At 41.4% G+C, this 72089-nt stretch overlaps 1 protein-coding gene across 1 annotated transcript; it reads left to right on the top strand.

Annotated features, from left to right (window-relative positions):
• Positions 1-27681: 27681 nt before the first annotated feature.
• Hdac2 (histone deacetylase 2) lies at positions 27682-58464 on the top strand. The gene is made up of 14 exons (XM_036169028.1): positions 27682-27975; positions 42443-42555; positions 43650-43767; positions 45514-45588; positions 47200-47338; positions 49029-49170; positions 50306-50398; positions 50474-50582; positions 53559-53699; positions 53962-54070; positions 54540-54670; positions 55043-55198; positions 57469-57526; positions 58145-58464. The coding sequence occupies exons 1-14, from the start codon at positions 27924-27926 to the stop codon at positions 58173-58175; spliced, it is 1467 nt and encodes a 488-aa protein (XP_036024921.1). The 5' UTR covers positions 27682-27923; the 3' UTR covers positions 58176-58464.
• Positions 58465-72089: the final 13625 nt, after the last annotated feature.

The raw sequence follows: 72089 nt of genomic DNA, 5'->3' as shown, positions 1-72089 counted from the left end.
TAGACCAGGCTGACCTTGAACTCACAGAGGTCTATCTGCCTCTGCTTCCTGAGTACTGGGATTAAAGGGGTTAGCCATCATGCCCTGTCTGAATGAAACTCCATTGTGTGTACCACAGTCCTTTATCCATGAATCATCTGCTGATAGGCATTTAGGCAGGTTCTAAACCTTGACTGTTATGAGTAGCTAACTGAGCATGGGTATGCAGGCATCTCTGTGGTATGCCATATGGTCTACAGTCCTGGTGCACTCTCAGGGAGGGATAAAGCTGGACTGTTTGTTTCATAGGATCTCCCTACTGCCTTCCACAGGGGCTTCATTACTTTGCATTCTTTCTAATGGTGTAAAAGGGGCTCTTTCTCTGTCACAGTCTTGCCAATGTCTGTTAGTTCTCTTGATGTCAGCTGTTCTGACTGGGGTGAAGTGGAATTGTATGGTAGTTTTGACCTTTACTTCCTTGCTGGCTTAGCATGTTGAACACATTTAAGTATATCTATTGGCCATTTGTGCCTCTTTTGAAAACGGTATACTCGATTCACTAACCCATTGATTGATTATACTATTTGGGGATTTTAGTGTTTGATTTTTGAGTTCTTTCTATATACAGAACATTAATCTTCTTTCAGATATATAGCTGGCAGAATTTCTCCCATTTTGTAAGCTGTCTCTTCATTCTGTTGTTTCATTTGTTGTTTTAATTTCATGGCATTCTAATTGTCAATTCTTGGGATATTTGGAGTGATTACCTTTCTGATTGCCTAATTAACAGATGATTTATTTAAATCTTTTGCCTATTTGTAGAGTGTGTATGTGTGCACACAAGTATGTGTAGGAATGTATAATATTTTCTCAAAAATGACTTTTTTGCTGGTTCATACTAGACCAACATGGGGAAACAAATTAGTACCTCCAAAAATCCCTTATCTCTTGGGTTGGGGATTTAGCTCAGTGGTAGAGTGCTTGCCTAGCAAGCGCAAGGCCCTGGGTTTGATCCTCAGCTCAAAAAAAAAAAAAAAATCCCTTATCTCTACATGTGCTGAAGTGTTTTGCATGTATAAAATGTGGAAATTATCAGCCCATTTGAGGGGATCCCTGCAAGTGTCATAACTAACTGGCAGGGAAATGATCTGGGTGAGATTAGGAAAGAAACCCAGGTCAGCACTACTTTAGTCAATGCTGGGTCAAAAACTTTTGGAGTCTTACCAAGCAGTTTATTTTTCCTACACATTTAAACACAGTAAAACTTTGGGATGTCTCTACTTAAAAATTATCACAACTAAGCTTCAGGCATGACTACATCCAAATTCCCTTGCAAAGTACATCTCTATAGCAAAGAAGCTATGACCTTCACCATAAGAATGAGTTCTGCCAGGCGGTGGTTGCATATGCCTTTAATCCCAGCACTTGGGAGGCAGAGCCAGGCGGATCTCTGTGAGTTCGAGGCCAGCCTGGGCTACCAAGTGAGTTCCAGGAAAGGCGCAAAGCTACACAGAGAAACCCTGTCTCGAAAAGAAAAAAAAAAAAAAAAAAAGAATGAGTTCCATTGACTGATAAATAGAGCTCAGGAATCTGCAGCTAAGGAGGAAGGATGTGTAATAAGCATAAAGATGGGTCCTATTGATTGAGAATGCAAAATATGTGGGAGCTCTTTCATAAGGATGTGTTCTATTCATTGAAAGACAAAGCTCAAGATAAGGGCCTAAACAATGCTCAGGATTTGGGGGGATTTTGATAAAGGCTGGCAAATAGCGAAAGATCAGCAGATATTAATTAACATTTCCATTCACAGCCTTCTGTATGGATAACAGACAGACATATCCCTTCTGTTGAAGAGAGAAAGCCTAAGTGTTTAACAACTCTGGTTTCTTTGGTGCTTTCTCTAAATTGTGCCTTCTACACTCATTTATGAAGTAGAGCATAAAGTTTCATTCTGTTTGGAACAGAAGAATTCCCCAAGTCTATACTGCCTCAGGAGTCTTACAGAACTCAAATCGTCTTGGACCAAAGAGTGGTAGAAATCAATTGTTGCTATGCAGAGATTCTTTTTTTGCAAAGAGAGAAAAACCAAAAGGGAATTGGAAATCAAACAGGCTGAAAAGTCGAGCGGTGTTTATAGGTAGCTCTGGGACAGAGGACAGCACAAGGGTCTTTTTGTCTGCATTCCTGCCTTGTCGACACAGCTCACAGGAGTGTGGCACATCTTATCTCCCAGGTGGCTGTGCAATGGTGCAGCAATCGTCCTAGGAGTTTATTTTATCCTAGCAAAAGCAATGAAAGGTAAGGCTAGGACTCCTTGAAAAATTTTATCTCAAGAGTGTTCACAGAGGCCTGGAAGTGACTGGAGCGGAGCAGAGCTGGACTTGGGTACTGCTGGGGTGGGGTTAGTAAGCAAGCAGGCATGCCCTTGCCGTGAGAAAGACAGGCATTTTCAGAGATATCTGCAGTGATCCTTTCAGTCTATAGTGGTTTATTCAAATGTAACTTTCCTTCCAATAATCACGGAAAAATAGGCTCTATGTCCCCTTGACCTGAATTTGGGCATACATTTGCGATTGCCTCGGCCAAACTAAAATGGCTATAGAAGTGAAGTTATATGCGTTAGAATTCCTAACCACTCCCCCATGGCTGCGCATGTGCTGGCAAGATGCTTAGTCATACCAGGGCCTTACATCCTAAGTAATCCGTGCACTTGGTGATCAAGTAACTTTAGTGCAGCATGATCATGTAATCTACATGCATGCATGGCTTAGCTACATAAGTCCAAAGGCACATGTGCGGGGGTAGGGGGGGGGCTATAAAAGCAGGTTCCACATATTCCTCACCTCTCTTCCTGCTCCATCTTTCCGTAGGCCCAAGCACCCCTTCTGTTCCCTTCCTTTAATAAACTTTTTTTTGGGTTTTTTGAGACAGGGTTTCTCTGTGTAGTTTTCTGGTGAAACAAAACCCACTATAAAAATAAACTCTTATAGTGGGTTTTGTTGTACCTCGTGGCTTTTCTCACACGGTAAAAAGTGCCTTTTAATGAATAACAACAGGAGTCGGCAGAGTCAGAATAAAATGCATCCTGTCCAGTGCCCTTCTCAGAACTGCTCCAATCATGGTTAGGAACACTGAGCACTCTATAGGAAGTCCTAAAGTATTTCCCCGTACATGGCCTTTCATTACACAGTTAAAACTGAAAAACATGCCACGGGGTGGTGGCGCACGCCTTTAATCCCAGCACTCGGGAGGCAGAGCCAGGTGGATCTCTGTGAGTTCAAGGCCAGCCTGGTCTACAGAGTGAGATCCAGGAAAGGCGCAAAGCTACACAGAGAAACCCTGTCTTGAAAAAAAAAACTAAAAACCGTATGGGAAAGCACTGACAGACACCAACACTAGGGAAAAGAGGGGCCGTAGTTCTCCTGATACGATGCCCTAAGCACAGATGTCCCTTTTGTAGCTGGTTATCATGGTACACATGTACAGTTCCACCGCTAAAGAGGCTAAGTACCTTAGGATTTTTAGTATGAGGCCAGTCTAAACTACAGAGCCAAGCACAAAAACAAAAAAGATGTAAACCAAAAATAAATGACAAAAATCCTCATTGCTGGGATTGTTGTAATAATGATGATATAAGCTGGGCATAGTGGTGAATGCCTTTAATCCCAGCACTCAGGTAGATCTCTGTGAGTTGGAGGCCAGCCTGGTCTACATAGTAAGTTCCATGACAGCCACGGCTTTATCATAAGACCTTCTCACAAACAGCAAACAAACAAAAGACACCAACACCAACACCAACACCAAAAGAGAAACTGAAAAAAAAATGAAATGTAAGAGTACTTGTTTCCTGATGAACCTTCATCTCAGTCCTGCTTGATCCAGAAAGCCCCATTTCTCTCTCTCTCTCTCTCTCTCTCTCTCTCTCTCTCTCTCTCTCTCTCTCTTTCCAAACCCTGCCCTCTCAGAGAATCTCCAACAAAGGGAAGGCACCAAAAGACCTAGTTCTGCATTCTTGGCAGCTGTGGCAGCTCCTCCCCTGAAGTTGCTAGCAGCCCAGGTCCCCACCTAAAGTGCTCAGCTTTTAACTATACTTAAGCACAAACTCAGCTTCTGGCAAACATGTCATCACCCCTTACCTACAAGCTATATAATCTCCCTGCTTATTTCAGGAGGATGGCTTCTCTGGCCTCAATCTCTGGGACTGGAGAACCCACCTGAAAAATGCTTTGCTCAAATAAACCTGTTCTTTTACCTTTTTCAACTTGGCTTAGTCTTGCCTACAGGGTTGGCAGAGAGATCTATTATCAGGATACAGAAACCTATTACTTGAGTTTATCAAGTAATGCTAATCAAACTTCCTTTACTTTCCATTCCCTTGTACAGTTGTGTCACATTACACTAATTTTCAGAGAAAACAAAACACAAATGGGTAACTTCTCATGAACAGAGGAAGTATTATTGCAAAACAAAGTTCCATAATAGTAAGACAGGATGTCTCAGTAAATAAAGGCTCTTGCCACCAAGCCTGACGATCTGAGTTCAGCCCCAGGCCCCACATGATGGAAGGAGAGAACTGACTCTAGCATCCTATGACCTCCACATTTACACTGTAGTATTCACATGCACACACACAGAGTAAATAAATAAATTTGTAGCAATATTATTTTAAATTACACAGTAATTTTGCATGAACATTCTTGAAAAGCTATGAGTAAGTTGAACTTTAGTTTTTGGAGCCATATTTGCATTGCAATCTGGAGAAACTTTAAAAAAAATAACACTCTGGGCGATGGTGGCACATGCCCTTAATCTCAGCACTCGGGAGGCAGAGGCAGGCGGAACTTTGTGAGTTCGAGGCCAGCCTGGTCTACAGAGCGAGATCCAGAAAAGGCGCAAAACTACACAGAGAAACCCTGTCAAGAAAAAGAAATGTGATAAAATAAAGAAGGTACTGACATTGCCCTTTGTTACCAGCATAACTTCCTGGTGAGATCATATGGCTGCAGATACTATACTATCAATCTCGATGGACTGGGAACTTCTTTCCTACTGGCTAGCTTTCATACTGCTGGCAGGTGCTAAGCATGCTGTTGGGGGAGAAAGATATCAGTGGTCTATCCAGCACTGTACCCTGCGTGCTGTTATAGGCACCTTCCAAGTAAAATGTGTCTACTCGTGTAATAGTGGCATTGACTGTTAAGGGGTAATCATCCACTCTATGCTCGGATTTGAAGCCCGCTCCACAGGAGAGAATTTCATGCCTGGTACTGGACTTCTGTTCAAAAGTCCTTGGCTGGGAAGATCATAGACCCCAGAATATAATCTGCTATTATTATCCTATAAATGGTCTTGCTGTCAAATTGCCTTTTAAATATTTATGTTTATACCCATATAGCATGGTTACTCTCAACCTATGTCAGAGAAGCTTTTTTTTTTTTTAATTAGTGGGTGGAGGGCATAACTGGTCAAATTCTGAGGATAAGAGCCTGGGTGGTGAGCCCTAAAAGAAATATCTATATTGACCTCACCACCACCCAGGCCCAGGGAACATCATGGATAAAGAGGTAGAAAATAATAGCTGAAGGATGGGGAGGAGTACTGAGAAATGTCGCCTTCTGAACATGACAAGACTATCATAGTCATGAACTCACAGCAGCTGTGGTCACCTGCACAAGTCTAAACAAGATCAAGCCAGCCAAAATCCCAACATAGATGTGTTGCGGAATGTTAATGTAAGATGTGTTATGTTGGTTTATGCTGCAGAACATTTGTTTAATGATGCAAAGATATGTTGCATTCTTTTTTTTTTTTTTTTTTTTTGAAGCTGAGAATTGAACCCAGGGCCTTGTGCTTGCTAGGCAAGCACTCTACCACTGAGCTAAATCCCCAACCCATGTTGCATTCTTTTATGTTGCATTTACTCTTTGAAGCTGTGTTACTGTGCCTGTCTAAAACACCTGATTGGTCTAATAAAGAGCTAAACGGTCAATAGCAAGGTAGGAGAGGGATAGGCAGACTGGCAGGCAGAGAAAATGACTATAATGAGAAATCTGGGAAGAGAGATCTAGGAGCAGAGAAGGAGTAAGAAAAGATGGGACCAGTCACCCAGCCACACAGCCAGACATATAATAAAAAGAAAAGAAAAGATATACAGAAATATACAGAGAAAGGAAAAGCCCAGAGGCAAAAGATAGACAGGATAATTTAAGAAAAGCTGGATATAAACAAGCCAACCTAAGGCCAGGCATTCATAAAGAAAGAATAAGACTCATGTATATTTATTTGGGAGCTGAGTGGCGGGCCCCCCAAAGAGTAAAGAGTAAAAACAACCAACAACATATATGGGTTTGATGATCTCCAAGTCCTCACTAAGAAGCTATTGGCAGTAGATAGCAGTGTGGGGAGTGAAAATCATTCTATTTTGAGAGTATGACCACTGGTAGGTTCCTATGCTCCACATCCATACACAAATGTATAATGACAATAAAAGAAAGGAGATGTGGGTACGTGTTGGTGGGCCCTGCCAAGGTATGCCACTAAGCAAACATGCCATTCTCAGCAGAGTTAGTGCAAGAGGTTTGTTGGGGCAGGTGGGGCAAAAGGCCTTGTCAGACTGGGGACATGAGAGAGGCAGGCAGGCAGACAGACAGAGAACAGGGAAGATGAGCAAGAGACAAGAAAGGGAAGAGAAACAAGAGAGAAGTGCTGTGGATATCGCTCTATGTAAATAAAGTTCTGATTGGCCAGTGGCCAGGCAAGGAAGTATAGGCAGGACAAGAGAGAAGAGAATTCTGGGAAGTAGAAGGCTGGGGAGAGACACCGCCAGCCGCCGCCATGAGAAGCAACATGTAAAGACACTGGTAAGCCACACGCCATGTGGCAAAGTATAGATTAACAGAAATGGGTTAATTTAAGATAGAAGAAGTAGATAACAAGAAGCCTGCCACGGCCATACAGTTTATAAGCAATATAAGTTTCTGTGTACTTTCTTGGTTGGGTCTGAGCGACAGTGGGACTGGGAGGTAAGAGAGATTTGTCCTGACTGTGGGCCAGGCAGGAAAACTCTAACTACAAATGGTGTCCAACATGTTGGCCAGAGTTTCCACCTAAAACCTGACAAAAAAGATTCTAAAACGGAGCTAAAAACAGCTTCCTAGTTGTCTCTCTCAAGTTAGCCGGCAGCCTGCCAGTTTGAGCTACTATGGTGGGTTCCTGGCGTGTGCGTCTGACCTGCCCTGTGGCGGGAATGAGGAGTCTACAAGTAGCACTTTGCTCTGCTGCATGGTGGATTTAGCCTTTGCCAGTTAAAAAAAAAAAAAAAAAGATTTCTAGGCTATGCACTGCTTTGATAGAACTGCTTCTGATAGTTCATGGTATACATGGCTCCAGACCCAGAGCTGGCAGTAAACTGTACCACCGCCATGTTGGGAAGCTGAGGTGGGTGGAGTCAGCAGCCACATCAGTGTTTCAATCTTACAAAGATAGATATTACACAGAGAATCTGGTTTGTCTTGTCTTTGGGATTTTTAACTGCAGAAAAAGATTTGACCGTAAAAGCTGTTGAGTTAAACAAATATGTAAATTTTAAAGGTACCTTGACTTCAAAATTTGGATATAAGGATATGTTGCTTTGGAAAAGAGTCTCTGCTTTTGTTTCCACAGAAATTCAGAGGCTGTGGATTTGTTCCAGATTAATATACATCAGGTTTCATCAGCCAAGACCACCTGAAAGGTCTCTGATGACACCATGGCCCAAATGATCTGACATCCAGAATGGTTTCAAGGCAACTGGCTCAGAGGTTCACCTTAATGGACTGCTCTATAATCCTAAAATTTTCTTTGTGTCCCCATAAGATACAGCGCCCCCCTCCAGCAGGAAGTAGTAAGAAAAACTACGCCCACATTCCCAAAATTATCAAGCTGGCTTTGGAGATGGAATTGGCTTACTCCTTCTCTAAACCCAGACATATTGCTAAAAGAAAAGGTTAAGAGATTCTTGTGTCCCAAATCAGAAGAGCCCTCTTGTGTGGGACAGAGAAAAACCAATATTTTTATTTAAATCAGGTTGATTATAAATGCGATCTCTTTCTAAAGAAGAAAAGGGGATAGGATATAGATATAATAGGATGAAAGGGTAGATTAAGGAACTTACTTCTAAAGAGCAACAACTTGTTTAAAATGTTTTACATTGGTATAGATTTTAGTCTATTGATACAAACTTAAAGTTAATTTTATTATACTGTGTGTATATTTCTACTCATGTTTAAGGTATTATGTTTGTATAGCTCATTTTAAATTGAAATGGATAATTAAAAATAGATTAATAATTAGTCATCTATGATAATCATACTCATAGCCATGTTAGTTAAGTCTTCTAGATATACATAGAATTATTTCAGATAGATATGTAATCTTCAAATACTTCAAAGACCTACAGAACATGGCATTTAAAATATTTTTAAAATTTAGACTTTCTGGACAGTGAGACATGTCTGCTCCTGGCAGCACCGATTTACTTCAGAGAGGAAGATGGGCATTGAAGACACTTCATATCTTATCTTCACCTTGGCAAAAATAGCCATTTGGGCAAGAAACTGTTCTTGCCAGGACTGCTCGATCAACTGGACATGCAGGACCCATAGAAAGATGACCACTAAACTTTGCTTGACAAAATGGTCCTTCAGGTTCCTGCTTCACAGAGGAAACTGCCAGACATTCTACAGGACACTGAGAGAAGTGACCAAGAGACTTTAGCCCTGTGGGCTGAAGACAAATGCCCCAACTTTACAAAGGAACATTAGGTGACTGTCCAGGCTGCCAGCTATCTCTGTCTACCCTGCAAGACTCCTGAAAGTTGCTTGCATCCTTCTCTCAGTTCTCAGGTAATATTATATCCTTCTGAGGTCTTTGATGTGGTTGAAGACTAGATAGTTATAATTTCCTCAGTTATGATAAAAGATAAGTTAGATATAAAACCTTAGACTCACAAATATAAGATAGATAGGATATCTTCTTTAATATTGTAACTGTAATTCTTGCTTGATAATTGTTTTGTTATATGTAATTGTACTATATAAAAGTTAAAACCTTCCTTTAACAAAAAAGAAAAGGGGAAGTGCTGTGGATATCGCTCTGTGTAAATAAAGTTCTGATTGGCCAGTGGCCAGGCAAGGAAGTATAGACGGGACAAGAGAGAAGAGAATTCTGGGAAGTAGAAGGCTGGGGAGAGACACTGCCAGCCGCTGCCATGAGAAGCAACATGTAAAGACACTGGTAAGCCACACGCCATGTGGCAAAGTATAGATTAACAGAAATGGGTTAATTTAAGATAGAAGAAGTAGATAACAAGAAGCCTGCCACGACCATACAGTTTATAAGCAATATAAGTTTCTGTGTACTTTCTTGGTTGGGTCTGAGCGACAGTGGGACTGGGAGGTAAGAGAGATTTGTCCTGACTGTGGGCCAGGCAGGAAAACTCTAACTACAAAGAGGTTTGTTGGGGCAGGTGGGGCAAAAGGCCTTGTCAGAGTGGGGACATGAGAGAGGCAGGCAGGCAGACAGACAGAGAACAGGGAAGAGGAGCAAGAGACAAGAAAGGGAAGAGAAACAAGAGAGTGAGAGGAAGCAAGAGAGACAAGAGAGCGAGCTGTGCTCTGGAGGGCACTTTTAAGGGACACACATGTCACACAGCTGGCAATGGAAAGGCACCTGGTGACAGGTGATGACGTAACTGCTCTGGGTGGCAGAGGCAGGCTGCTGCTGCAGCAGAAACTAACATTCCTCCCTTTTGTTTACTATAGAAAGGTGAGGACATAGGAAGGGGTAGCAGGTGAGGCAGGAATGGGGACACCATCTTCTCTAGACTGCTTCCTGTTGTTTTGAAGCATCAGCATCTTTGGGGGACCTGAGAAAGCAGGAGGGCTGGCCAACTCCTGGGTTATCTAGTTGTTTCACTCTCTATTCAAGCTGTGTGGGACCATCAGGAAAGTACAGTGTAGATGTACTTCTGAACAGTTTTATTAAATAAGAAACACAGAGCCAAATGCAGAGTTAAAAGACCCAGAGGTCAGAGAGCAGTAGCTAAGAGCTGAGACCAAGACCACCTTCTTACCATCCGATGCTACTGCCGTCCTTCCCCTGTGAAAGAGACCTACTTCCTGTGTGTCTGTCTTTTTATTGACTTCCTGTTCTGCCTTCTCATTGGTTGTGAATCCAACCACATGACCTCCTCATCACTGCCTATCTATACAGACCTCCAGGTCTCTGTGCTTGGTATTGAGATTAAAGGTGTGTGTGTCTCCATGCTGGTGGTGTCCTTGAACACACAGAGATCTGCTTGTCATGAGATTGGGATTAAGGGCGTGTGCTACCACTGCCAGACTTCTGCTAAAAGGCTTGTTATCAGCTCTGACCCCCAGGCATTTTTATTAATTAACATACAAATAAAATCACATTTCAGTATAAATAAAATATCACCATAGTGCAAGTCTAGTTGAGGCAGCCTGTGAGGTTGGACCACTTGGGAGTAGCCATTTTCCAGCTTTCCTGGAGGCAGATTTTGAGGGGACTTGGCAGGATGCTGGCAGAGCAAAGACAAAGTCAAGAATTTTAGAGGGAGATTTTTTTTCTTAGGTCCTGGTAATTGAGGGGAGATCCCACCCTCAGGAATGGGAAGTAGGTGGGGAAAGTTAGGCTGTTGTTTGACAGTACTCCTCTGGAGTCCATTTAGCCTGTTCCAGATGGATCCAAGTTAACTCCTGGAGCTCACAGAAATGTTTTGAGTTTACAAAAAGAAATAGATTTTAGACACATTAGCTTTACCACTGTTTGTAATCTCTACTGAAATCTACATTGTAAAGAAGGCAGTATACTCACGCCTTTGGGTCACAGGGGACCCAAAAATGATTCTGGTTAAAAGCATGAACACTCTTTCCTCTATGCAGAAAACTGAGTGTACATAGATTAGACAGATGGTTTTAGCACAATGAGAAGCACTTTTAAGTCTATACTTAGAAAACAACCCAAGAGAATTTAAAATCTTGAGCTATGGCTATGATAATAGTAGTGGTACTCTGCCAGAGCTAGATTACTAGCTTATCATAATTCCATGGATTAATGTTAAGACTATGAACTTTCATCATCTTAATACAACAGTAGACTAGCAGGAGAAAGAAATCTGAAATGTTTTTGTTTGTTTGTTTTTCATACACCTTAAATCACGTTTTTCAAAATCACCACTTAAGCTTTTTCGTCTTCAGACCTTTATAACTTGTATTTATGCATCTTAAATGCACCTTAGACCCGAAAACATTTTCTTAGATCCGCACAAATTTAGCTTTCATATCTTCACATAAACTTTACACCTCTTTTCTATCTAGTTATTCACCAGGAGACAGAGGTGGTTGATTACGGAGGGCAATCATTGTGAATAGAGTTCCCTTCGATAAAGGAATAGTATGAAAAGTTACATTGGAATCAGCTCTATGAGTTTATCTCTTTTCCTAGTCTAGTAACTGCTGTGGGATGTTCAAGTATGTCAAATGTGTTGCTCTGATTGGTTAAAATAAAACACTGATTGGCGAGTAGCCATGCAGGAAGTATAGGTGGGACAAGCAGAGAAGAGAATTCTGAGAAGTGGAAGGCGGAGGCGGGAGAGCTGCCAGGCACCGCCATGACAAGCGAGATGTAAGGTACAGGTAAGCCACGAGCCACGTGGCACATTATAGATTAATAGAAATGGGTTAATTTGCCAGGCGATGGTGGCGCATGCCTATAATCCCAGCACTCGGGAAGCAGAGGCAGGTGGATCTCTGTGAGTTCGAGGCCAGTCTGGTCTACATAGCTAGTCCAGGACAGGCTGTAAAGCTACAGAGAAACTCTGTCTCAAAAAAACCAAAAAAAAAAAAAAAAGAAAAGAAAAAAAGAAAGAAAGGAAAAAGAAAGAAATGGAGTAATTTAAGATAGAAGTAGCCGGGCGGTGGTGGCGCACGCCTATAACCCCAGCACTTGGATCTCTGTGAGTTCAAGTACAGCCTGGGCTACAGAGTGAGTTCCAGGAAAGGCGCAAAGCTACATAGAGAAACCCTGTCTCAAAAAAAAAAAAAAATGGATAGAAGAAGATAACAAGAAGCCTGCCACGGCCATACAGTTTTTAAATAATATAAGCATCTGAGTGGTTATTTTATACATGGGTTGTGGGACCATGGGGATTTGGTGGCACCTGGAGAGAAGCTCTCCTGCTACAAGTAACAAGGTAAATTGTGTCTAGACCTAGAAGTAACAGAGTTACTTCTTATGGCCTGAATTTTACACACAAAGGGAATGGAGAAGCCCGCTGAAGCCTTGGTTGCTGCTTTTATTGGTTTTTTGTTGTTGTTTTGTTGGGGGTGGTTTTTTGTTTTTTGTTTTTTGAGACAGGGTTTCTCTGTGTAGCTTTGCTCCTTTCCTGGAACTCACTTGGTAGCCCAGGCTGGCCTCAAACTCACAGAGATCTGCCTGGCTCTGCCCCCTGAGTGCTAGGATTAAAGGCCCGCGCCACCACTGCCCAGCTGTGGTTGCTGCTTTTAAACTAACAAAGCTTTCACTATACTGGCCGTCGAACACTATCAGAGTTCCAAGGTGGATAAATTTCACTAGAGTAAGCAGAAATGCAGACCAAATGGCTTCTTAATCTATTGAAAATGTCAGAGATTTACTGACTATCTAGACAGCTAACCCAAGTTCCACGTAGTCATTGGGGGCAGAGGTCTGTGGCAGCATCAGTCTTAAGCTGCCAGACCCAGAAGATCTGACAGCTTTTCCTGTGGAATAGAATCTTGGGGAGGGAGACTCAGGAGGGAGTCTTTGTCTAGGCAAAGCAGGGCAATTGATTCTCCAGTGTCCTGACTGTCCACAGTCTAGACAGGGTCTTGGCAGCATTTGAAGTGAAAGGTAGGTTTTTTTGCCCAATGGCTGTCATTGCTACATTTGAAGTAAGCTCTGGGTGGAGGTTCTTCTGTGCCTATCCATCTTCTTTAGAGGAGACAGAGGTACTGCCAGGAGCTGGCATGTCTCTCTATCATGAAAAGCCTTTTTTTTTTTTATTAAACACTTTAAATGCCATATTCTGCAGATCTTTGAAGCATTTGAGGACCATCTACTATTAGATATATCTGAGTATATAATATTAGCTTGTTTCTAGTTACTTGTTCTAAGCTTAACTTTGAAAACACATACAGGAGGCTAAGTAAAGCTTATCATTGTATATATTAGTACTTAGCATAACTACAATTAAAGAATTTGATCATTTATAAGATTACTATGAACTTGTGTTCCTTAACAGTCTACAATAAGTTATCAGCTTTCATAAGACTAGGACTTTACATCCATTCCTGTTTAAAGTGACTGACCATTAACCTGCATTTCTTAAGTATCCTTAACAGTTTACAATAAGTTACTAGCTTTTATAGGAATAGGACTTTATGTTCCATCCCTGTTAGGTTTAGTCCTAAAAATAATGATTTTGAATTGAACCTCTTCTAGTACCAAAATAAGATTTTCTAATCATACATAATGGGTTCAGTAAAGGAACCAAAGCAGTTGTTCCGTGGGTGATGGAACAAGTTTGTTCCAAACTACTAAGGCTGTCTCCTAAGAAGGCAAGGAAAATCAACCAAAATACCTAACCCTTGGAAAATTACCCTCTCAGGGGACCAGACATTATATTATAGAATAGTTTTCTTATTTATTAAATACCTTATTCATCAAACATATGTTGTTACTTATCCAAATTCCGTAGAAATCTGGTATTGAATACTTGGCAAAGACATAAGTACTCAGGTATAAATCTCTAAATCAGCTTTTGTTAATTGGAATAGCCCTTTATAATCTTAATTTTTTATCACCATATGGAGTACACTTTAAACCAGAGCTGAATCACATATACAATATGTTGTAATAAATACAACCTTACATTTCTATCATCATACAAAAGTCTGTACCAATCCAAAATATTGGAGACTTGTTGATTCCTGAGTCTAAAATGAGGTACAGTGAACACAAAGTTCATTAGAATTAAGAAGTTTTGCATGATATATATTCTTTAACCTTAGTGAAGATGGTTGCCAGCCATGTGGCTGCCAACATCCAGATGAGGTCACCAGCTAAGATGGAAGAGACCCAAATGGTTGCTATTTAAAACATGTTTTCCTAAAAAATAGTGGAATATAAGTTACATGCACAAATACCAGAGTTGAATCCAATTTACATACATATGCACACAGTTAAATCCAGGTTACATTCACACATATAGAGTTAAATCCAAGTCACATATGTACAAACACACACACATACTCACACTCACACACACACACACACACACACACACACACCCATGTATAGAATTTTAATTATAAGCCTCTTGTTATAAGTTTAAAGACAAATTTTGTTACAAATTATACATATTTTAAACCATACCCAATAAGTAATTTATAAATCCTAAGACTTTACAGCATAATCCTAAGTTATTATTTTTTGTGAGAATATAGTACAAAGAAATCATAGAGCTAAAAGACTTTTAGGAGTGAGTAAGTGTCACAACCACCTCAACCAGCAAGGAAGACGCAACACCGAGCTCTTCTTTCAGCAGTTAACTCAGGAACCTTGAACAATCTTCTGACCCCGGGGGAAAGCCCACCCACGACCTAAATAGTCCCTGGGTGGCCAACCCCAGCCTGCCATGTGGGCACTGCAGATAGGTCCAGGTTCATGGAAGCAAGCCAGATCCTAGGACTAAGCCAAATATGGAGTTGTTTACTCCCGAGAGCACTCACCATCGGGAAGGAAGGGGCGGAAGCAGGTGCCATCTTATGGGTGCGGCTGTGCGCAGCTCTCTACAGGGAAGTAGAACTTAAGAGGTAAGAGACTTTGGAAGTGTAGCAGAGCAAGTTTAGGTATAAAATATTTGGGGACCCTTGGTCTGTGGCACTAGCAGTTGTTAACAATTTGTGAGAATTTGGAAATCAAGCTCACCAGTTTTGGCCATTGATCTGTACTAGGCCCAGCTGTTGTAGTAAAATCTGCATCCATGGAGGAAGAGAGAGTCATTAAGTGGAACACTGTGCGAGGTTGTTCCTATAAATTTCAAGGTGAAGTTGAGAGTGAAAGTGAGTCACAGGACTAGAGGAGGAAACTGAGAGAGAGTGTCGTGGTAGGTCTGCAGTCTGGCTGCAAGGTGAAAGAATGCCAGGAAGGGGCAGAAGAGAAGGGAGGTGTCCCAGGCTGCTGGGAGAGGAGATGTTCACATGGGTGCTGCAGGCTGCAGGGGCCAGACAAGCAATGTGTGTCCATGTGGAAAGTAAGGCAGGAGGAATCAGACTATAAAATTTGGAATTAGATTCACTCACAGGCAAATGATCGGTGCATACCTTATTGAGGCTTAGATCAGCAGATACTGCAGGGGAGAGATGGTGTGTACTGAGAAAGATGAAGTTGGCCTCTCCGTCTCTGACTCCCACACATACAGACAGGATATTTATGAAGTTTAGAGAGAGAGAGCAGACAGAAACAAGCAGGTCTTGAGCAAAGCAAAAGAGAGTGGAGAATTCTTTCTTGGTTCCCCAACTGCCTGAACCAAGGTATTCTAAGGCCAGATTTGATTTGAAAGGAGTGGTCAGAGGTTCTCCAAAATACATCCAAATGGGAGCAAGGAGGTGTATGACACAGTTCCCAAGGATGAGGCAGAGAGAAGTCGAGGACCTGAGAGCCTCAGGTGTCCCCAGGACTCAGAGGAGGACCAAACAGAGCAGGCACGGGATGTGCAGTGTGTTGTCACACAAGAACAAGGGCCAAGGGCTAAGAGCCAGAGCAAGACACAGCTGCCTGGTAGCAAGACTTTGAGAAAAGCCAGGAGATGAGGACTGTGCTTGGTCAAGGAAGCCTCACATCCAGGGGAGTGGTCAGAGGTGGGTAGCCCCGCCAGAGCCCCAATTGCTGGTATTGAATGTAAGGCAAAGCTGTCAGTGAACAAGAAAGCACATCTGTTGCAGGTGGAGTGGGTGGGCGGGATCCCATTGTGGCCAGACCAAATGCCAGGAGAGTCTATCCAAGTCCCAACACCAATGTAATGATAAATAAAAGAAAGGCAAAATGGGTACCTGTCAGCAAGCCCTGCCAAGGCATGCCACTAAGCAAACATGCCATTCTCAGCAGAGTTAGTGCAAGAGGTTTGTTGGGGGAGGGGTGTGAAAGGCCTCTTCAGAGTGGGAACATGAGAGAGGCAGGCAGGCAGAGAACAGGGAAGAGGAGCAAGAGACAAGAAAGGGAAGAGAAACAAGAGAGAGAGAGGAGGCAAGAGAGACAAGAGAGCGAGCTGTGCTCCGGAGGGCACTTTTAAGGGACGCACATGTCACACAGCTGGCAATGGAAAGGCACCTGGTGACAGGTGATGATGTAACTGCTTTGGGGGGCAGAGGCAGGCTGCTGCTGCAGCAGAAACTAACCATATGAGCTGCACTAACTGGTCTTAGTAGGTTACAAAATAAGAAAGACATGGAATTGGGAGGGGGTATGTCAGTGGATTCTGGGAAGTGTTGCAGGGGGAGATACGATCCTATTTCATTTATCTCAGACATGTATGGAATTCTCAAAGACAAAGACAAATTTTAATTTAGAAAGCAATAATTTTATCACATGTAGGGTTCAACATTCTTTCCCTAGGAGGATACATTTTAGAGGACAAATTTTAGAAAATTCACAGGGGTTGGGGATTTAGCTCAGTGGTAGAGTGCTTGCCTAGCAAGCGAAAGGCCCTGGGTTCGATCCTCAGCTCCACATTAAAAAAAAAATAGAAAATTCACAGTATAGGAAAGCATTCTAGGATTACATTTCTGCTATTAAAAAAAGCCATGAAAGAACAGATGGTTCTGAAGAGACAGTGAAAGAAAGAAGAAGAAATGAAAAAAAAAAATCCCAGGTGTTTTGCTAGATGTCAACTATGGAGTTAGAGTCCTAAGAGCAAGCATTTTGATATCAGAAAATACCATCAGTCACCCTTTCCGTGATTTAAAAGGCAATTTTAATATCTTAAAGTTCAATTTACAAGCTAGCTTTGGGGGAATCTAGCATTTTATATTATCCTAGTCTACATTTAGTAGAATAATAGATAAGGTGATAAAAATAAAGTGAGTGGACCTGCTTTGACTCTTTACCTAGCTAAGTGAACACTGGAAGTGTTCTAACAGGAAATAGAAAAGAATTAAGGGCATAATTTAGTAGACAAGTCTATCTTTTTTGTTATTTGTATTTTTGTTTTTGCTTTTGATGTAATTGGGTTTTTTTTTTTTTTTTATAACAATAGTTACTTGCAGCTGGGGATGCTGGAGCCTAGTGGAGACCAGCAGCATCCCACATAATACAAGAGATTCTTAAATGGGAGAGGTTTCAGAATTTAACAGACTGATGAAGGTACCAAACAGCTGTAAGGTCATAATTTAAGAAGCTGGCCTATTTTATCACCCTTCCTTGTGGCTTCATAAGTGTTATGAGCTTGATAACTTAAGGAAGATATTAGACAGGATATAATGTATGGCTGATTTCCTTGTTGGGATTCTATCGAGCTCCAGCTGAAGGATCACGCATGCGCAGTTCAGGAGCTTGACAAGGGGTCTGGTCTTAAGTCAACAGTGTGCGCTGGTGGTTACGCAGGCAGTGCGTGGGCACGCAATCTGCACATGCATGGTGTAGCTCTGTAAGCCCACCTGCTCTTTAAGGAGCAGGACACAGACCTGACTCCCTCTCTCTGTTCTGTTCTCTCTTCCCCCCTACCATCTCTCTCTCTCTCTCTCTCTCTCTCTCTCTCTCTCTCTCTCTCTCTCTCTCTCTCTCTCTCTCTCTCCATGTGCCCCTTCCCCAGGCCTGGTTCTCTTGTTCCCACCCCCACCCCTCTTCTTCTTAATATAGCTCTGATACTGGGTAGTTGTGAGTGTGCCTCATGCCCTTTGCTCACAGTAACCAGCACTGGTAACCAGCACTGCTTAGCATTCTTTCACTCTTCCAAAGGGATCACTTGTTTATATATAAAAGAGGTTATTCAAGGCCGTTGTCCTGGTGCCTGCCTTTAATCCCAGGCAGAAGCACGCAGATCTCTATGAGCTTGAAGCCAATCTGATGTACATAGAGAGTTCCAGGACAAGCAGAGATACATAGTGAGACACACAAAGAGACAGACAGACAGACACACACACACACACACACACACACACACTTACACTAAAAAAACAGCAACAAAGAAACAACTATATAGAATTAGGGGTTGGAGGGAGGTTCTCAAGGGATCTATGGGAATCAGCTTCACTCTTAACAGTTGAAATTGGGCCATCACAGAAACTAAAGTCAGGCCTCTTCCTCTTTATCCTGTGGCATTTGGTCACTTGACAATCTTTGGGTAGTCACCCATCAAGAGGATGATATCCTCATGAGGCTTTATGGAGTGCTGGCCGAAGTGACTTGAGTTAACAGATGGATTAGAAAAGGACCTTGGAGGTTACAAAGATAAATTGCTCTTGGCAAGGCCTGATGAGTCAGCTGATGCAGCACGGAGAATTGATAATGTGATCAATGGGGAGCACAGCAGTCTATCAAGCTTTTGGTACTTTAGCACCAATATGTTAGGTGTGCAATGAAAAGCCAGATGAAGTGGTGGTTCACTGCAGACAATTACTGAAACATTTTGTGCAATCAGGTCCTTCAATAAAGCCAGTCACTTGCAGCAGAGGATCTAGAATGTGCTGGAAATCCAGCAGCAACCTTAAAGAGCCTTAATAGAATAAAATGAGTCTAGCTAAATTCTGATGAGTCTTTATTATCAAAGTATTGAGTAGTTCCCCGGTGGGAATAGTAAAAGCCTTTATCGTTGGCTGTTAGTTGTTTTAAAGGACTTGGAATGTACAAAGGGAAACTTGGCAACACGTATAAACTAGACTACCTACACAGTCATTGCGTTCACTGTTTTCTATGGTGTCCTCAAAACGGAAAGAAAGCTTTAATACAGAGAGCTATGGAACACTGGATTTCAGTTCTGTAGCATACAGGTGAGTCTGCTTCTTAACATTAGACTTATGAGGTATAATTCATATATAGAAGAAGTTATTCTTTTTAGTTGTATTGTTCCGGGAATTTTGAAAAACATGTATGCACCAGGCGGTGGTGGTGGATGCCTTTAATCCCAGCACTCGGGAGGTAGAGGCAGGTGGATCTCTGAGTTCAAGGCCAGCCTGGTCTACAGAGCGAGACCCAGGAAAGGTGCAAAGCTACACAGAGAAACCCTGTCTCAAAAAATCAAAAAAAAAAGAAAGAAAGAAAAACATGTATGCTTACTCATCATCACCATCATTAAGACATAGAATGTTACTCTTAGTTCAAAAGGTCCTTTGTACCATTTGAAAATAACACTCTATATTTTTTTTTGAGCTGAGGACCAAACCCAGGGCCTTGTGCTTGCTAGGCAAGCGCTCTATCACTGAGCTAAATCCCCAATCCTCTATTCTTAATTCTAGATGTTGACAACCAATGGTCCGATTTAATATTTATTTAATATTATATTATCATATTATATATTACATACAATATATTTTATATTATAATATATAATATTACAATAAATATTTATATTTTTCTTATATATTTTTAAAGACAAGGTCTCACTACATTTTTTAAAAGACTAGGTCGACCTGGTGAACCTAGAACTTTCTGTATAGACTAGATTAGCCTGGAATTCACAAAGATCTACCATCTTCTCTCCCCACCCCCCAGTGCTGGGATTAAAAGCATATGCCACCATGCCTAGCTTTTATTTTTGTTTTTTGTTTTTTGGTTTTTTTGTTTTGTTTTGTTTTTTGTTTTTTGTTTTTTGTTTTTTTTGGTTTTTTTTTTTTTTTTTGCTTTCAGCGTTGAAATATAAGATAAAATGTAAAGATGGGGCCAGGAAAGACAGAAAAAAAAAAATACAGCAAAGCAGGTTGGGGGCAAGTATATCTAAAAACATCATCTTGTATTTAGTCTTTTATGTTGCTATAAACAATTTTGAGATTTTTAAATGTTGTTGTATTTGTCAATAGTTCATTTTTAATTGCTGAAAAGTACTGCCACATTATATAAATTTTAATTATTTATATTGTGGCTGATGTCTAAGTACATCATGGCCTGAACAAGTTGATATCTAAAATAGATCATCTCATAGCAACACCCAGAATAATGTTTGACTACATACATATGTGGATATGATGAGCCAGCCAAGGTAAATAATAATCTACATTAAAATAATCTACATTAGATCTCATGTCAATCAGTGATTTTTAAAAATATTATCCAGAAATGGTTGGTTTTATGAATGAAAATTTTATAACAGGATATTTTTATAACATGAAGTTTTTATGACAAGAAAGATAAGCTTTACAGTACATTAAGAAAGAGAAAACACTCATAGCTAGTCATGTCGGCCATCTGAATTAAGAGATGGGACTTTTTAAAAAATTTATCCAGCATCTTGACTTTCTTATGCCTGGGCATTTTGCCAGTGGTATGTTTTGATGTGACCCAGGAATCTCATCTTCTACTAAGAAGGTCACACACTTTCTGCAGGTGATTCATAACAGCTGGATAATAGATATGATCTACAAACTGTTCATTGCATGTTCCTGCTGTAACTAATCCTGAAGTGAATAACGCAGCAAAGCGAGGAGCTAAGAAACTTTCTCGGCAATGACAGTGTCAGGTGATACCACGGTCTGGCATGGAGGTGATGGTACTAACACTGGCAGCTTATAGTTCCCAGTGTAAAGCAACGTTATAACCAGACTCTTCACAAGAAGATACTCCACTAGATTCTCTTATATAAATCGTGTCCTGTTGGCTTGACAAGATTTGGAATCCTTGGGAGATGTAGCTCTGAGTGTATCTATAAGGGCATTTCTGGAGAGGATTAACTGAGGAGGAGAGATCCATCTTCAATGTAGATGGCATCATCTCATGTGCCAAGGATACAGACTAAAAATAACAAAGAGGGAAAAGGAGAAAGCCAGATAAGCACCATCAATCATTTTTCTCTACTTTCTGACTACAGGTGCAACATGGTCAGCTGCCTCGCTCTCTGGCTACCATCCTTTTCCTGCCACAGTGAACTGTACCCCCTCACACTATGAGCCAAGACAAATCCCTTCTCCTTTAAATTGCTTCCATTGGGTATTTCATGACAGCTCTCAGAAAAGTAACTAATATAAGAAATTAATAGCAAGAAGTAGCATTGTTGGTCTAAGAAACCTGACCAGGAGGTTTTTAACTCTTCTGAACTGGTTTACAAGTGGAATGTTGAAGAGTTTGGAAATCTGGGCTAAAGAAGCTGCAGAATTCTGTAAATAGAGCTTAACAGCCACCCAAGTGGGAATTTGAAAGCAAACAGAAATATGTACAGTCTAGTCTGAGCTTAGGTTTCAGAAAGGAACAAGACTCTTCCTGGGAATCGAAATAGAGGCCATTCTTGTTATAGTCATATGCAGAATCTATCTGTGTTTTGTTTGTGTCCTGAAAATTTTAGTGAGGCTCAATCTGAAAGTAATAAGGTATGCTGTTTAGCAGAAGAAATCTTCAGACACCATAACCAGGGTCGGTCATGAATGCTACTATAAAATGGACAGTGAAAATAAGAGAGCCGTGGAGATGGCTCACTGGGCAAGAAGATGTGTGCGGACACGAGGATCCCAGTTCAAACTCCCAGAGTCCATTTAAAAAAACAACAGTGTGATTACAAGAAGCTAGGGTTTACCACTCTACTCCCAATTTCAATGTGTGGAAAGATTTACCACCCTATCTCACAGATAATGATATAAAGACAAATTTCACCTGGATAGCAGTACATTGGTTTTATGTTGCCATGAGCTGTAAAACATTTGAGTTTTGGTTTTTTTTTTTAGCCTTCTTGCAAGCTAATGAGCTAAGCTGCTAGAGATTCATCGTTGCTGGCAGAAGTCTGGAGGTTTGGGGCAGGAGAGTCAGTGTTTACTGCTCACAGCACAGGAAGCAGCATGAACATCAGCATATATGTGTTAGTTTCTTTGCCCCTAGCCTCACGCAGAATGTTTAATAAGCACAGATGAGACAGGTAGACATAATGGGCTATATTGCAAAAGAGGAACTCAGTGCCAAGGGCCAACGCTTCTGGAAGAAGCAGGAAACAGGCCAGTCTCTTTCCTGTCATAGTGACAGGTTACGTGATAAGCATGGTGTGGTCACCTTGACCTACTTAATTGTACATGTCTATCTACAAACACTGAACACTCTGAGGAAATAGATAAGACTTGCAGTCTGGTGTACAAGACAAAGCTATGCAAGACTCAAGGCTGACACAGGCCTGCTTCTTACAGCAATCCAGCCCTAATTGTTTTTTGTAGAGCTTGAATTTTCACATGAATATATAACTATTAATCACTTTGAGAAATCTGACTGGCACAACTTCATTCTACCTATTTTATATAGGACTTAGTTAAGGCACTGTCTTAGGGTTTCTATTGCTGTGAAGAGACATCATGACCATGGCAACTCTTATAAGGTGATGGGGATGCCCTCTGACTGGTTGATAAATAAAGCTGTTTGGCCAATGGTGAGGCAGAATAAAGTTAGGTGGAACATTCTAACTGGAGAGATAGGAGAGAAGAAAAGAGAGCTGAGGAGATGCTGCTAGCCACTGCCAGGAGAAGCAAGCTCTCTCTTCTTCTCTGCACCTTGACTAGTGGTGGGATTCTGTGTTAGTTCCCATCAACTGCAAAATGAGGCTTTACAGAAGCACTAATCTAAAGGTATAACTGTAAGTCATTAGGAGTCTGTTCAATATTATGTCTGTTTAGCAGAATAAAAGTAGTAGATTCTCCAATAAGGTCTATAACCTGTCTAGCCATAGATTCTTGAAATTATAGTTCCAAGTATGGGTTCTATCTTTTGGAGTAGGTCTTAAATCCAATCAGATAGCCAGGCATGGTGGCACACGCCTTTAATCCCAGCCCTTAGGAGGCAGAGTCAGGTGAATCTCCGTGAGTTCGAGGCCAGCCTGGTCTACAAATTGAGTTCCAGGACAGCCAGTACTGTTACAAAGAGAAACCTTGTCTCAGGGGAAAAAAAAAAATCCAATCAGATGGTGGTTTGTTACTCCCATGACATTCATGATAGCATTGCACCCTTGGACATGTCTTGCCCGGCTTATCATTATTGGAGCTTATTATAGGGTACACAGTTTAGAATGATGGACACATTTCTCCTTTGGTGGTGTGCATAGCATTATCCAGCACTTCGGAAGCTAGACTAGAGGGGGAGGGGAGAGACTTCCAGGTGAGTAGTTTGATTTCCCCATGTGCTTTGATTCTTTAAGACTCTTATCTGAGATCTGTCCTTGACCTAGTCTTTAAACCAGACTCAGCTGGATGTGTTGCCATCTAGACCAGTTCTCTCATTGGCAACAATCTAGCCATTGATTTGAGAGGTTTCTAAGACTCAAGTGATAATCACTGATCAGTTTCAGTTCAGGACAATTCTCTCCATGTTTTCTAGCTGACTCCCCTATGTAAATGAGGATGGCTGTTTTAGAAAGAACTCTACGGTCACATGTGGGGGATGGGGAGGGGATATCAATTTCAAGTTCCTTAAACAGTGGAAAGTCACTTATGACCACCACTAGGGTACAAATTACTGTAATACTGGGAGCAGAGAAATGGCCTTGCTTCTACTCAAATAAAGAATAAGGGGTCTTTAAGGAAGAAAGTGTTAAGATTGTAGAGAATCCCTAGTTGCACAAACGTAATTCTTTCTTTTTTTTGTTTTTCTCGAAACAGGGTTTATCTCTATAGCTTTGGAGCCTTTCCTGGAACTCACTCTGTAGCCCAGGCTGGCCTTGAACTCACAGAGATCCGCCTGCCTCTGTCTCCTAAGGGCTGGGATTAAAGGCGTATGCCACCACCGCCCAGCCAAACGTAATTCTGAAAGTCTATGTTGATGTTGCTACCAATACAGTGACACAGTCCCCCAATATGGAGGAAAGTCACAATAATGGAGACAATAAAGCTTATATCAGGCTCAAACCCTCTCTACTACCTCATGAACAAGTAGTTAAGCGGAGAAGATAGGGGAAGGTATGATGAGGACAGGAGAAAAAACTTGCTAAGCAGTGGGGGCAGGGACTCCCTAAGTGAACCGTATTATTGTCCTTGCTGGAAGCATGGAATGTCCTTGGTTCTCAGGCTAGCTTGTGGGAGGGAACCCTGAGTCCTTACTTCCTCCTTTCAGAGCCCCTTCGGGTAAGCTAGACTTGAGGATGTGACTGAAACTCCAATCCAGATACTTAGCCCTGCTGAAAAGCTTTGGAAATGGATGTTTGGAGTGTCACAGAGGAAATGAGTTACGTTCTTCCCCTGATTTCAACCCATTTCCCAAAACATTTTGCGATGCCCACTCTTGAGAGAAATGCTTTAGAGGCCATCAAAGCTTTATATTTAACCTTGCACTTCCCAGATAACGCTTGTCTTAGTCAGGGTTACTGTTGCTGTGATGAAACACCGTGACCAAAGAAATGGGGAAGAAATGGTTTATTCAGCTTAGGCTTCCACACACACTTCATCATCAAAGGAAGTCAGGACAGAAACTCAAACATGCAGGAACCTAGAGGCAGGATCTGATGCAGAAGCCATGGAGGGGTGCTGCTCACTGTTTTGCTCCCTTTGGCTTACTTAGCCTGCTTTCTTATAGAACACAGGACCACCAACCCAGGAGTGGCTCCACCCACAATGGGCTGTACCCCACCCCCCATATCCATCACCTCTTCCTCCTCCTTTTTATGTGTAGGAATGTTTTGCCTGCTACATGTATGTGCATCACATATGTGCTTGTTGGATCCCCTAGAACTGTGGTTAGGGATGGTTATGAGCCACCATGTGGGTGCTGGGAATCAACTCTGGTAATCTTAAGAGCAACAGTGCCACAGCCATACAGCTGATATGTTTCTCAACCTGTGGATCCAGCCCCATTTGGGATACAGAAGGAGACTAGTATGAGTGGACAAGGGGGGTGGAGGGTGTGTTGGAGGGAGCATAAGAGGGGAATATGGTTAAGACACATGATATACAAAAAGGAAACCGTCTTCATTAAACTCAATAAGGTAACACAGAATAGATAACAACTTAAAAACAAACATGCAATTAAGTGGAGAACCATTTATTTTCAGATTGTTTTTGTTTTGTTTTGGTGTGTGTGTGTGTGTGTGTGTGTGGTGCAGTGTGGTTTGTAGAGATAGGGTTTCTCTGTGTAGCTCTGGCTGTCCTGGAACTTGCTTTGTAGACCAGATTGGCCTTGAACTCACAGAAATCTGCCTGCCTCTGCCTCCCAAGTGCTGGGATTAAAGGCAAGTGCCCGCACCACACCCAGCAACAAGACTTCATTTTTAACATAGACTGGAGCAGATGGCTTCTAGACAACCCTGTTTCTAATGATACATTTACTGAATAATTTTAGAGTACTAAACATCTTCAAGTACAATGAAGTTTCCATATGCAGAACAGGAGCTAGAGAAAAATAGTTGGAGGCAAAGGGCATTCCTTAACTATATATTCTATTATGTATGCTCTCAGTTTGCTTCCTGCTTCTGTATATTACCTAAAACGTTATATTTTGAAAGGTCTGATAGAAAGGAGTTTGAATATGGTAAGTGATTTGTCCATAGGTTTCAGTAACTGAATCTTTTCTAAGTCAAGTACATTAAAGATGCTTAGAGACATAAATGTGAAAACAAATCTCATCAGTCTCCTTTAATGCCATTTTCTGAGAATAAAAATCCTTTGTTCTTCTCATTCATAATTGTTAAATATCACAAGTTTTACAACAAATTGAAAGATTTGTCCAGGCTCTTCCCTGAGGTTTAAAGCTGGGTTCTACTGACGCAAAGAACAGTAGTAGCTATGATTACTCTTATCAAAATGGTTAATACAATTCATTATAGCTTCTATTCATGTGCTTTAAGAACAGTTCCATGTGGATTATCTTAAGAAGCTTCTTCAAAGTCATATTAGCAAGTCTCCCATTTTATGGGTAAAACTATTCATAAAGAAAATTAAGGTGGCTTACCAGAAGTAATAATTATGTACAAGAGAGCTTGGCTTGTCCTCTTGTGAAACTGTATCCTACTGAGACAAGCAGACAAGCTATGGGCAACTGTAACATTAAGTGTAGCACTTAAAAGGCACACTGTATTAAAAGCACAGGAAAGAGACATGGGAGAAGGAAGACGAGTCCCTGAAGAAATCAAGTCTTAGGTTACACTTCACCATGTTGGGTCTGGGGAAGAACATTAGTGTCTGCAAAAGTATCTCATTCTGTTTTCAGAATGGTCCCGGAATGACTTTGGAACTGAAAGCTAAACCCGGATGGCAACACTGTAGTGAACAGTAACATGGAAGCTTGCAGTTCTCCACTGTGGTTCCTGAGCCAACCCTCCTAAGTCTCCCAGGGTCTCGTTAAAAATACAGGCTTGGGAGAGAAGGGGATGTGGCAAGGGGTATCCTGAACGAATTCTAAATCTCTTGGGGTTAAGTCTAGGAGATTGGTGTTTTAAGCAAGAGAGTCCTGGAGATCAGAAAGCAGAAAAAATAATTATTTTTGTTAGTGGCTCAGTATGGTCTTACTTCAACACCACCTCTTCAGGGAGGAGGCACTGTGTAGTGTGTGCATGCAGAAGGAATTGTAAATGATAATTGTTCAGATATGCGAGTGTTGCATTGGACCGTCAGCTTCCATCCTTTACCTGTGCCTTACAGGCTGGCTTGGACAGGTGCTGAATAAATGTCACTCTATAAAACACAGGGACTCAATTGTTCAAATTCTTTCTTTGGATTTCTGCTCTTCTCCCAGTGCCTGGCGAGTAGCACAGTCTGATGCGGTAGGCAAAGCACGTGGAGTTCGCAAAAGTTCGACACCTCTCCAGTCCTCAGACCATTACTTAGCACTGACAGCACTCCACTCCTCCATCTAACCCACGCCTTTAAAGTAGAAATGGACACGGCACGTGCATCCCGGCACTTTTTGACAGCTTTATAAACAGGCATCGGTGCTGAGAGCCGTGCTCACACATGAGCCTCATAAATGCTTACTAAATCCAAGAGGTACAGTCTGCCATTAACATCTCTAAGTCAGGAACTAAGAGGAGTTAACAGGAGCTGATGTGGGAGAAGAGAACACGCGAATCGGAACGCGTGAAAATCTCCGACCACCTCGTAGCTGGGGAGCAGCACCTTCTGAAGTCCCGGGGAGTGCTCAAGCGGGTTCCCCTCGGGGTCCCCGCAGCACGTGGCGGGCTGGGGCCGGGGCGTCGCGGCGGTGGGGGAGGGGAGCGGCGTGGGCCCAAGCGGAGGGGGTCCAGACAGCCCGGGAGACGTTTGAGCAGGCGCCGAGTGCGCAGGCTCGGCCCAGGCGCAACCAGTGAGCGCAGATCGGAGGGGGAGCCCGACGGCCGCGCGTCCCGGGCTCGGAGCGCGGGGGGCCGAGATCCGCTACTTCGCACCTCGAGATTGCGTGCGACACAACGATCGGTCCATTTGTCCCGCCCCAGCCGGCGGCGTCCACTCCGAGCCGGCCCCTGCGCCTGTGCACAGCCGCGCTCTCCCCTCCCCTCTGCGACTCCGCAGTGGTAGCGCCCGCCTCCCAGCCCCGCCACCCTGGGCCTCCCCCGCCGTGTGTCGCGCGTCGGCGCCGCTGCCACCCCTGCTCCGCGCTCTCAGCCTTCCCGGCACCCGATCCCGTCCGGCACCGGGCCGTCCTTGCTCCGAGGGCCGCCGCGCCCGCTGTTCCCCCCCGCTCAGCCCTCTTGTCTGGCCGCCGGGCCGCGGCGGGCGGGAGCAGCCGGAGGAGGAGCCGCAGCCGGGAGGCGGCGGCCCGAGCCCATGGCGTACAGTCAAGGAGGCGGCAAGAAGAAAGTGTGCTACTACTATGACGGTGGGTGGCCCGGGAACCTGCGGGGAGGGCGCGGCGGGGTGGTGGACGCGCGGCTCCCGGTGCCCCGGGTGGCTGTCTGCGGGAACGGGGACACGGCCTACCCGGCTTCGCGATCGTGGCCCGGGGACGCCCGCCCGCGCTCCTGTCGGGTCCTCCGCACGGGCACGCGCAGGTTTGGGGTGCACTGCCTCGGGCCGGTCTCGGAGGAACCCCAGTCGGTACCCGGGGCCTGACTGCACAAAGCCGGCGGCCTTGGAGCTCCGCCCTGCGTCCCCGTCCCCTCCCCCGCTCGCCCGGTCCCCCTTCTCGGCCGGGGATCTGCCTGCGCTGCGCTTCCAGCCTCACCCGGGACCCCGTCGCTCGGGTGGGGCTGCGGAGGAGTTACCGCTGGCCGGGGGCCAAGTTCGCAGAGCGGCGCTGTCTTCGCTCGTGTCTTGCGTGGACTCCATCCCTCGCCTTTGTTCGCCGGGTTCTTTGAGCGCCACTTTCTCAGGGTTCAGATGGAAAGGCTGCGCCTTCCACGGTGGACAATTAGGGGTTCTGAGTTGGGGATAGGTAGGCCGGTGGCGAAGTAGTAAGAGGAGGAAGACAAGCTTGGAGTTGTTCCTACTTGATGGGTCCTAGCATGCCTCTGTGGGAGGTTGCTACCACCCACTTCTTTGTGGCTCTTTGTTCTATCTGCAGTTATACCCTGCTCTGGGGGTCTAGGAGAGAGCATGGGCATCTTGTTTATTTAGGAAGTCAGTCCCAGTGCGGTGGGGGCCCTGCTGCAGGAAACTTTGAGAAGTGGACTAAATATTCTAAACAGGTAGAGCCGAGCTGACAATGCAGTTAATGGTGCAAGGTGGTGGGAAGGGAAGGGTTCTCTGGTTTGGAGTAGGAGCAGTAACAGTCCGATTTCTGTTGGCTGAGCCAGCCTCAATTACATACGCGCTAAGTAGTGCCCTGACTTACAGCTTTCACCAGGACATTAGTAGGTAACTCTTGAGGGAAAGAATAATTTGACAAAACTAGCCTCGTTGACCTGAAAGACCTGATTTCTACAAAGCAATACAAAGCTGTTTCTGTATTTGTTGTATTGAAGTCACAATATCTTGGAGAGGTAGATAAGAAAGAGCCTAGAGACCCAGGCTGAGTGAAACTGACTTGAATTTGAAAATAGTCGTACGTTTTCTTGATTTGGCAGAAATTTTAAATGTCTGGGTTTTGGGGGGCGGGGAGGGGAAGGGTGATTAGAGACAGCTTCTCTGTGTAACAGCCCTGGCTGTCCTGGAACTCGCTCTGTATGTAGACCAGGCTGACCTTGAACTCTGAGAAATCCACCTGCCTCTGCCTCCCCTCCCGAGTGCTGGGATTAAAGGAGTGCGCCACCACCGCATTTAATACCGGTTTTTGTTAAAATAGCCACCTGTGTCATTGGCTGGAAAAATCAAAAAGCCTTGCAGAAAGCAGGGACACAATAGCAAAGGCTTTTTAAATGGCTTTCTGTTTTGTTTGGAGACTTTTTTTGAGACAGGCTCTGGCTTTGTTGCCCAGATTGTCCTAGAATTCACTATTAGGCTGGCCCCTAATTTACAGACATTCATCTGCATGCCTCTGCCTCCCAAGTGCTTGAATTAAAGGCATAGATCTCCATGCCCAGTTTAAATGCATTTTTGAGGGAACTACATATGTGATGAATAAATTTATTTGAAATTACACCATCATGGAGGGCAGAGATGGGAGAACATGTCATTTTAAACATGAATTACATTGTGAAGTTGGAATCATGGCAAATCCTTGTCCTGCATTCTCTGATCCATTGGAAAGGATGTAGCCCTGAAGATTAATTTGAAAAATGGTAATTATAGCCTTTCTAAGGTAGAGGCTTGCTCTTGTATAGCCTAGAGTCAAGGGAGAGGTTTAACAGTGGGGAACTGCTGCTCAGGTCCCTCGGCTGTCAGCTGACTCCAGCTGTTTCCTGAACAGCTATTTGTTCTTTGGTTCTTGGGGGGCAGAGCCTTTGTTGATGGGTGGGATAGGCACTGCCCACAGAGATGGGAGGGATGAGGGATTTTTTCAGTCATGTGATTTTTGATGTATGCCCATGCAACTACTTTATCTAGTTTTAAGCAACCAACTGTATAAACGGATGTTGGGAATCTGCCTGGGTGTCTGTCTCTGGTCCAGTTCTTACTTGGCATGTACTTAGAATGGACTTAACTTACATACATTCTGAATCTTTGCATTTAGGGGAGCTAACAAAATTGCAGAAGTTCTTAAATTGATAATATAAGTGTGCTAGCTAAAATGGGATGGCATGCTAGACTACACAAAGTATTCTCGACACGTCTATCTTCATTACCAAAACCCTATTCTTCTTGTTAGTTGATAAAAACAGTGATTTTTTTTTTTTTTAAATTGTGAACAGAGGATGCAAGTAATTTTTGTACCAAAAAAAGTATATGGCTTTTAGGGGCACAAAGGGCTAGGTTGGCAAAGGGCAGTGACCATAGTAATGGGACTTGAATAATACAACAATAGTATTAGTAGCAAACGACTAAGTAATATAGTAGTTTAAGCTAGTTGGGCTTTTGATTAGTTTTGTTTTTCAAGACAGTTTCTCAGTGTAGCCTTGGCTGTCCTGGAACTTGATCTATAGACCGGGCTGGCCATAAGATCCACATGCCTCTGCCTCCCAGGTGCTGGGATTAAAGGCGTGTGCCACCACCGCCCACTCTAAGCTAGCCGGTTTTAACTTGGTGGAGGAAATAGAGGGCAGACAAAAAGAAAAGGAAGAAGCAAATTCTGTGACCACGGTGTCCTGTCTTTAGGTTTAATGAGGCCAGTAGGCACACACAGAGCCCCTTGACAACTCACAGAGTGTTTACTGCTGGCTCCGTGTGCTTCATGAAGACTGCTTCTAAAGGTAAATGTGGTTTTCTTGTGTCTTCTGTAGTCTTCAGAATTGTACCCTTTAGATCACTGAGCCGCTGCTCTTCTGTGAACCTTGGGATATGAGTATATGAGCTATCCTATACCTCAGAAGAGAAATTAGAGTCGTTCTTACTTAGTGGACTGTGGCTATTGACTCATCTCCATAGTTTCTAGAAACACATCTCCAAATGCTGGTCTGTACTAAAAGATCAATACTGTTAAAATGATATATAGCAGTTTATAGCTAATTAGGTAGACCCTAAGACCCTTTCTGACCTTAAACTGATGTTATTTTTCTCTACTTAAATGTAATTTAGCAGGTTCAGTTACATTTGGTTCTAATTGCAATACTCACACTTTAGATACTTTACCTGACAATGTAAACTATGCCTTGTTTTGAGTGAAGCTTGGGATGGATCATGTAGTGCCTTCTGATCTATACAGTATAATAGAATTGAATGTATGCGTAATTTATATAATTAAGCACCAGTTGCTTTATGCTGTGTTTATTTTTTCTCTGATGGAGATAATCATAATCAGAATGTTTGGAGACATGGTCCAGAGAAAAACAACACAAATAAAGACTATCACAATGATCAAAATCATCTTCCCAGTGTACTCCTAACTTTGTCAGATACAAGAATTCTACAGAGCAGCCAACTGTTGTCATATTTATTTTATTTTTGTTTAAAATGGTGGTGTCAGTGTCTTTTGCCAGGTAACTTTTAGTACAGCTGCATTAGGTTTTTAGCTGCTGTATAAATCTTTACTGTCTGTGAAATGGATAATTGTTTTTTGGTTACAGACTCATGCTAATGAAGTATTGCAACAGTTTGGCAATACTGATGTTTGTTGCACACAACATTTAAATTTGGTACATAATTCTCTAAAGACATTTCCTGTGCTTTTGAATCCCGTTTCCACAGAACTCCTTGATCCCTGGCCCCCCTCACATTTCACCTCATCAGAGGCTTTCCTTGGTCCTCAATTGGCATTTTTGTTTTTCTGCCTGTCTAGACTAATCAAGGGCTCCATGTTGGCCGTCATGTATTTGAGATCTTTATTTAGAGCAAATGGAAACACTTAGGAAAGTCACCCCTGTAAGCCTAAAATCCAGGGAGGAGAAGTAGTTACTGAAATTGTATTTCTCAGCTGACAAGCTCATAAATCATTGTGGTGTTAAAGGAGACAATATGGAAAACCCAAGAATCTTTCCTGAGAAAAGACACAGGGCAGGACGTCATCCCTGGAGTACTTGGGCACCTGGTTTAGTGCCTGCTTGGCCAGTGGCCGGCTCTTGTTACATGCATGAGGAAAGTGAGACTTCAGGAATAAAGTGGGGGAAGACGGGTTTGTGGAAACTCAGACTCTGAGAAGACACATGGCCTGCTGTGTTAAAGCCTTTTACAGCACTAGTGTTGTATGGCAGACAAAAATTACATAGTATTTTTATTCTTGTTTTTTCTTTTGAAAGCTTATCTGTATACAGGGGTGAAAGTACATTTCACAGTCCTGAAATTACAATGATCTGAAAAGTACAGGCTTTTTATTCACTCATTTGGAATCTTAAGGTTTATCCTGAATTAATACGATTCCATTTATTATCTTTATTCCACTGTGATATTTACATAATTTTGCTTCAGAAATACATTTGATTATATAGAGTGTTACCCCAATTTTAGTACATTATATATTTTTAATCTTGAGCCGAGTTGAAGTATTTGAACAAAAATGGGATAACATTTAAAAATGCCCAACTTATCTAATAGGCCCATAAATTAAGAAAAGAGAAGGGGGCTGGGTGGCTCAGCACTGGCTACTCTTTTAGAGGACCTGGGTTCAGTTCCCAGCACCCACATGATTGCTCAGTTCAGTCTTGAACTCCAGTACCAGGGAGTGTGATTCCTTCTGCTCTCCTTGGACACCAAACCCAAACATACATGCAAGCAAAACACCCATACATATTAAATAAATTTTTAAAACAATCAGTTCAGATAACATTTTCTTAAAAAGAAGAGGCAGGTCTTTACTAAGAAGTAGATATCTACAAAATAGCTAGATATAGAACTGATACTTAGCAGAAAAGGTTAGGAATTATTCCCTCCCCTTACTCTTCCCAAGAATTACCTGTGTCCTCTGCCACTGGAGTGTTCTTGTTAAAGGCATGCACTGCCATGCCCACAAAAATTATCTTTGTATTTTGGGGTTTTTTTTTGTTTTTTGTTTTTTTTGAGATTATAATCTGATTGCAACATTTTCTTCTTCCCCTTCCTCCAAACCCTCCTGTATAGCCCTTCCTCCCAGCCTGCTCTCTTTCAGATTCATGGCATCATGGCATCTGTTTTCTTTTCTTTTTTTTTTGGTTTTTTTGAGACAGGGTTTCTGTGTGTAGCTTTGGAGGCTGTCCTGGAACTCGCTTTGTAGACCAGGCTGGCCTCGAACTCACAGAGATCCACCTGTCTCTGCCTCTCCCCCCCCCCCCCCCCCCCCCCGCCCAGTGCTGGGATTACAGGCGTGCGCCACCACCACCCCGCTTGTTTTCTTTCTTAATACACACACAAGCACTTACGTGTACATACATACATATATATGTAAATACATAAATACAACCTGTTCAGCCTATGTAATGTTAACTTGTAGGTGTTTTCAGGGCTGACCATTTGGTATTGCATAACCAGTTGGTCTGCACTGCCCTGAGGAAGACTTTCTCCTGCTCTCATCATCACGTAGCTGCCTGCAGTTCTTCTCTAGGCTTGAGGCCTCCTGCACATTCCCTGATCTACAAGTCTATTGCTGTCCTTGTTGGGGTCATCTATAGGCCATTGGTGAGACTTTATAGGTGTAGCTTCCGACATTTCTGGAAGATACAGTCTCACAGTAAACTCCCTGTTGTTCTGACTCTTAAAATCTTTCTGCTCCCTCTTCCCCAGTGATCCCTGAGCCTTAGGTGTATAGATTATATTGTAGACATACCAATTGTTACTGGGCTAGGCATGATTTCCCTCTTGCTGAAAGACTCTTAAGTCTAATTAGAAAGCTGTTGGTTACTGCAAAGGTATACGTGCCACTAGCACACTTATGATGCCATGGTGGTTGTTACTATGGTTCATAGATGCCATAGCTAGGTAGGACTGTTGAGTGCTTCCCTCCTGGAGCTTGAAGAACTCCTTTCCATAACCTGACGTGTAGACCTATAGAAGGCTTTCAGGTCAGGTCTAGCTTAGGGCCATTGGACCCTGCATCTGAAGTGCATAATGTCTTCAGCAAGAGGCAGTAAGTTACCTTCCACCTTTAGGGGGCAACCATAGGCAACACCCTATAATGTTTTGAGAATCTCTTGGTCAGCCCTGGCCAACAACTCAGAGGGGGGTCCTCATGCCTAGTATTGTGGGTTTTATGGCTAATGGTTCTTGGAGGGAACGTGTATTTACGCTGACTTATGTGTATTGTAGGTATTTTAGGCCGATAGTATGATTCCTTTTGACTTCATGAGACATCCTTACTGTTAGTTTACCCTCCTCCTTTGTATGTTCCTCCTCCTCCCTCAGAGCCCCCTCCCCATAGCCCCCTTAGGTTTCCTCTTCTCATCCCCCCCCTTCTGTGCTGAGGAACTAAACCAAAGGCCTGCATATGCTAGAGGAGAGTTCTTCCCCTGACCTGTATCCCAGGCCTATGGAGGGATTCTGAAAAAGTCATCATCTGTGGCTTGGCTGCACTTGTAAGTATAATGTAAGTTTGAGGCTGTTATAGTTCCAGGTTACTTTCATAAGTTAGGTAGGTCATCTATTTTGTTCATATTCTTTAAGTTAAAAGTTCTAGGTAAATGTTCCTACTATCACTTTTCCCCCAAACACTGGAACTTAAGATTGGGTAGGGAGGGAGAGAATCTGGAAGGACTTTGGGGAGGGAAAGAATATGATCAAAATGTATTTAAATTTAAAATTCTTTTAAATAATAAAAAATATGTAATGAGCCTTTCTCTGTCCTGCCAGCCAGCTTGCAAATAATGATACAGAGACTTATTGTTAATTATGAAAGCTCAGCCTTAGCTTAGGCCTGTCCTACTAGCTTTTAACTTAAATTAACCCATATTTTTATTAATCTACGTTCTACCACATGACTTTTACCTCTCTTTCATCTTGCACCTCCTGTTCCTCTCTGTGTCTGGCTGGCTTCTCTCCTCTCTTCTTCCCAGAGTCCTCTCTGTTCCTGGATGTCCCACCCCTACCACCTGTCTAACTATTGGCCATTTAGCTTTTTATCAAATTAGAAGGTGCTTTGGCAAAGACACAGCTTCATGGTGTACAAAAAGATTATTTCACAGCATTTCCCCCCTTTTTGTCTAAATAAAAAAGAAAAGTTTTAACTCTAACATAGGAAAACTATACAATAAGAACAATTATCAAGTAAGAATTACGTTCACAATATTTAGACCATATGTATTTGACAAATTCAGAGAAAGTATGTATTATCTATCCTATCCTAGTTCAAAGTTTTATACCTAAGCCATCCTAAAAATGTCTTTTTAGGGTTGAGGATTTAGCTCAGTGGTAGATCTCTTGCCTAGCAAATGTAAGGCCCTGGGTTCGATCCTAAGCTCAAAAAAAAATGTCTTTTTAGATCTTAAAGCATCATCTTAGATAAACAACTTAAGCTCTTATGTTTCTCAACTTTATAAATCTCTTATGTCTATGTAAGTTTCTTTTCTGAATTTGGTAACAAGGAAAAGTCTAACTATAACCATCTGGTCTTCAACCCTATCAAAGACCAGGCAAGGCTTTAATATCACCTGATTAAATAGGAAGTGTAGAGCAAACAACTTTCAAAACTAGAAATGACAGAAACAACTGACTGCCTGGAGAGTTACCCAAGTTTCCTCTGTAACATTGGGGCTTCCATCTTTGGCCTGCAGGCCTAGAATATCTGACAGACTCTTCTGTGAAGCAGGAATTTTGAAGGACTGTCCTACTTTGTCTTGGCAAAGTTCAGCAGTTACTTTCTTCTGGGCCCTGCTTGTCCAATTTGGACAGCATACTGTCAGCAGTCTAGGCAAGAGCAGTTTCTTGCTCAGTGTCTAACTTTGCCACAACAAAAGCAAACTCCATATGGAGTTTCTTTGATGCCCATCATCCCTTTTTAAAGTAAATTAGAGCTGCCAGGAGCAGATATGTCTCACATCATGAAAAACTATATATTATTTAAAAATCTTAAATGTCATATTCTGTAGATCTCTGAAGTGTTTGAATACCCCTATCTATCTAAACTGTATGTTTAACCTTGAAAACATACCTAACGTGAACATGTTTGTTTATTATAGTTGAGTAACTGCTGATATTTCCTAATTATGCATTACATTTTTATGTAATTATACATTAATGTAATTAACTATACAGTACACTTTTAAATGAGGTGCATAGGTACAATACTTAAACAAGAGTAGAAACACATGTACAGTATAACAAAAATAACCTTAAATTTTTATCAGTATACAAAAATCCATATCAGTGTACATAAATGTTTGAAACTAATGGTTTTTCAAACATAGACTCAAAAATCCACCCTTCTGTCCCATCATTTCTATATTGTATCCCCCACCCCTTTCTTCCTTCAGGAAGAGATCCTTGAATCTAATCTCCTTTGTTCAGCTTTTTCCTGACCATGACCAATGACAACTTGTAACCAGTCCCCCCAAACAGTGACAAATACCCATAACCCTCTGAGTAACCAAATTCCACCACCCCACCTTTTGGGAATGTGGGCATCATGTTTTCTAGACTGCTTCCTGTTGTCTGAGGTTGAAGGCATCTTTAGGGGACCCTGAAAAAATTGGGATAATGGTCAAGTCTGAGGAGAGCTAGCTGTTGTCCAGTCTCAGTGTGATAGGAAAGGTAAGGCGTATCTGAAGTTCTGGCTGGAGAGTCTGTGAGGCTGGACCACTTCAACTCGCAGCTTTGAAGTTGTTCAGGCTGTAAAATTTTGAGGAAACTGCAACAGAGGCATTATGAGAGGCTGGATCAGCTGGGCTACTTAACCTATATTGGTGTCTGGTCCCTTTTTTTCTGAGAACATAAACTTTCAAAGGTAACATATCTGCATTAACATAAGTATGGAATGTATAGTGTGCACAAGTCAGTTAAAGATAACTTTTTGTTTCATCTTTGAGTAAGGTAAAAGGCATCTTTTGTTTGGACTGTATAATGAAACTATAATATAAATCTCTGTCCATGTCATATGAAGGGATGGCATATGATAATAAGTCATGAGGATTCTGTAGCCAATAAGATATATACTGTTTCATCCAGTCTCAGAGCTGTTCCCATGTGGAGGGATCAACTTAACACATCACCTGTCTTGTATTCTTTCTTGACTTTTCCCCTCATGTCTGTAGCCAAGATGCTCAGGAGGTCTCCCCTGGTCGAATCCGATCTCGATGAACTTTGAAGGAATCCATAGCTTTTCATTTCTTGTGGAAACAAAAACATAAATTCTCCCCCAATGCAACACATTGCCCAATTTCCATTTTGAAGCCACGCTATCCCTAAAGTGTCTAGGCTGGTTTAATTCAGCAGTCCCTTCCACAATCCAGTGTGTCTCAGCAACAGTTGTTCTCTGTTCATTATCATTCAAAAAATTCAAAATCAACAAAGCCCAGATGCCCTGTGTATTTCCCATCTTTATGAGGCTTTCTTTTTCTTTTTTTTTTAATATTTCTTACTCTGACTTTAAAGACCATTTTAAACTATTTTTTTTTCCTGATTGTCCACGGTGATTTTCTTTTTCATGGTGTCTAAACACATTTTTAAACATATTGTACCTTTTTGAGATTTTCTGTGTCTGGATCTCACTTTATTAAGTACCTGCATTATTTCTGACCACATGAGACAAATCTTGTCATGTTAGCCACTCCGGCCTACCTGAGATATTTCAGGACTAGGAATCCACATCAGGCTCCTTGTCCAGAACTTTTCTTAGCTTTCTCGGACCCTGTGTTTGGCTATTTGAGCCCTAGGTTGGGTGCCATATGTAATGAGTTTTTCTCTGTCCCACCAGCCAGCTCTCAAGTAATAATAGATTTATTAATTATGAAGGCTCAGCCTCAGCTTAGGCCTGTCCCACTAGCTCTTATAACTCAAATTAACCCATATTCTTATTAATCTACATTCTACCATGTGTCTTTTACCTCTTACACCTCCTATTCCTCTCCTTGTCTGGCTGGCTTCTCTGCTTCTCTTCTTCCTAGAGTCCTCTCTCTGCCTGGAAGTCCTGCCTATACCTCCTGCCTAGCTATTAGCCATTTAGCTCTTTATTAAACAAATCAGAAGACGCCTTGACAAAGACCCATCTTCACAGCGTACAAAAAGATTATTTTGCAACAAAAATATAATTTTTTTTTTTTTTTGGTTTTTCAAGACAGGGTCTCTCTGTTGCTTTTTGGAGCCTGTCCTGGACTAGCTCTGTAGACCAGGCTGGCCTCAATCTCACACAGATCCACCTGCCTCTGCCTCCCGAGTGCTGGGATTACAGGCATGTGCCACCACCATCCAGCACAAAAATATAATTTAAAAAAGTAATTGTCTACCTAGGCCAATGAGATGTGTTGTTTCTTAGCTCTGCTGTTTGCTTTCATCTTTGAAAAGATAGCATTCTAAGTGCTCCCCTGTTCATAAATTGTCTACAGAAGATAGCTTGTGTTGGAAATGAAATTAAATAAATTAGAGGTACTATACCAACATATTCAGTGATACTATTAGAGGACAGGTTTTACAAAATGAATGTTCAGCTGGGGTGGTGGCAAAAGTCTGCTTTCTCAGTAGGATCATGAATTCATTGCCTGCCTGGGCTACATAACTAGAATTTTCTCTCAAGGGAAGAAAAGCAGTTGTTTCCTGGACTATTGTTAGGTAGATAGTATGAAATGCTCTGCCTTTTTTATTTCCACTGTACAAATGAAATGGCATTATTAGGAAAGATTCTAAATGAGGGTGTTTTGTTTTTGAGGAAGGGTCTTACGATGGAGCTCTGGCTGGCCTGGAATTCTGTATGTAGATAGACTGACCAGGCTGGCCTTGAACTCACAGAGATCTACCTGCTTCTGCTTCCCCAGGTACTAGATGTGCACCACTGTAGCTAGAAGTTTCTCCAGTCCTGCCTGGGCCCCGCAGTCCAGGGACTTGCTTATAAAATAATCACTCAGAAGCTTAATACTATTTATAACTGCTTGGCCATTAGCTCAGGCCTACCACTGACTAGTTCTTATATTTAAACTCAGCCTTTTTCTATTAATCTATTAGTTGCCACATATTCTGTGACATTATCTGTGTGGCATTACATGCTGCTCTCTGGATGGTGGGCTGGCATTTCCTCTACCTCTCCTTTCTTCCCACTATCTCTCTTGGATTTTCCCACCTGGCTCCCTCCTTCCCTGTCACAGGCCAATGCAGCTTTATTTATCAACCAATCAGAGCAATACATATTCACAGCATACAGAAAGCCATCCCACAGTTTCTCCTTTTCTGTCTAATCAAAAAGGAAGGTTTTAACTTTAACCCAGTAAAATTACATATAACAAAACAGTTATCAAGAAAGAATTACAATTACAATTTTTAGTCTATTTATATTTGGCAAATTTAAAGTAAATAATCTGTTTATCTTATAGTTGTGAGTCTAAGGTTTTATATATAACTTATCTTTTATAACCAAGGAAAATTATAACTATCTAGTCTTCAATTACATCAAAGACTCTAGAAGGATATAATATTATCTAAGTAAACAGGAAAAGCAACTTCCAAAAATCTAGAATGACAGAGACAGCTGTCTGCCTGGACAGTCATCCAAAGTTTCTCTACAATGTCGGGGCATCTATCTTCAGCCAATAGGTCTAGAGTCTCTCAGTCACGTTTTCCTGTGTCCTATAGAATGTCTGGCAGTTTCCTCTGTGAAGCAGGAACCTGAAGGACCATCTCACCTTGCAAAGTTCACCTTCCTATGAGTCCTGCATGTCCAGCTGACACAACATTTTATCAAACAGTTCAGGCAAGAACAGTTTCTTGCTCAAATGGCTATTTTTGCCAAGAAGAAGATCAACTCCATATGGAGTGTCTTTGACACTCATCTTTCTCTTTGAAGTAAATTGGTGCTGCCAGAAGCAGACGTGTCTCACTGTCCAGGAAGTCTAAGTTCTTAAAACCTTTTAAATGCCATATTCTGTAGGTCTTTGAAGTGTTTGAAGATTACCTACCTAATTGAATTATATCTATGTATACCCAGAAAACTTAACATGACTGTAAGTTTGACTATCATAGAAGACTATTAATCTGTATTTCTTAATTTTCTATTACAGTTTGAATGAGTTACATAAACATAATACCTTAAGCAAGAGTAGAAATATATAAAGTATAACAAAATTAACTAAAATTGTATCAGTAAACTAAAATCTATAGCAATGTAAAATATTTACCCTATATTTCTATATCATATCCCTCTTTCTTTTTTTTAGAAAGATTGACCAAAAACAATTTGTAACCAACAACCTAAACAAAGACAAACATCCATAATCCATTTTTTGGGGAATGTGGGTGTAGTTTTCTAGGCTACTTCCTGCTGATGAAGGGTGCTGTATTCTTATGTGGATCTTCAGCCTACAGTCTTGAGTTTTCTTAATCACTTCTTAACTGTGTGTGTGTGTGTATGGATGTGTGTGGATGTGTGTGGATGTGTGTGTGTGTGGATGTGTATAAAATTTTACTATGTTAAAGTTAAAACTTTCCTTTTTAAACAGAAAAGGGGAAATGTTGTGGGATAATGCTTTTGTACTCTGGTTTAATAAAATGCTGATGAGCCAGTAGATGGGCAGGAAGTATAGGTGGGGTAAGCAGACAAGGGGAATTCTAGCGAGTGGAAGGCTGAGTCAGGAGACGCCAGCAAGCCACCCAAGGAGCAACATATAATGGAATGTATGTAAAGCCATTGAACATGTGGCAATACATAGATTAATAGTTATGAACTAATTTAGGATATAGAGCTAGCTAGCAAAAGGCTTGAGCCATGGCCATGCAGTTATAGTTAGTATAAGCCTCTGTGTATTTACTTGGGGGATGCAAGTGGGAGAGATTTGTCCCAACTGCCAGCAGGCTGGAACACAGGAAAAGTTCCCTCTTTTTGTTTTAAGGGCAGGTATAAGGAATTTAGGGTCTAGCTTTTAGTGTGTAAACCCGTGTTGAAACAGTAACATTTACAGGCTGGTAAAATCAATTCAGCTGTCCTAATATTGTTTGAATGTTTTATCTAAACTGCAGTATTAGTGGTAATTTCTCATTTCTTGCTCAACAGTGCTGTTGTAAAAAAAAGAATCATTTAAGGCTTGGGGATTTAGCTCAGTGGTAGAGCACTTGCCTAGCAAATGCAAGGCCCTGGGTTCGGTCCTCAGCTCCAAGGGAAAAAAAAGTATCCTTTATAGAGCTGAAGAGATGGCTCATCAGTTAAGAACACTGAAGCACCTGCTGAGGACCCAGGGTTCTGTTCCCAGCACCAACAGAGTGGCTTATGCCATCTGTAACTCCAGTTCCGGGGGATCTGACACTTTCTGAATCCACAGGCACCAAGCATGTATGTGGTCTGCTGAATGAAGTACATGCAGGAGACTCTCAGGCACATAAAATAAAAATAAATGCATCATTTTTAAAAAGTATCCCTTACCTTAGAAAAGTTATATATAAAATTATTTTTCTAAGTTTGTTGACAGGCTTTCTCATCATCAACATTTTGTGATAAGCAGTACAACGTTACCCAAAAGTATCTTATTGATGAGAACCAGATCTTGGCATTATTTTGTGTTTTGCTTTAAGACATTGGGATCTAAGACATTTTAACAGACCGGTTACAGCTGTCTAGTCCCAAGGACAAGATTGTTCTTATTTCCTGAAAAATGTCATGAATGTGTCTTAGCATAGCAAAGCTTCCTTTCTACCCTAAATTTCGGGTACCAAAACTCCTCTAGTAGTCACTGAACATAACAGCTCAACTCTAGATTTCTGTGGGGTGCCAAAAAGTCATCCAAGAAGTGAGACTAGCTGAACAAATTAAATGATACCTCAAACCTCAAGAATACATTTTATGTATCTAAATTCACAAAATAAACAACAACAAATCCTTTAAAAATGGGTTTCTCTTTAAAATTGGAGAACTAAAAGTCAGAAAAATTTTCCTCCCCTACAAAGAAATTGAGTCCTCAGAATGTATAAAATCTGCAGGATATATTGGGTTTCTAATAAAATTTGAATGTTACAAAAGTAATTTTTTTTTTTTTTTTTTTTTTTTTTTGAGACAGGGTTTCTCTGTGTAGTTTTGGAGCCTTTCCTGGAACTCACTCTGGAGACCAGGCTGGCCTCGAACTCACAGAGATCCGCCTGCCTCTGCCTCCCGAGTGCTGGGATTAAAGGTGTGCACCTCCCGGCAATTATCTAATTTTTAACAGTTCTTTAAGTGATCAATTTTTTTAAGTTGAATGCATACTCATAAATGTGTTGTCTAATGGGCATCTTTTTCCTTTTAGGTGATATTGGAAATTATTATTATGGTCAGGGTCATCCCATGAAGCCTCATAGAATCCGGATGACTCATAACTTGCTGCTAAATTATGGCTTATACCGAAAAATGGAAATATATGTAAGTACTCTTTTGGCACTGTTTCTTTAAAGTAGCATTTGAAAGCTTCTTATGCTGTCGTGGGAGATGCATTTAGTGAATGAGGAAGTCATAAAGAAGACAGCTCTTTTGGCTTTATTCATCAGAGAAAGGCCAAGTTATAGGAGTGATAGTCTCTTCCCCCTTTACTCATTTTCAGCCATCACCTCTCCCCACCCTGCTCTTAGGCTGTCTTTCTGGAAAATAGCTTTGCCCAACCTACCAAATATTTTTGTGACAGTACTGTGGAATTGGCCTGTGTTGCTAAAAAGAATTGACTTGGGGTTGGTGAGATAATTTTATAAAGGCACCAAGCCTGATTACCAGAGTTCAATCCCCAGAGCTCTCACAGTGGAAGGAGAGACCTAATTCCCCTACATTGTCTCTAGATACCAGATGGGTGCAGTGACACACACCTCCAGAAATAAGTAAATACAACGTAATTTTAAAAGGAAAAGAAAATAATTGACTGGGACTATTGCAAGGGGTTTGTAGAAAATTTAATCTTGCATTTATTTGGTTATCATATATGAAATACTGTTGATGGTAGCCAGGTAGATAAAAAATAGTGTAAGATACACAGCCACCTTATGAGTTTGCATAATAAGGGCAAGAGTGTATATAAAAGTTTAAGATAGGATGATACTTAATACCTCGAGGAGAAGAGGGTTTGAAACAGTTAACAATCTTAAACAGTGTTATAGAAATCATTTCTGTTAGATACAGATATTTTAGAGATGTGGGAAACCCTGTGGAAGAAGTATGTCATCAGTGAAATTGAGCTCTTCAGAACGGACATTAGAATAAATGAAAGGCCAAGGTAGATGCTAAGCAATAAAGGTGTGATGGAAAAGAACAAGAGTCTGAACATGTGACCTATTTCTACTAAACAAGAGTGACATTAACTTTTTCTGGACAACAAATATATGAGTTTGGATTAACTTTATAATTTATGTTACTCAGGTGGACCTAGTTCATTACAAGAGACTGATCATGGAAACTTAAGCCTCTCACTTGAGAATTCTATTTTAACAACTAATAATTCCAGCATTTTGGTGGGTTTTTTTCCTTTTCAGAGGCCGCATAAAGCCACTGCAGAAGAAATGACAAAATACCACAGTGATGAATATATCAAATTTCTACGATCAATAAGACCAGATAACATGTCTGAGTACAGTAAGCAGATGCAGAGATGTACGTTGTAAATGACATATTTTAATTGTGGTGAATGTAAATGAATCTTTTTGTGTTGTTGTGTTTTTTCAGATAGTTTCTCTGTGTAGCCTTGGCTGTCCTTGAACTCACAGAGATCCGCTTGCCTCTTCTTCCTGATTGCTTATTCTGGCTTAGAATAAATCTTTTCAGGAGCTTAGGTATAGAGCTACCTGAGTAAGTTTAAAGTAGGAATAGTATTAATTATATATGTTAATTATAGTATTAATATAATTATTAATTCAAAAGGTCATTGGACCAATATTAATGTTACTTTAGAAAACCAATTAGAATGTCAGTTTGGTCTTTCTCTTTTTATTTTGCTCCCATAACTTTGGGATTGGTCAGGAAGTCACATTGTTTTACAAAACAAAACAAAACAAAAACAAAAACAAACTTCATTCTGTCGTTGTTTTTTGCTTTAAGGTTTGTGCATTATATAGGTTAAAGATTTTTGTTAATAGGGAAATTTAATTGAAGAAATACTGCAGAATATCCTAAAACACTGGGAATGCTATCTTTTGAAGCTTAATACTGGAGTCAATTTCCTCAGAGAGAGATAGGCTTTTTATGATGTATTTCCAGGATGATTATATTTTAGAGTTAGTGTAGTTCATAAGAGTTTCCTAAGTTCATAGAACTTAATATATTTCTCTGTGACTAGCTCATTTGATAATGCAAGGCTGTGATAGGACAGATACTACTTATCTACAGGTTTTTGTGATTGTTTTCATTTGGGAATTACCCAGTTATGGATAGCCCTTGAGTATATGACAGGAAATTTTAAAGCCTATATACTGCTGATTTTTATTAAATCATATTTGAACAACAAAGAGTGACTTCTTTCTAGTACCTATAATTTGTAGGTCTGTGAAACAGTTGTGCCCTTCCTAAAGGGGCTGTAATTTGGAGTATGAAGAGTGACTAAGAATGGGTGATACACAGCTTCTATAATGTTTTCTTTCAGCACGAGCAACCAAGCATGTCTTGATAGTGTGGCATGTCTATTTATGAGTTCTTGTCTTGTCTTAAGTACCCATTCTTCTGTATCTTTGTTCCATGAAACCCTTTAATTCTTAGCATCTTCTAAAGTCAATGTTAACCGTGGGGGGGGGGGGAGATCTGTTAATATTTTGTTGTTGTTTTCATTTGGTTTTTGAGACAGGGTTTCTCTGTGTAACAGCCCCAGCTGGCCTGGAACTCACTCTATAGACCAGGCTGGCCTGGAACTCACTGAGATCTACCTGTCTCTGCCTCCCAAGTGCTGGGACTAAAGGCGTATGCCACCACCACTGCTTGACCCTGTTAATATTTTTTTTTACTAAAATACACTTCGAAGGATATTGCGTGTTCTAAGGTGTTCTAAAGATGAATTAGAAAGGAGTTGGAGCTACTTAGTTTTTAAAATTATGCCTAATTTGCTGTCATTAAAGGAGAAAACCAGATTTATGCCTGTTATACTTTATTATAGGCTTTTGATTTTGTTGTTGTTGGTTGGGGAGAGGTACTTCACAAGTATCCTGATAAGATTTGGTAATGCCATTTCACAGATAACAATTTAATTATCTTGACTAAAATATGAGCCATATTTTAAAATTACAAATTTGATATTAGTACCATAAAGGGTATGTTCTGTGATTTCTTGAAACAAAAATGTTTATGATAGTTTTAAGAATAGCTTTCAGTCATTTGCATAATGGGTTGACGTGTGTGCACTTGTCTCCACAGTTAACGTTGGAGAGGACTGTCCAGTATTTGATGGACTCTTCGAGTTCTGTCAGCTCTCAACCGGGGGCTCAGTCGGTGAGTGTCCTGAGTCACTGAGGAAGGCCTGTGGTGTCTTTGTCCTTTTTGTCTAAAGCGGATGGTTTAATGGTGGTGAGATTTTCTTTTGTTTGTTTTATTTTGCTTTTGCTACACTGTGTCACTCAGGAGGCCTCAAACTCAGAGTCCACATGGGGCTGCCTCCTGAATGCTGAGGTTACAGATGTGTCTATCATGCCAGCTTAATGGTGGTAGATTTGTTGTTTTGTTTTGTTTTTAAGACAGTCTCACTCAGTAACCCTGGCAGGCCTATAGCTCACTATAGTGCCCAGGCTGGCCTTGAATTTGTGGAAATCTTCCTGCCTTAGTCTCTCGTGCACTGAGATTACAGGCATGTTAGACTGCTTCCATTAGCGTAATAAAACCAAGACAACTTTAAAAAGAATGGTTTATTTTGGTTCACAGTTTGGGGGCTTAAACCATGACTGGCCCTGTTGCTTTGGGACTGTGGTAGCACACAATGGGGTATACATTTGGGGGACTAGCCCACTTACCTCAAGGCTGCTGAATGGGGACACCTTTTCAAGGTCAGGCCTCCAGTAAACTAAAATCAGACCTCAACTCTCCATCACTTCCAGTGGTACCACAGTGGTGACTCTAAATATTTCACGAGGTTCTAGGGTGTAGTTCAAATTTTCTTTGGGCCGCCACACAACTCCCAAATAAAGACATGGAGACTTATTAATTATTAATGCTTGGTCTTAACTCAGGCTTGTCTCACTAGCTCTTTTAATTTAACCTGTTTGTATTCATTTATGCTTTGCCTCGGGGCTTTTTACCCTTCTTTCATTCTGTGTGTCCTATTTTACAGCCCCCTCTGTGTCTGGCTGACTGGCCCCAGACTAGGCTGTCATCTCCTCTTTTTCTCCCTCAACCCTAACTTCCTCCTCCTCCTTAGCTCTCCCTGCCCTGCCCAGAAGTCCTGCCTCTACCTCCTCTTGCTATTGGCCATTCAGCTTTTTATTAGAACAATCAGGTGCCTTAGGCAGGCAAGGGAAAACAGCAACACATCTTTACATAGTTAAACAAATATTCCACGCATATTCTGCAACATTAGGGAGGCATTTTAGGTTCAAACTAGCAAGTGTAATTGTCTTTAAAACAATTTTTAGCCAGGCAGGGTGGCGCAAGCCTGTAATCCCAGCACTCAAGAGGCAGTGGCAGGTGGATCTCTGTGAGTTCGAGGCCAGCCTGGTCTACAGAGCTAGTCCAGGATAGGCTCCAAAGCTACAAAGAAACCCTGTCCTGAAAAACAAAATAAATAAATAAATAAAACTCCAGTGTTTAACAGTCAAGACTTTAAAACTTCAGTTTAACAATCAAGAAAACAGTTTTTAAGTTGTATTTACTTAGAGACATTTTTCTGTCCTTTTTAACTACAACTTTCCATGTATACTGCCATTTAATTAGGTAAACTGTAGGAAAATATTTATCTAGGGAAAACTTAGGGTCCTAAATTATAAATAATCCTTAGCTTTTCAATGTCAAAACATTTTTTGCTTACACATGGCATATTTGATAGGGCTTCACTTAAAGGGATTTTTAATTTTAAATGTTTCATAAGTACCATCACGTGTTTCTACCTCTTAGCTGGGGCTGTGAAGTTGAACCGGCAGCAAACTGACATGGCTGTCAACTGGGCTGGAGGACTGCATCACGCCAAAAAGTCAGAAGCGTCGGGGTTCTGCTATGTTAATGATATTGTACTTGCCATCCTCGAATTACTAAAGTGAGTTCATTCAATCTCAACTTTCCCCGTGATCAAATCTCTTAATTGAAATAAAGAATGATTTTCAAGAATATCAGGTAAATCATAATAAATTGATGCTGAATCTTGTATGGACTCATTACAAGCCAATGCAGGGGTGAGAAGGCAGTCCACTGCCCTGGCTAGAGGAAGCAATGAGCACAGATGTCTAAAACTATCACTAAATGGCCTTTTAAAAATTGTTAGATGTAGTTTGTGAATTTAGGTTTGTATTCGTTTTAGCTAATAAAAATGATTGCTAGGACCCTGGAAGTGTGAATGCTGACAATAACTTGAAGACAAAACCTTGAAACCTGTGCTAAAGGACATGTGTCTACCCATTTAGTGAGCCGAGCTGACCCCAGCTCCCTCGTCCACTAAGGCTTTTCTTCTCTCCTAGACACACAGTTAGGCCTGATTGCTGGAGGAGTTTTGGGATTTATCCTTAACTGCTAGTGCTAGGAATTTGGAGATTTGTAAAGCTAGATTATCTTTCACTGTTAGCTGTAATATTTTAGTAGATTGTATATGAGTGAGATTTTACTGAGTTTGTGTTTTATGAGCTTTGAAAATGTTTTTGTTCCACATGCACTTTCCAACAGTTAAAACTTGATGTTGACACTTTAAATAAAGAGCAGCTACGTAAGCGTTGACCGTGAAACATGTCTCGGACTTACCTGGAACCAACAAATACCTGAAATCATTTTTAGTTGACTTGAAGTTTTTTCCACTCTCTTCAACTCTGAGCAATTTGCTGCTCTTTTTCTTTTCAAAGTTCAGAGTCTCGAGCAAGCTCTCTTTGTGCATTCCTTGACCTGGTACAGTTGAACATGATTTAATTGATTGGTTTGGTAAGCAGCTTTCCTTGCTCATCTTAACACATTGGCCACTTAAAAACCTTGAACATGTTTCGTTATTTTTTTAACTTTGTGAAGAAATTTTGTTAGGATAGACTACTGTTTACAATTTTCATAGATTTTCTTAGTGTTGTTTTTCTGTGCCTTGAGAACATACGTAATGGGTGCCTGGTTTATTTGATGTCAGCTTAAATTGTATATTAGCACAGCCATGGCATCTTTGGAGAATAAATAAAATATTTTAAATCAGCTGCAGTGACAAGACAATCATTTTACTACTTTAAACAGTGAATTTTAAAAAATTATGATTTATTTTTATTTTATGTCTGAGGGCCTGTATGACAGTGCCCTCAGAGGCCAGAAGAGGCCAATAGATCCCCAGGAACTGTAGACAGTTGTGAGCTGCCATGTGGTTGCTGAGAACTGAACCTGGATCCTGGAAGAGCAGCCAGTGCTCTCAACCAGTGAGCCATCTGCAGTCCCACCTTTCTTGGTTTTGTTTTTTTAGAGACAGAGTTTCTCTGTGTAGCGCTGCTGCTGTTCTAGACCTCACTCTGTAGACCAGGCTGGCCTCGAACTCACAGAGATCCACCTGCCTCTGCCTCCTGAGTGCGCCACCATGCCCAGCAATGCTGAATTTTCTAATATAGCGATTGTTATATATAATCTTTGGGTGTGAATATATAGAAATGTATGCTTGTCTTTAAAATGTATAGAAGAGGGTAGGCCTCAGAGAGTTCAAGATTTTCTTGGTTGCCCAAAGGCCTGGAAGCTCATGTTCCTGAATCCCGGTTTAACTTCTGCTTTCCTTTCAGGTATCATCAGAGAGTCTTGTATATTGACATAGACATCCATCATGGTGATGGTGTTGAAGAAGCTTTTTATACAACAGATCGTGTGATGACAGTTTCGTTCCATAAGTATGGGGAGTACTTTCCTGGAACAGGAGACTTGAGGGTAAGACCAAATCTGTCAGAAGATGAGATGAACTTGGAGGTTGATAGTTTCTGGGGGAGCCATGTTGTCTTGTTTTGTGTTGTGTTGATATTGTTTGTTCATTTATGGTAGGACCTAGGCATCTGGAATTAGGTTGTAGGCTGTGTGTGTTTCTTGGTACAGATATGTGGTCTTGCCTTAGTTTGGTTGTTCATTTTGTTTACTTGTAATGGGACCCTGACATCTGGGGTTTCTTGGTGTAGCTATATGTCCTTGCCTTCTTCACTGTGTGATTTGTCAGGTTGTGGGCCAGCTGAATGGTGCTTGGTGTTTAGTTTTGACCATTCTGTTTATGTAGGAATGGGGAGTAGGAAATGGTTTCAAGTCAGCTAGGCATAAGTGCCAATCTGAAGAAGTTCAGTAGTCTCTCCAGGTTCTGCAGTTTGTCCTTGGGTAGCAGGGATGGCTGTCACAGTGGGAATAGGCAGTGCTCTGTAGGAGTGGGGCGCAGGATATCACACTGTCTTCAGTAGTGATGGATTAGTGGAGACAAGACAGGGTCTTTATCCCAGATCAAGGGCATGGAGGACCACATGGTCCCAGGGTGTCTTGGTAAGTGGTATGGGGTAATGATTTTGGAGTCCCTACCAGGGGTTGTGGTTCCAGAGTGGTGCAGTGGGTGTGGTGGCTGCAAGACAGTTGGAGGTGCTGGCTCTGGAGATCCCTACCTGTGGTTCTGGGTCTACCTTTACTGAGTAATCAGATTGAGATTTGTCAGAACTTTTTATTTTTATTTTGTGTGTCCGGGGGGGCATGAGGATACCATGCAAGAGTCAGTTCTCTCCTGCCATGTGGGTGGGTCCCAGGGATCAAACTCAGGGCATCTAACTCATTGAGTTTTACCTGCTCAGCCCTCTCACCAGCCCAAGCTACAGGACTTGTGTTTTATTTGTATTAACTGTATGCTGCTGTTAAGTTTCTTCTCTAAAACTTGTCTTAGCGCTCAGGAAGTACTTCTACAAATACTGGAACATGTACTTGTTTATTTTCTTATTATTTCCTTTTTCAAAACTGCGTGTTACTTGGTCTTCTAATCATTTCAAAATATGTCAAGCTTTTTTGTTCATGTCTCTTAAGATCGATTTTTGTGTTGCAGGATATTGGTGCTGGAAAAGGAAAATACTACGCTGTCAATTTTCCCATGAGAGATGGTATAGATGATGAGTCATATGGACAGATTTTTAAGCCTGTACGTACTGCTTTCAGAAATTAAGTGGGGTTGTAAAATCCCACTAAATACTAATGTGTCTTATTCTGTGACTAGATCATCTCAAAAGTGATGGAGATGTACCAGCCGAGTGCTGTGGTGCTGCAGTGTGGTGCAGACTCACTGTCTGGGGACAGGCTTGGCTGCTTCAATCTCACTGTCAAAGGTAAGCACCACTTCCCAGGGAAGTTCTCATTGCTGCATGCTGGAGAGAGATTCTTAAGAACACGTGCTCCTTTTGCAGAGGACCTGGGTTCAACGCCAGCTCCCACATGGTGGCTTATAACCAAATGTAATTCTGGTTCCAGGGGATCCAGTACCCTCTTCCTATTTCCACAGGCACCAGGCATTGCACATGGTGGACAGCATACACATTTAAAAAAAAGTATTTTGAGAAAAAAAGTTAAATTCTCATTGCCATCTATTGTTGATTAACTTGATGCCAAACTTTGTCCTTGTATTTTCAATGGAATCGCTTTTCAGCCTTTTGGCTAAGATCAAGTGTAGTATTTTCAATGGATTTTTATCTTTTTTTCCTTTTTTTTTTTTTTTGTTATTGTTGTTTTTGTTTTGTTTGGTGTGTGGCTGACTAGCTAGTTAATCTTGTTGCCCAGCAAGTCCATATTTATGTTTATACATTTGTCCATGACTACTTTGTTGCCATATTAGCTGGGACAGGAGTTGTGTGTTCTTACCAGTTTTTCCAGAAACCCTGTGCTTTGTGGTCTGATTGAATTGTGTGTTTGCTGTTACAGAGGTGAGGATTGGTTCTGCTCTGCATGCACCCTTCTCACTTCGGTTCTGAGGTGTGAGGATCTGGGCTGTGGTGGTCACTGCTCAACAGCAGCAGCAGCCTTCTCTAGCTTAGTCCTCTTCCCCACTGGCACAAGTCAGTCACTCTTGCTGAGTTTTTGTTCACTTACTTTTCTCTTTGCTCATTACTAAACTGAATTTCTAAATATAGTCTGCTCAGCTGTATCAGCGCTGTCACCGACCAAAGAATGGTCCTCTGATCTCCCCTTGGGACTAAGTGTCCTCATGGATCTAGTGGGACGTGGAGCTCTCTGCTTCTGTTTTGTTACCTCTTCCTGACCAATGTGCCCTCCATTTCCTCTTGGTTGTTATGTCACATTATGATGGAACACTTTATATTTTGTGTTTGTTTTTCAAGTCAGGGTTTCTTTGTAGACCTGGCTGTCCTGGAACTCTTTTTGTAGACCTTGAACTCAGAGAGTCCCCCCAACTCTACCTCCGAAGTGCTGGGATTGAAATCATGAGCCACCACTGCCTGGCTTAGAATAAATCTTTAAAAAAAAAAAAAATAAGGCCTCATAGTAAAGTTAATGCTTGGATCTGAAATGGCTTGTTGTGCACATGGCATGTGTTGCTGTAGAGTCTTTCTTTGCATGTGAACCTTGAGGTAGCAAGTAGCTTTGGATGAAGGCAATTTGCTTTGAATTCTCTTATTAGATGTAAAGAATTCTAAAATAGAACTTTTAAAATAACTAATATAGACATTAACAACAACTTAATGATTGCACTCTGCAGACCAGCCTTAGGCCCGTGGTATAGTCTGTTACTCTACTTTGTATTAAGCTGGTCACACATAATTAGTTCCCCACTTTCTTGGTAGGTCGGCATTCAATTAACAGCACTGCCATGTTGTTGCCTCTGAAGTGTTAATAGCCACCCAGTGTCGAAGCAAATGAGTGCCTGAAGTGACCAGTCTAACATGCTATTCTTTCTTGGTGCTAGGTACTTACACTCTCTCTGCCAGTGAGAAATAACCACAATTCTAGTGTATACTGTTAGTGTTTTCCGACATGACTGAAGATTTCATTGTTCGTATTTACAGTAGTAGCTTTCATTATAAACTGCTTTTGACCTGTATAGTACATCCATATTGTGTTTCAGCAGGTAGAAGTTCATTTGTGTAAAGCACATAAGGATATTTATAATTCCATTTTCAGATTTATGATACACTTTTCTGAGACTGGCTCGACCACATTCTCTCAGGCCTCATGAAGTCAGTCAGCCACCTGAGCACCAGCTTACCCCACCTTGATTGAGTTCTTCCTGCTCTTTTCCATGTCTCCTCTTAGGGGTTCTAGCCTTTATTTTATAAAATCCCTTCAGAGTCGCTTGGCCTGGGCTGGGTGGTAGGAAGGGACGCTGGTTGTTACCTGCTCTTTCCTGTCTTCTGCAGACACTTCTGTCCTTACAAATGTCCACATGGTTCTGTCTGAATGACAATTACATGCAGAAAATAGATAATTAAACATTAAAAATAAACTTCTTTTAGGTAATGGGTGTTTTTTCCTTTCTGCCATTTTAATTTTTTCCAAATATTTTAAACTTTGTTATAGAAAAAGTTGCAAAAACAAACCATCACACACTGAAATTAACCAGACCCAAAGAATACAACTCACTGATGTCTATGCTTAGAGTGGCCACCATCACAGTACCAGGCAAAAGTCACTCAAAGGGATTTTTTTTTTTTTAATTAAGGCTGAAACCAATAAAGAGTGGAAAAGAAGCATGAACTTCTCTTGTCATCACTGAGGAGTTGTCTTTCTGTAATGATTGAATTATGTGCCTGAATGATAATGGCCCCAGAAGTTACTAGTAACTCATAACTTGTTCCTATGTTAGGTTTGTGATCTTAGGTCAGGTTAGTTAAGAAAATGATCCATAATACCAGCACCTAACGAGAGTCTGTAATCACATAATTAAGCCACACATGTCTATGTGGGAGATAGAAACAAGTTAAGATTTGTATAATGCTTCATTGCTCAGATTTTTCTTCTCCCCCTTATGTGATCTCACGTGAATGTTTTCTATGTTAATAAAATATGTGTGTGCATATTTTATATGTATTTGTTGCATAGAGTCCCGTCATCATCCCCCTGCGAGGTGGGGTGGCCTGGAGACAAAGTCATGCTATATTCTCAGACTGGCCTCCAAATTCTGATCCACCTACCTCAGCCTCCAGAGATGTTATTACTGACATGTGGCACTGTGCCTGGCTGTCAAGAGACCTTATTTGGATTGAGTAAAATTTTGTTTGGATCATTTTTAAGGTCCTTTTTTAAGTTGCTACAAAATATATATTTTGTTGTTATATAAATCTTCTTTGCCTTAGGTCATGCTAAATGTGTAGAAGTAGTAAAAACTTTTAACTTGCCATTGCTGATGCTGGGCGGAGGTGGCTACACAATCCGCAATGTTGCTCGATGTTGGACGTATGAGACTGCAGTTGCCCTTGATTGTGAAATTCCTAATGGTAAGTGTTGAAGTTGTGTCTACTAGAACATCCGATACGTAGAGATAGATGAGTGGGAGAGTACAGCCTTGCCCCTGGAATGTGCAATCTCATCTATGAGTGAATGGTTAGATTGCAAATCCGTGAGAGAGCACATCCCCTCTGTGTTCATTTCCAAGCTTTCCTTTGGGACTAGTTCTCTGTCTGGATCTGGATTGTGTTTGTTAGCTTCTATGGAAACTAAGCTCTCGGTGTGTGACTTGTTTCTCCTTGTTTTTAATAGAGTTGCCATATAATGATTACTTTGAGTATTTTGGACCAGACTTCAAACTGCATATTAGTCCTTCAAACATGACAAACCAGAACACTCCAGAATATATGGAAAAGATAAAGTAAGAAAACATTTCTAGTTCATGAAAGTTTAGGAGGCTATAGAAGGTCAAGCAGAGGGTATCATTTTAGCTGTGTGCATCATATATTTCCTTTGTTTCAAATGCATTTTTAAATTGCCAAGGGCACTAAATTTTATCCTCTTTGGCTTTCCATTAAAGTGGGTGCTTTGTTTGCATTATCTGAAACATTTTGTTCAAGCTCTGTCTCCACAGAATGTATGGGTGTGTCCTCTCTTCCATAGACCAGTTGTATGATAGTGGACAAGTGCGCTTATTACCTCATTGTTAAATGGGGGATGAATTGGTACCTACCTCTAGAGCTGTGGGTTCAGTTAGTTAGTATGTGCAAAGAATTGATGTTTAAATATTGTTCGTTCAAAAAGATGATGGTTTTTTGTTTAATGTTTCTGCCTGTTTATAACAGGAACTTTACATAAAGTGGTTTCGTCTAACAAATTGTGTCATTTAGACAGCGTTTATTTGAAAATCTTCGAATGTTACCACATGCACCTGGTGTTCAAATGCAAGCGATTCCAGAAGATGCTGTTCATGAAGACAGTGGGGATGAGGATGGAGAGGACCCAGACAAGAGAATTTCTAGTAAGAAAGCCCTTGATAATGTATTTTTGCATGTTTCTGGCTCATCAAAGTAAGACTTAAAACTGAAAGTACATAGGTGTGTTTCACTAGGACATGTTGTGATTGTCCTTTTCTTCTCGATTTTAATTGCAAGTATTTATGTAATTAAAAAAATAACATGTATACATGTTAATATTACTAGTTTTATTTTGTATGACTACACAGATATGGCTGTGACCAGAACTTAGGTACTTGGTATATTTAGAAAGTACTCCATTTGCTCAGTGTGCTGAGTTGAATGTGGTCGCTGTTTTTGTATATGTAGAGATATATGTAATGATTGTCGAACCTGTGGCCACTGTCAAATCTATTAAAATCTTTTGTGTGTGTCAGTTCGCGCCTCAGACAAGCGGATAGCTTGCGATGAAGAGTTCTCCGATTCCGAGGATGAAGGCGAAGGAGGTCGAAGAAACGTTGCTGATCATAAAAAGGGAGCAAAGAAAGCTAGGATCGAAGAAGACAAGAAGGAGGCAGAGGACAAAAAGACAGGTCAGTTTACGGTTTGGTGAATAGTTATTGTCACTGTCGCTGCTTCAGAGTTCCACTGTAGCCAGGAGGTGGTGGCACACACCTTTAATCCCAGTACTCGGAGGCAGAGGCAGGCAGATCTCTGTGAGTTCAAGGCTACCTCTAAAGCTTGTTGTTTGTTTAATGCTTTCAGAATTTTTTAAAAGCTTTTTCAAGTGTGTGTGCTCACATTTTCTTTGTGATAGAGAAACTTTATCCCACGTCACAGAATGGGGTGAAGGGAAGGATAGGGGAGTTGCAAACATTGGTCCTCTGAGTAGAACTGCATCTTATTGTTTGTAGCTCAGGGTAGGACTGACCTCACAGTGATCCCCCTGCCTCATCCTATATGTTGGCATTAGAGGTATATGCCAGTACACCTGGTTGAAAGCAAAAATTCTAAGACAATTTTCAACTGTTTAAAGTTGACTTAATGAAGCAAAAGTTAAGCTTCATTATCCTTTGAAAAGTTGCTTTAAACATGAAGACTTAAGCTGCAGGACAGGCGCAAAGTTACACAGAGAAACCCTGTCTCGAAAAACAAACAAAAAGCCGTGTTTTTCCGGGCGGTGGTGGTGCACACCTTTAATCCCAGCACTCAGGAGGCAGAGGCAGGCAGATTTCTGTGAGTTCAAGGCCAGCCTGGGCTACAGAGTGAGTTCCAGGAAAGGAGCAAAGCTACACAGAGAAACCCTATCTACAAAAACAAAAACAAAACACAACAAAAAATGAAGACTCTTCAGGAACTAAAGAAGATGAAGCAGGGTAGATAGAAAGGGGCTTAGGAACTGGGCTGCCAAGGTAGTTTCTGATGGTTTTTGTTTGTTTGTTTTGTTTTGCACCTTTCCTGGAACTCACGATGTAGCCCAGGCTGGCCTCGAACTCACAGAGATCTGCCTGGCTCTGCCTCCCGAGTGCTGGGATTAAAGGTGTGCGCCACCACCGCCCGGCTGGTTTCTGATATTTTAATGTGCCTCAGAAGGTTTTCTCTAGCAAGCTGATATAACACCTCCTTTAAAGGGTCTGACATCTCTGGTCGCCATGCTGAACTGTACAGGGGTAAGGGACAGGAAGTAGCCTCTTGAACGTTTGTTTCCTCATACTAATAGTGATAATGAATACAGGTTTTAGTTGAACCATAATCATCTGAGACGGCCTCACCTTGTGGCCCTGGCTGGTCTGGGTCCTTACTATGCTAACCTCAAACCCAAGATGGTTTCCTTCCTCAGATTGCTGGGTGCTGGGATTACAGAAATGTGTCAACCATGTCCAACTCAGTTTGTTTTCATTTTAAATATCTTCTGCATTTTCTCTTTCTTCCAAATATGAACATGATTAGAAGAAATTGGGAAAAAAAATTGTCTCTTACTATTTTACACAAAATTAATGCTATTTTAAATAAAGACAAAGAATCTATGGGCCAAAACCTAGAATAAGAACTGCCACCACCCCTCTGGCACTATGAGTAAAAGTTTAGCCAAAATTAACCACAAACTAAGATGTGGGAAAGTTCTCATTTTCAGTGCATACATTTGTATGAAAGGTGACATCAGTGTCCTGCAGTGTGATAGTGAGAATACCGATGTTCCTGGGCCTTGTCCTTAGGGCCTTGCTTCCTGACTTTGTTTTACATAGAGAAAACACTCGGCACATCTGGGACAGTTACTTTATTACTGCATTTTAACTCAGGAACTTCAGTTTAGTGGTAGTTAAAAACTAAAGGTCAGAACAATGGGATATAGGTTTTGTGGACCAGCAGGACGCATGGCTCAGCAGGTAAAGATGTTTGCTGCCAAGCCTGAGGATGTGATCCCCAGGATCTACTGACTTTTGCAGCTGTCTTCTGACCCCTGTGGATGCCGTGACCCTCTAAATAAATAGATGTTTGGAAACAGTGAGTTCGCTTCTGCTTGCTTTTAAGGATCAGGTCTGCCTTACAGCAGCACATTCATCTTCAGCTCCCGTTGACCACTGCCTCCTCACCTCACTCCTCTTAAGTTTGTCTCCAGAAGATACTCTTCACACTTCCCCTTCCGTCCTGACAGCTCTCCTGACCTGTGCCCTGCTGTGTCCTCTGAAGTTCTTCACAGTACCTGTCACTCTGTGATGCTTCAGAACTGAAAGCTGAAGAGGGTGTAAGCACATCCGTCATCACGTTGACAGTAGGCCCCTGCATCGCTAAGATGCTAAGGGCACTTTCTAGTGACAGACTTCGGGAGTAGTGAGCTCAAATCTTTTCACTCTGTTTTTAGATGTTAAGGAAGAAGACAAATCCAAGGACGGTAGTGGGGAAAAGACAGATACCAAAGGGTGAGTGATGCTTCCTCTAGAGACTGTAACATCATGCATGTGTTTGGGAGAGCCACATATACTTGAAATCCTGGGCCAGCCCCGAGAACATCATACTGTAAGAGATCTGTCTTCTGAGTGGGGTTCATGTGTCCTACATTATTGCCCTCATCCTTTATGTTTGCAGTCATGGTTTGCATAACGCTCAAATTCCTATGCTTGGAACATTTTGGTGTTGGGAGATGGCTGGGTTAAGTGAAGCCTGTTTGAGAATTTTATTGTCAGAGTGCATATGTGGCTAAGTGTGGAGGCTTGAGACTGAAGCTGGGGGATTACCATGAATTTAAATCCAGACTGAGCTACATAGTGAATTTTCAAGTGTCAGTCTAAGCTAAAGAGTGAGAGTCTGTGTCAAAAGCAAGTGTGCGTGCTTTGTCACACACAGTTGTACGCTAATTTTTAAGGATGACTTGGAATGCTTAGGTGTAAAACCATCAGAGATTAAGACATTAAGTCTTTCATTGCACAGAAACAACACTGAATTACTTGGCTTGAGTCTACAAGTCTTGATCTGCAGCTGGTCAGTGGTCTTAAACCAAGACTGATATTTTTAATATTTCACATTACCTCTTTCAACAGAGCCAAATCAGAACAACTCAGCAACCCTTGAATTTGACTCCCTACTTCAGGATCCTCTGGAAAAGTGGAACGAGACTGGGATGAGAAACCTTGTCTGTCTGAGGACTCCTGGCTTCATTTTATACTGTTTTGGCATGGACTGTATTTATTTTCAAAATGGCTTGTTTTTGTTTTTCTTGGCAGGTTTTATTGTGAGTTTTTCTAATTATGAAGCAAAATTTCTTTTTTTTTCCACCATGCTTTATGTGATTTATTTAAATTGATGTGTTATTATGTCAAAAACCGGATCTATTAAAAAAAAAAGCAATTGGCCTTTCTGAGCTGATTTTTTCCATCTTTTGTAATTATCTTTATTAAAAAATTGTACTTGGATCGCCTTCTGTCTGTTCATTGCGAAGACTTGTTTTCGAGCCAGTGACTTGATGGTGTTTTTAGGACGGGAATACACCAAAGGTCATTTCAGCTCAAGGGGCCGCCACTGCGTCTTTCAGGTGCTCACTGGCTCACTCTAACAGGCGTTTCTTACTGCTATAGAAGTAACACTGGTTCACTGTATAGCTCAGCCAGTACTGTGAAGACTGCCGTTGCATAAATTATCTCCAAAATTCATAAGCTATGCAGCTGAGATGAAGGAATCATTTTGAACTGAACCAAAGACTCAAAAATTAGAAATGGATGTTGTAAATTGAAAGAGAATCCTGTAATTGAAATGGGCAATTGCCTGTGTCTCTGCTGAACGGTATCTAAGGGTTGCCTCTTCCTGGACACACACCCTGCACACGTGCATGAGGGCTGTTTAATCAGAATGTGTTGTGTTGTCAGTATGAACTCTGCCAGCAGAATCTGGTTCTTGTCCTGCAGGTCACAGGTCAAAGAACGAAAACAGCATGCTTTGTCAGTCAGCAGCTGTTAATTGCTCATTTGAAGGTTTTGGGAGTCACTGCAGCTGAATAAAACTTAAAATGCTTTCATTTGTTATGGTTCAGAGCAGACATGAAGCAGTTTCTGTTCATCGTGTGGCAAAGGAGAGAAAAGTATTTTTAGGAATTTGCCAAAGGTGCTGAAACCCTCCTACTTGCTAGAACTAGGTTGCTCATTGTGAGATTAGGACAGGTTGGTGGAAGGCAGTGTGTAGAAAATGTCACACCGCTGTCCTGAAGTTTGGAGGTTTCACACCCATGATTTAACCCCTTGTGTGTGTCAGCAGCAATCCATAACTTATGGCCTTAGGAACTAAGGAAGCAGAGTCTCTTTATTGCAGAGACAATTCAGTGTATAGTGTTTGTGAAACAAGTAATGTGCACACTTGGGACATGTCATCTGGTATTGTTATCTGCTCTCTGATGTGTAGCAGAATTGCTATTAAGTTCTGTTGTGTGAATCTTCTCAGGTGGATCTGGGAGACTTTTCATATAAGCCTGTAAAACTAATAAAGCAGTTTCAGGACAGGTGACTTGGGACAACATAAAATACACTGATACCAGTAATTTATAAAGTCAAACCACGGCCCACATCTTTGGAAGAGCAAAGGGAGGCTCCATTTACATAGCAATACTGATGGTTTCCACAAATGTGTAAGACTGATTTTATGCACAATGAATAAGGTCATTGTTAACAATAGACTGTCAAGACAAAAGCTAAGACTTCAACACTGAAGAAATAGTGGTTAAAAAATAATCCAAAACAATGAAATAGAACCAAGTGAAAGGAGATAAGTTCATTTTTTCATCCCAAGAGTAAGATTTAAATAGGAAAAAACAGTAAGTTGTAAAAGCCATGGGAATTTTCCAGAAGTGAAGAAGGACAAAGCTTGACACCAGACCTCAAATGAGCTACATACGTAACAGAAATTCGCTAGGCCAGCAACACATGAGTGGAAGGAAGTACAACTGTGACGTGTTCCACTGGAGCAGCCTATAATCCCAGCACTCAACCAGAGGTAGATAAATTGAGTTCGAGGCCAGCCTGGTCTACAGAGTAAGTTCCAGGACAGTCAGGGCTACACAGAGATACCCTGTCTCGAAAAACCAAAAACCCAACCAAACAAAAACTTTCTTTTTAAAATTAAGTTAATTTTATTCTCTTGTATTTTGGCAAGGGGTAAGGAGTATTTGCTGCTCTTACTGGGTTCAATTCCAAGCACCTTTTTCTGGTGCCTGATAGTACCAGGAGTACACACAAGTGCAAAACACCCACACTTGTTAACTAAAAATAGCTTTAAAAAAAAAAAAAAAAGTTCAATGAAACCCATGAAGGTAGACTAATGGAACCCCTTGTGCTTAATTTGGCATTGTCGGGATTGCTAATAGGATTTAGCACTTCATTGGGAGACAGTGGATGTTTTATATTACAAGTGATCCCAATACTTCGTTATATAACATTAAAACAATTTAAATTGTAAGGGACAGTTATATGATACTTGTCAAAGAATGCTGGGAAAGCCACTGAAACGTCTGAGGTAGTGGACTATTGTCAAGTTCGTGTCAGCAACTGAAAAGGAAGGTGTATTGCACACCTTTAATCCCTGCACACTGAGGGCAGAGGCAGATGGATCTCTGAGTTAAAGGCCTGGGCTACATAGCAAGCTCCAGGACGGCCAGAGCTACATACATCAAGAGACCCTGTCTCAAAAACAAAAACAAACAAACAAAAAACAACAAAAGATGTGAGGCATATGACATATACTGTTCTATGAAAACAATACTCAGTTATTTGATTAAGTTCCATCCTGGGGAAGAGATTCAAGAAACTCAGCACATCGGTACATTAGTGCCTTTGTGGGGATTTGAACACTGAGCCATGTGGAGAAAAGTAGTTTCTGATATGTACAGATAATTCCAAAATTACAATGTTTTATAGTCTTTTAGAGCCTGCCTACTCACACAGTTGAGGAATGCTGAGACCATAGTGTTGCTTAGTTACATTTCTTTATATATGGCTAAAAGCCCCATTGCCGAGAACCAAGGATCGGCTGGAAGAGACATGGAAAGAAAGAGAAAGTCACAATGAGCTACATCCTTGCCTCCTTAAAAATTATGTTTAAAGACAGAGACTTCAGCTTGGAAACCCAATCATTTATGAAGTTCTTACTGCTCTGCCCTTAGCGTGTCTTCTTTCTCCAGGGCGTGCTGGGTCTAAATCAGCTTTGGTACTATTCAAGATAAGCTTGTAACTAATCTTTGTCCCAGCAAAGCTACCAGCATTCTCCCTACCAGCTAATCTCTATAAAATTGTTTTTATATTTATTTATTTATTTATTTATTTAGTGTGTGTGTGCGTGTGTGTGCGTGTGTGTGTGTGTGTGTGTGTGTGTGTGTGTGTGTGTATGCATATTTGTATGTGTGTGGGCACACACCAGTGCAGGTGTACATTCATAGGTGTGCATGTGGAGACCAGAAGTTGACATCGAGTATTTGTCTTCCTTGATCACTCTCCATTTTAGATACTGAGGCAGACTTTCACTCTGACCCAGAGCTCACTGGTCTGGCTGTAGCTAGCCAGTTTACCTATGCCTGTCTCTTCCTCCCGGGCGGTGGAATTACAGGTTAGCTACCATATCTGCCAGGTGTTTACATGGGTGGGTGCTGAGAATCTGAACTCCAATCCTGATGGCAAATGCTGTCCCACTGAGCTGTCATCTACTCAGTCCTAGGTCCGTCCCTTCAGAGTCCTCTTTTGCAAATGATTGCCTTTGTGCCTGAATTTGTGTCATTTAAAAAGAGTTAAAATGGGGTTGGGGATTAAGCTCAGTGGTAGAGTGCTTGCCTAGCAAGTGCAAGGCCCTGGGTTGGATCCTCAGGTTAAAAAAAAAAAGAGGAAAAATGTTTTCTGCTGGGTTATGAGTGAGGTTCAAGTAAATGCCTATGTAATGCTGCAGTCACTGTAACAAGGTAAAGGCTGTAGAATGGTTTGGGAAGGAAGCCTCACACCTTCAGGTGTTTTTAGAAATAACCAGATGGGCTGCATCCAAGATCTTGTGGTTTGATGCCTCTAATTTCAAATCAGTAGATAATGGTAGACACCGAAGCAATCTTCCAAGACTTGGTTTCCTAGAGGAAAACTAATTCATTTCTGCAAATTTAGGGCAATATTAACCTCTTAATAATTCACTAAAATATAATACCAAGGAAAACAATGGCCAGTGAGTCAAGGACAAACCATTGCTGTTAGTAGGGGCTGTGTGCTGTGGTGGTAATGTCAAAGAGTAAACTCAGGAAGGCCACAGCATTTGGATAGGCTCCATTGCTTTCCCACGACGATGCCACAAGATGGCAGTGTCTCCATTTAAAAAGAAAACATTCTCTTTTGTGATGTGTGAATGCATTTCCCTGCAGTCGATTGTTCTGTTTAAGAAGCAGAAGACCTTGCTAGCATCTTCCTTTCCTGAATCTAAGGACCTAACCTAGCACTTTCCAGGCAAGTATCTGCCACTCAACTAAATCTCCAAGCCCCGGATTCTTCTGAATGTAACGTTGGGCTAAAATCTATTCAAATTAAACTACAATTTGGAGTACTGATTGAGGTTTTTTTGTAAATAGAACAATTGTTTGCACTAATTCCCAGGCTTTATATCCATAAAACACTGTGTCTGACAGCAATTAGTTATTTGTGATTTTTCTAGTTGGAAGTAGAATGGAAGTGAATATAAGAGCCAGAATAATTTCACTTTGGCTGGCTGTAGAACTTGTTAATATACATAATGGAGAATCAAGAGTTGTTTCCAGGAATTCAAGTTAATATGGTGAAATTGATATTTAAGGGAATTGGAGTGTTGTCCCCCAACTGCTGTTATTCAGTCTTTGAGAAGAGCTGGGAGTGTCGTGTGGTAGATAGAGTACTTGCACAGGGCCTGGTTTCTGTCCACGAAGTCTTGGCTGGGGAAATGAGAGTGAATTCCTGGATGACATTCTATTTGTTCAAAATAATCTAAGAATATCTTATTATAAATATCGCAAATGGGCATACGATGTTATATTTTCTGAAAATAGAGTTATGAATAGGTAAAATCCTGTGGCTAGTTTTACGTGCTGTTCAGCAGTTTGTGTTTAGGAATGAGGTGAACAAGATTATGACTGAATTCTAAAGCTATATTTTTATAAGATCTTTATTGACAGAAAATTCACATAGTATACAATTTTCCTCTTTGCACAATTTGATTTAGAACATAGCTGTCTTCAATTTCTTTCTTTCTTTTTTCTTTTTTTGAATGCCGAATGCTATTTATTGAAGGAGGGAGGAGGTCTTAAATACAGGCTTACAGCACAATGGGAGAACCCCGGAGGGCAGAAGTTCACTTCCGATGTTTTACAATCTTGCATCTAAGCTGTTAATACCCAATATGCAGGATACATAGACAAGGAACTTCCCTTAAGCATTCAGGAGGGTGGAATCTTGCAGGGAATTAGCATAGGGAGGATATCATGGTCAAGGTCAGCAAGCAAAGCAACAGTTACCCAAAATGGGGGCCAGGGTCCTATGGTCCCCCCTTTTACTAAAAAATGAGCTTCTGACTTAGGTTGTGTGGGATGTCAGCAGGTCACCTTACCCATCATGGAGACACCTGTCCAGGCCACACGGGTGCTTCATCTTAGATTGGTGAGTGCCCCCCAGGCATTACCCGTCTCTGAATACTCTTTATCATACAGGCTCAATTGTGTAAGAGCTGCAGAGTTAACTGTTGCCAAAGATCTCTAAGTGGTGCTGGGCTTGCAATCTGTATGTTCCACCCAGAAAAGATAAGGCTATATTTTTCAGGTTTATTGATAAGCCAGAAGTTTCCAATATCAGTTGAATATTATGTAACGAGTCATCTTTTTCTTTTTTCAAAAATCAACATTTTAAGGGGTCACTTGCCAGATGTGTGGCACTCAGTGCACAGGCAAGTTCAGAGAGGCAGCAAAGGTCATCAAAACTAAGCTGGGTGTGGTGACTCACACTTGTACTCAGGGCTCAGGAAGCCGAGGCAGGAAAATCAAGTTCCAGGCCAGCTTAGGAAACAGACTAAGACCTGATACAAAACAAAACAAAACAAAACAAAAAACGAACTAACTGACTAAATAATAACTCCTGCTTCTATCTGACAAAGACCAGCAAGTGGACACCACTGGGAACCAGTAAAACAAACCACAGATTTAAAGACGTGAGATGCTTTGCCTCACACTCACAATCCTTCTGCCTCAGCCTCCCACACTTCCATATCCAGCTCACTTTTTCCTTTTAAATTGCACTTAACTCTATGTCCTATGTGAGTGAGCTGGAACTGGGAGTGGTGGCTCATGCTCTTCATCACAGCACCTGGGAGGTAGAACAGATGGAGCTCTATGAGTTCAAGGCCAGCCACCCTGGTCTACAGAGCCAGTTGTTTCAGGAGCCAGGGTTATGTAGAGAGACCCCCATCTCAAAATCAATAACTAACTAAATAAAATCAGTTATTAATTAATTAATTAATTAATTAATTAATATAAAAGACTGGATTTCTAATTTCCATAGACTCTAGGTGTTTTAATTTCCACTAGACATTTAAATAAGAAATTTCAGCTCCAGAAGTGCAGAGAACCTGCTCCAAACCCCTGATGTAGACTTAACTTTCCTCAGGAAAAATTTCAAACTGTGACTAGTGGTCACTCTCTCCAGGAGGTCAGTGTAAAAGCAACATTATGAATTATAAAAACATTTCAGTCACTTACCTTAACATGTTTAATGTCCAACTTCGTAAGTTAGACTTAGGTGAGTTTTTCTGCTCTTACCGCTGGATGATGAATACTCTTTAAATCAATATTTTTGAAATCCAAATTAACATGAAATATCTTTTTTCTGTTTTTTAATTGTGTGAGAATTTCGTGCATGCATATATATATATGTATGTATATATATATATATATATGTATTTATACACACACACATATATATATGTATTTATATATACACACACATATAATGTGTTTTGATCATAGTCATTCCCTAACTCCTTCTCCAAACTCTTCCCAGATCCACCCCTTATTCCCCCACTCCAACATGATATAACAGCTCTTCTTCTTCTGTCCAATTTCTGGAGTAAGACACTTGGAAGTCAATTTCAGAACTGCTGGTGACTATGGAGAGCCATAAGTCTGGTTTTCACGATGTGTGCTCCAAGGTCCTAAAGAGTGTGGCAGATAGCTCCAGCCTAGCTTGCAAATGCTTGTTGTCACTACTGAGTACCACAGCATGTCAGCATGCCAAGAACAGAGCACTAGATGCCCCCAGTCCTTACATTACATTGATAATTTTCCTATCAAGAATGAAGTTTATTTCTTGGGTCTGGGAAGGATAACATCAAGGTACCAGTATCCAGGATGACCTAAGTGCTGCACCATCCTATGACTGAAGGCAAATGGATACTCAAGAAGGCCTAGACAGGAGTAGTTGTACAACCTTTAATCCCAGCACTTGGGAGGAAGGCTGATTCTCTGGGAGTTTGCAGCCAGTATGGTCTACATAGTGAGTTCCAGGGTAACCAGGGCTATATAGTAAAACCTGGTCTCAAAAAATAAATAAATGAATAAACAAATGAATTAATTATTTAAAGTTAATGAGAAAAGATTTATTAAAGAGAAGGCTAAACATAACGGTATAACAGGCCCACTATCAATAGCTAGACTCAAAAACAATCAATTCATTGGGAGGTTGGAGAGATGGCTCAGGAATTTAGAGCTCATACTGCTCTTCAGGGGACCCAGATTCAGTTCCCAGCACCCTCATCAGGTGGCTTACAACCAATCATCTGTAACTCTGGCTCCAGGAGATCTGATGTTCTCTTCTGTGCTCTGGGTACACCAGTACTCCCATGTCCATATACCCACCCAAGGCACACACTGACATGTACAATTAAAATTAAAGTGAATCTTTAAAAAAAATCAGTTCATGGGTTGGGGATTTAGTTCAGTGGTAGAGCGCTTGCCTGGCAAGGCCCTGGGTTCAATCCTCAGCTAAAAAAAAAAAAAAAAAAAATCAGTTCATTTAAGGGGGCAACATTCTTATATCTAACCCCCGCCCTCCCTTCCCTCCTCCCCCACATTACCCCCCTGCCATTTAGACCCTATCTTCCAACATTGTGGCACTGGGGATGACTTTTCCAAGGCATGACCTTCGGCTGATAACTAGGCACTGTTCCCACCACTTCCTGTCTTGTACTAGGCCTGACAATCCAGATTCCTTTCTGGATTTAAAGTCCTTGTTAATCGAGAGAGCCAATCTGGTTCATGAGAGTCGGCTTTAAAGATTAAATGCTTTTGCCTTCCCTATGCTGTAAGATCGTTACAGTCTAAAGCAATAGTATGCCTTTAAATTCTTTTTCCTTCTCCCCACCCCTGCCCCAGCCCTCATTAAGATGCAAGGTCTTGCCATGCTACCTTTGAATGTGTGATCCCCCTGCTTCAGTCTCCTGGATGTTGTGATTTCAGGCATGTGGCACTATGTCCAGCTTTGTGTTTCTTGGTAGTTAAACATGGCACACTCCTTCTCATATCTAAACATTTACTCAGAACATTTTACATAGAAATTTATCATTTTGAAAGCTGTGATTAATTCACTATTTTGAATATTGCTATTGAGAAAATATGAAGATCAGAAAGCAGAATGTATCTACATTCAGGGTCCAGTCAAGAGACAAATGTTTGTTACAGGATTGGGGTAATTAGGCATTGACTCATTAAAAAAAGAAGAAGAAATGGAGAGTTCTCCTCTTCCTGTACTGATAAGGCTCTTACAAACACAAGGAATGAATTCTTAAAACTCGTTGGATTTTCTGCAAGAAATATTTCAAGTGCCAACTCCAAAAAGGGCTTTGCACAAGGGGGGCAAGGGTTCTGTCTGGGCGGCTGCAGTGGCTATGGGCAGGCCTTCTAAGTAGTGGCTATGTGCAGGCCTTTTGAGTAGCCACAGTGGCTATGGGTAGGCCCTCTGAGTAGCCACAGTGGCTATGGGTAGGCCCTCTGAGTAGCCATAGTGGCTACGGACAGACCCAGCCTGTTTTCTACAAGAAGGCTAAAACCACAAAGGAGACTGCTCAGGCTTCAGTGTGCTGAGCCCAGCTGCAGATGTAAGAGAATGATGGCTAGTGAGAGGTGTGAGCATTTGAACTGGGAGACAGTTCAAGAGAAGGGCCATGTGATCCAGTTCACTTCATTTGGTTACAGATGGTCTTTTGGATGAGAATAAACTAAAGCTATCAGAGATAGATAGGTAGATAGGTATAGGTAGATAGATAGATAGATAGATAGATAGATAGATAGACAGACAGGCAGACAGACAGACTTAGGATTTTATTGCTGTGAAGAGACACTATGACCACGGAAACTTTTATAAAGGAAAACGTTTAACTGGGGCTGGCTTACAGTTCAGAAGTTTATTTAGTCCATTGTCATCATTGTGGGAAGCATGGTGGTACACAGGCAGACATGGTGTTGGAAAAGGAGTTGAGAGTTCTACATCTGGATCCTCATGCAGCAGGAAGAAACAGTGAGCCACTAGGCCGGGTTTAAGCTTCTGAGACCTCAAAGCCCACCCCCAGTGACATACTTCCTCCAACAAGGCCATACCCCCTAATAGTGCCACTCCCTATGGGCCTATGGGGGCCATTTTCCTTCAGACCATCAGAGAGAGAGAGAGAGAGAGAGAGAGAGAGAGAGAGAGAGAGAGAGAGAATTTTTTTTTTGAGACAGGGTTTCTCTGTGTAACTTTGCGCCTTTCCTGGGACTCGCTTGGTAGACCAGGCTGTCCTCGAACTCACAGAGATCTGCCTGCCTCTGCCTCCCGAGTGCTGGGATTAAAGGCATAGGCCACCACCACCCGGTGAGAGAGAGAATTCTTAAATAACAACCAAACAAACTCCTATGGGAACCATCTACTTAGGAAGCAAATGCATCCCTAGCTGAATCAGTGCCCCACATCTCCATCTAGGATTGAGGTCTAGGCTCTGGAGGGCACACTTGTGGCTCTGTGGAATGCAGAGACATGGCTAGGGCACTATAGCAAAACTTAATGGAAGTGTGCTATCCTCTGGAGTTCCAAGGAAAGCTATTCAGAAAAGACATCTAATCGGAGAAACTACCAGAGACTGGCTGAGCTGCTCACACAGGGAAGAGAAGAAGCCTCTAGCCGCCATGGTGCCAACCACAGGACACTGCAGGGGCCTGGAACTATGTAGCTGGCTGGTGATGCTGGAGCTGGGACTGGAGAAGTCAGCATGCTGCAGAGACCTCTTGAGAATGGACTAAAAACCCAGAGCGAAGTTCCTCATTCCTCTGCCATCTTCTGTTGATGGGGTTTCACACTGGGTCGCTGGCAAGGTGGGGATATTTAAAGGGTTCACCTCTTAACACTGCAGCACAGACAATGCAGGATGTATTTCAAGTTGAAAGCAACAAATGGACAACGGAACTGTTTCCCTTTCCAAGAGGCTCTTTGTACAATGTAGTTATTGTGTACAGGGTAGAGCCGCTATGGTCTAACCTCCCCGCCTTAGCCCCTACCTCCCCAGCATCATTGCGTTGAGGGTGGAGCTTCCAAAGTATGGTTTTCGGAGGCCATAGAATTAGCTAATAACTGTGGGTATAGACCCAAATCACCTTTGCCTTGCTCTGCATTCTCACAAAACCTTTCAACATCCTCAGCCACTATCTACACCTTCCTCTTTTACTGTCTTTTGAACATTTGCTAGCAATCTTTCATCAGAGATTCTTGTTTGTAAAAGAAGACTGGAGTTAATAAAGATAATGAAGCTGTGCTCCTGCAGTACAATTATTAAGAAGATGAGTTTGCTATTTTTATTATAGAAGGAGGGGACTCCAAAACCAGGCTTGTTTCAGGGCTAGTGAGATGGGTCAGTAGGTAAAGGCACCTGCTGCCAAGCCTGACACCCTGAGTTCAATACCCAGGATCCTCCTGGTGGAGAGAGAGAACTGATTCCCACAAAGTGTCCTCTGACCTCCACACAAGCACTGTGACATGTGCTCCCATATACACACACATAAATACATAAACAAAATGGAATAGAGTAGAAGACTTGTTTCAGAACACTTGCCAAAGCCAAGTGACATTATAGAAGAATGTGTAGCACGACATTTAGTAATGCTATCTTGGCAGCGTGAAGACCATTAAATCTGGGCTCTGTCATTTACTGTCTCTGTGAGGACATTGGACATATGTCTTTTCCTAAGCCTTCTTTCCTTGTCCAAGAGTAGAAATGATACCAACTTCATGCACACTAAGATTAAATTTATTTATTTATTAAGTTTATTTACTTATTTATTTATTATATTTATTTACTTATTAAGTTTATTAATTTATCTCTAGGTCTTCCAAAAGGTCCATTAATACAGAAAAAATATTTTGTTTTTGTTTGAGTGATTCAAAGATGAAATAAAAAGGGGAAATGAACATTCTGCAAAGTTTGAGTGGTAACAGAAACCACCTGCAAGGTAGAAGCCTGGAAGCAATCCATTCTTCTGCCTCCAGGATGGTCTAACATGATACAGAACACTTTCAAAATGTATGCTTCCATGATCATTGTTTACAGATGTATTGGAAGTCCCAGCAATGCAATCAGGCAAGAAGAGAGAAGACAACCAAATTGGAAAGAGATGAGAAACACAGTTTGCAGATGAAACGATCCTACAGAGAAAATATCAAAGAATACTAAGAGGATTCCAAAGCCCCCAAAACAATACTGCTATTGTCATTGGTCTTGGTTGCCCATTGGAACTTCATAGTAAGACCCATTGCTGAAGACATCACATACTTTGTTAACAGGGCATAGAAAAATCAAACTGGTACTGACCTGAACTCTTATAGTGCTAGAAGCTGCTATGCAGGCTCCTGCAGGGTCAGTCATCAGTGGTCTTACCCAGATGTGAACCCTGCAAGCTATAATAATCATTGCCTCAGCAAGATATACTCATTTGGTTCAACAATGGCATGAATGTCATGGGAGTTACCCATCACATTCTGATTGGATTTAAGGCTTGGTCCACAGGAGGAAATGCATGCCTGGTACTATAAATCTGACCAATAATCCATGGCTGGGAGGTCATAGGCTCTAGGGAAGAACCAACTACCAAATGGACATAGTATCAAACTATCTTGTAAATACTTAATCTAATAGGCTCAGACTAGCACAACTCTCATCCCTCATCAGACAATCTTCTTTTTTTGTAATGGATAGAGATTTGTACAGAGCCCCACAACTGGTCAAAGTGAGGAGAATAAGTTACTGTGGAATTCTCAGCCCTAAATGGGACATCTATATCACGTCCCCTACCCTCAAGTCCATGGAACATCCCAGAAGAGTGGACAGAAAGATTGTAAGAGCCAGAGATTGGGAAGACTGCTGAGGAATAATGTCTTCTGGATAAGACAGGGCTGTTGCACCACGAACACACAGCAGCTGTGGTTGCTGACACAAGGTCTGTACAAGATCAAGTCATCCAGCATTCCAACATGACCAGAGCAGAGAGTCACAAAGCCCGCCTTTAACTGAGGGATTATTGGCAGTTAATATTTGCTGTGGGATAAAAAGCCAGTTTTCTTCAGAGGTATGGCCCCCGATACATTACTGCCTATTTCCTGTAGATGGCCCTACACCCATGCACATCTACACAGTATGAATTGAACTCAGTGGGGAACGAAAACAGAAAGAAAACACAAAGTTGGGACAGAGATATGAAGGAATGAGTCTAGGAGGCGTAGGAGCAGGCAGAGAGAGTGGATATGATCAAAGTACATTTCATACCTGTATAAAATTCCAAAAGAACAAATACATGAAAGATACCACTAGAGCTAATAAACAAGTTGATTGCTCATGGGAAGCTCAGTCAGACTAGGTGAGCGACTCTCAAAACTTCCCATGACCTTACTTCTTTCTGGTATTTCTAACCTGCCTCAAACCAATACTTGTAGAAAGAGAATGCATTCACCATTCCAGAAAACCACTCTTAAAAATGTCATATTTGGGCTGGCAAGATGGTTCATTGGGGAAAGGCACCAAACCTGAAGTCCTAAGTTTGGTCCCCAGGACTCATGGGATTAAAGCATTGTTCTAAATTCCAATAATGAGCATATATTATATATAGCAAAACAGATAATTTCTCAAATGTTTTTGACATTTGCTTTGCAAGTCCCTGCTGAGAGGATGGCAGTGAAAAGACATGAAAAAACCCACTCTGTTTATTAGTCCTGAGACAGAGTGACTAGGAGAGGAGGAAGCCATCTCTTTTTCTCATTTGACTTTGAATTTATTTCAATGTAACATACAGTAAGAAAATTATACAAGATTTATTAGCATTGACAATGCTAACAAAGAAAAGGAACTTAAAAGCTATTCATCTCAGATTTAAGGAAAAATCTATTTATAGACAACAAATCTATTTCCAAATATTTGTTTTGAACTAAAGTTTAGACAGTATTCAGTAGAGATTTATGCCTGGCAGTTGTAGTGTTTTCATATCACCTCTGAGTCTTGGAATACACAGCTCCCATTTTCCTAACAGAAGGAAAGACGTGTGTGTGTGTGTGTGTGTGTCTGTGAGAGAGAGAGAGAGAGAGAGAGAGAGAGAGAGAGAGAGAGAGAGAGAGAGAGAGAGAGAGAGAAGCTGATGTTTTTTACTTGAGTACTAAAACACTGAGAAAGAGGATTTTCTACATTCTGTGTCCATGGCAACCTGGTAATATCTGTGCTTAGAGGACCAGGCATGGTAACCAATAGCCTAAGCACTTGGGAGATGGGGATGAGATGACAAGTTCTAGGCCACCGGACTGGATGATAGATCAAGTTTTTATTTTTTGTTTTTTCCAGTGTGCTTGGTGCCCATGGAGGTCAGGGCATCAGATCCCTTGGAACTGGAGTTACAGACACTTGTGAGCTATTATGTAGGTGCTGAGAATGAAACATGGGTCCTCTGCCAGTATG

This window comes from Onychomys torridus, chromosome 19 (assembly GCF_903995425.1).
Source record: "Onychomys torridus chromosome 19, mOncTor1.1, whole genome shotgun sequence".
Lineage (NCBI taxonomy): Eukaryota > Metazoa > Chordata > Mammalia > Rodentia > Cricetidae > Onychomys > Onychomys torridus.
This window is presented reverse-complemented; position numbering and strand designations above follow the sequence as displayed.

Excerpts from the sequence above, each read along its gene's own strand:
- Hdac2 (XM_036169028.1), top strand. The coding sequence starts at position 27,924 with ATGGCGTACAGTCAAGGAGGCGGCAAGAAGAAAGTGTGCTACTACTAT. Across the intron at positions 45,589-47,199 it reads CTCAACCGGGGGCTCAGTCG|CTGGGGCTGTGAAGTTGAAC; the intron begins GTGAGTGTCCTG and ends TCTACCTCTTAG. Across the intron at positions 49,171-50,305 it reads CTGGAACAGGAGACTTGAGG|GATATTGGTGCTGGAAAAGG; the intron begins GTAAGACCAAAT and ends TTTGTGTTGCAG.